This window comes from Mus caroli, unplaced genomic scaffold (genome assembly GCF_978045245.1).
Source record: "Mus caroli unplaced genomic scaffold, Mus_caroli_1 scaffold_13, whole genome shotgun sequence".
In the NCBI taxonomy this organism is placed as follows: Eukaryota; Metazoa; Chordata; class Mammalia; order Rodentia; family Muridae; genus Mus; species Mus caroli.
Window position 1 is genome coordinate 62590059 of NW_028227268.1, and position 70365 is coordinate 62660423.

Consider the following 70365-nt stretch of genomic DNA (forward strand, 5'->3'; position numbering starts at 1 on the left):
AAACCTTGTCTGCCCTGGCAACGATGCTTACTTAATCATACCACATGAAATGTGAGTCAAGATAGGACATTAAACTGAACCACTTTCCAGAAGAAACTTTCTAGAAGACTCCACAGTGACATCATCACTTCATTTGTAGCCAGTCTGTGTGCTAGCTCTGAGGCCCAACTTCTCTTGACTCTCATCACCTCCGCTCTTCATCACCTTCTCACTCGGGCAGATAGCCCAGCTCTCCCAACGTCTACAGGCAGGCTTCCCCTGAAGGGCCTCTCTCAGCAAGCTCCCTCACATCAGTTAGGTCCTCTGATACACCAACCACTCACTAGAGAAGCCTTCAGCTACCCAGACATGTCTTGAAGGACCTTGGACTTCCTTGGAGCTTAAAACCAACTAAGTGACACCTGAATTTGCTCAGATTGTCTTTTCTGAGAGGAAGCATGTGCAGGTAGGGTTGGGCATCCCAGTATCGGGCCCAATGCCCAGCACAAGGTACACACTGTGTGCCACTGGCTCAATTGGAAGGCCAACTATTCCTGCTAAGGAGCAGAAAGAGTAGCCTCTAAGTTAGGGCGATAGGGAGGTAAGACTTTGAGGGGAGGTAGGGATGGGCATGCCATAGGTAGGTGACCCTCTATTGTTCTCCCCAAGGTCCACACAGACCATCACTGACCTTACCCACAGAGGGAAAGCCAATCAGTGCCACACGGGCATCACCTGACTTCATGACATCAAAGCCTTCTCCTTTGGATGAGGCGGATTTGGATGGTTCCAGGAGCTGGGCCCGATACTTGGCCAGTTTTGCTTTCAGCAGGCCCAGGTGGTACTCGGTGGCTGGAGGATGTAAAACAAGACAGGAACAAGTGTCAGGGTCTCTACCTGGAGGGTCAGGTGGGGACCCACATAGGGCCAAGTGCTGAGAACATCAAGACAACAATCACCTCAAGGAGACCTCAAAGGTCCCCCTGGTACCTCACTTGTATCTCAGCATCCTAAGGAGCACGGATAGATAGCACTAATGGTACCTGGGGCAGATGGAAGGTCACAGGGCTGCTCTCTGCTCACTCTGAAGCTTTACTCTCTCCTGGGAGCTGCCCTAAAGATCACGAGCCAATACTGAACAGCGGGAAAGTTCCTAAATTCCTGACTTGTCACATCCCAAAGACGTCCAGAGAAAACCTGGGTCAGGCTTGAAGGCCTCAGGTCTGCCCTACTTCTCTATGGACACAGGGCACTTTCTGTGGTGCTGGAATTCCATGGGTGCACCACTTCATGGAAGAAGGAGACACTGTGGCATACACAAATTTGCCATGCTGAGATCAGCCCCTGAGGGAATCCAGGAGGCCACACAGCCTCCCTGCACTCATCCCATCACTGTGGCCCCAGGCAGAGGATGGGTACCTTGTGCTTAGTTCTGACTTTATGTATCCTGACATCACCCAGCACTCATAGAGGGAAAACAGACTGTTTCACTGTACACCTGTCCCTTTTCCTCCTTTATAGTATTGTCATGCTGGCAGTGGTGGCACACCCCTTTAATCCCAGCACTTGAGAGGCAGAGGCAGGTGGATTTCTGTGTTCAAGGCCAGCCTGGTCTACAGAGTAAGTTCAAGGACGGCCAGGGCTACACAGAGAAACCCTGTCTCGAAAAACCAAAAACCAAACCAAAGCAAAAAAAGTATTGTTAGGATTACCATACTGCTTCCAAATTCTGGGGGAACATGGGTTAAGTTACTGAGAAGGAATTCTGTTTCAGGTCTTACCAAATCTGCATGATAGCAGAGATATAGTTGAGACTGAGAATGAGGACCTCAGCTGTCCTGCCCCAACTCCTTCCACCCTTCTCGGACTTTTTTTTTTTTTTTATTTTTTGAGACAGGGTTTCTCCATATAGCCTGGCTGTCCTGGAACTCACTTTGTTGACCAGGCTGGCCTCGAACTCAGAAATCCGCCTGCCTCTGCCTCCCAAGTACTGGGATTAAAGGCGTGCGCCACCACGCCTGGCTCTTCTCTGACTTTATCCTTGCCTCAGGAACTATGAACCTGCTGTTGCCTGAATTTAAATCAGATCAATCCCACCCTGCCATTACTGCCTGGAAAAGTCACTTAGCCTTGTGCATCCGTTTATTGTGTGCAAAACAGGAAGAACAGCAGCACTAACTCCTTCACCACATTTCTTCAAGACTCGGGAAAGCACCAAGGCCAGACACTGCTTGGCAGTCCCACCTCTCCACTGATCCCCAACCCTCACAGTTTGATGCTTCCTTGGCGTTGTGTATTTGCGGTGGTTTACTTTAAATATTAGGTGATCACTCTGGCAAGGGCTTTGCACATGTGAAACACAACAGAGCGGGTGTTATCCCTATCCACAGATGAGGACATTGGGTCGCCAAAAACTGACATGACTTTACAAGGTTACATAGCAAGAACGTAGTGGACAAATTCTCCAGTCCTTACTTCCTTGACACTACCTCGCTGGCGCCTGCCTGTCCGCCGGGACAAGCTGTTTTGTGAGATGTCTTCTCTTGCCCTTCTCAGCATGAAGGCCCAGCTGCCAGGACCCTAGGGGAAAATCTCCGACACTGCCTTTCTGGGTCACGGGCTTATTGTGCGCGCTGAGGTTTCTCTACTTGAACACTGAGTCCAGCACAGATCAGATCTCTCAAGAACCCTGAAATCACATCGGTGAATGTGCCCGCTCCCGCCTCACGCACGCCTCGGCACTTCCCCGGTGTTTCTCCGGCCTCGGAGGTGGCTCCAGTTGTCCTCTCATTTTACAGACAAGAAAAACAAGGAGGGTAGAAAGGCAGACCCCTCCGATCCCGCCCTTACCCTTGTTCTTCTGAGTCCGAGCGATCTCCTTCTCGATCTCCGAGATTTTCTCCAAGATCCCCATAGTTGCAGCTTCGGCGGAGATTCACGCTGCCTGTAGCTTACAGCGCTGAGCGCTCACGTCTAATGCCGGAGGCAAAGCAGTCAGAACCAGGAAGCGCACCAAGAATGGAGTCCTCTCGAGCTCCCGGTGCTGCGAGATTCGGAGTCCGGGCACACCACGTGGAGAGCAGATACCATCGGTTCCTACCTCGTCCAGCTGCGATGAGCAGCCCGGTCTTGACTTAGGTTCGTTAGGACCAGACCCACAACAACGAATTTGCAAAGCAGAGGGGGAATCTCTTTACTCTTTGATAGTGACAGAAAAGGAGATGGGCAAAAAGTCTTAAGGCTCCCATTTTGTAAAGGCGGTAAAAGAGTCTTGGGGTCTAGCCTGCTGGAGTAACCTTTAATCCCAGTACTCAGGAGGCAGAAACAGGAGGATTGCTGCGAATTTGAAGTCAGCTGGGTTGCACAGCTAGTATCAGTGTCAGATAGTATAAAGCAAATGAAAAGTTCAAAACTGGGCTCAGCGGTTAAGAGCACTTAATGCCAGCTTTAACGTGGGGTATTGTTTTTTGTTTTTAATTTTTAAATTAGATGTATTCATTTTATGTGTGTTTTGCTTGCGTGTATGTACGTACACCATGTGCATGTGCCAGTGGAGCTCAGAACAGGGCACCAGATCTCCTAAAAGTATAGTTTCAGACGGTGGTGAACAACCACGTGGGTTCTGGGAATCGAACATGTCTGTTTCAAGAACAGAGTGCATGGGGTCACCAGTCTCTCTTGCATTGCAGTTTCCAAATAGGGATTGCAAATTACGGCTGTTAAATGACAGTGCCAAGATAGAATGAAGCTCTGGCTGTGAACTCCAAGTCTACTCACCCTCATGGTAATGCAGTAGATGTGTATGCTGTTTCTGCAAGGTAGTGCGATTTAAGTGTGGTAGGTTTTTATGATGTTTTGGGTGGGTATCAAAAGGTGATGGAGCATTTTGGAAGCTGGGGTGGTCCATGCAGATGAGGAGGCCTGAGGAGCCCAGGCCCAAGTCCTCAGGTCCCTTCTGCCTCAAATTTCTTGTTAAAAAGCAATTAGCATTCAAAATAATGGGTTATAACATTTTAAAAGATTTGTTTTATTTTCCGTGTATAAGTGTTTTGCCTACATGTATGTGTGTACCACATGAATGTCTTCCTTGTTGCCTGCAGAGGTCAGAAGAGGGCATCAGATTGCTGGGATCTGGAGGGATGCTTGTGTCCCACCATATGGGTCCTGAGTCAAACCTGTGCCCTCTGCAAGTGCAAATGCTCCTAAGCACTGGGCCATCTCCAGCCCCATAACATTTCCATTCATATACCTGTATCTTGCACTTCTCTTATTCCCTATCCCCACCCCTTCCTTCCAACTCCTTCCTAATATGGCTGTTGGAATCTTTTACCACCACCTTGTAACCCCAGAAGTAAGCTCATTTTGACTTTACAGTTGGGGGAAATGGCTCAGTTTCCAAGAATGCTAACATCTTCTCTGCTGTCTGCTTCTTGATCCCATGGTCCTTTTTTTTTTTTTTTTTCCGTTTTGTTTTGTTTTTGCTGCTTGCCTGAGAATTGGGCCTACCTCAAGATCAAGGAAAAGACAGCTAGCCTTTCCTTCAAGGAAGATCTGACTCCTCCAAACCTAAGTCTAGGAAGCCAGCTGTGAGCTCCACTGTCCATGCAGATCTGTAGAGATGGGGCTGGTTTGCATAGGGAGAGGTCACTATGTTCTATGTACATATTTAACTTGTCCATCAAAAGATACTTCAGCAAGGTCAAAGACACTGGAGAAAACCACAGAGGACACAGAGAGTTAATGTTCAGAATACAGTAAGGCCCAATGACTCAACAACACAACAACCCCATTCTGCTGAGTTACTGATGTAACCCAAACATAACACAGTGATTGACATGTGTTTAGTGCTTAGAAGAACCTGCCAAAAGCGAGCCTTAGGACAGTATGTAGTATAGAAAGAGCTCTATCCCTTTCCCAGAGCTTCCAGTTCTAGATGGGATGGATTCTAGTCACACATAAGACAAAGACTACAGACTAGTGTTGCCCAGTGCTATTCTTTTTGTGTGGTAGGGATGAATATATGTGTGTAGGTATGTGTGTATGTGTATCTGTGTGTGTGTGTGTGTGTGTGTGTGAGGAGGCCAGAAGCTAACATCTGATGTCTTTCTCTCTCTTTGCCTTTAAGATTTTTTTTATTACATTTTATTTATTTTGTGGTGAAGTATGGTTGTGTGGAGGTTAAAGACCAACTTTTGGGAGTCTGCTCTCTCCTTCTACCATGTAGGTTCTGGAGCTCCAACTGGGATGGTCAGACTTGGTGGCAAGTATCTGTTATGTATTCAAATACTAAAAATTGTACCCCAAGAAAATGGTTGTCCCAAGACAAATAAATTCCTATGTTCAAAAGCCTTGTTGTGCAAATCTTGCTCCCCAATTTAAAACTATTGGTTAAATAAAATGGCTATAGCCAATTACTGGGGAGAATAGAGTGAGGTGGAGTTTGAGTTACCTGGCTGGGGGTCACAGGTAGGGGCCACAATGGAGAAGTGAGGAAGGAGACAGAGAGAGGAGGAAGTTGTCAGGAGAGGAGATGGATCATGAGCTCGTGGCCAGGAGAAATGGACCCTGAGAATAACCAGCAAGTTACAAGGGACGTACAGCTGGGAGGTAAGTTAGAATAGTTCAAAATCTACCCAACCTAGGCTTAAAGCTTTTAAAATAATATACCAGGAGTCTGTGTCTTTTATGTGGGCTAGCTAGAATAAATAATTCATTTTACAGCTTGCTGTACCAGGCAATAGTAGAGCATGCCTTTAATCTGAGTTCAAGGCCAGCCTCATCTACAGAGCACGTTCCAGGACAGCCAAGGGTACATAGAGAAACCCTGTCTCAAAGGAAGAAAGAAGGAAGTGCAGAGGAAGGGGGAGGTGGAGATGGAGGAGGAGGAGCAGGAGCAGGAGAAAGAGAAGGAGGAGAAGCAGGAGGAGGAGAAGAGAGGAGGGAGAAGGAGGAGGAGGAGGGAGGAGGGAGAAGGAGGGAGGAGGAGAAGCAGGAGGAAGGAGGAGGGAGGAGGGAGAAGGAGGGAGGAGGAGAAGCAGGAGGAAGGAGGAGGAGGAAGAAGATGAGGAGGAGGGACAGAAGGAGGAGGAAGAGGAGGAGGAGGAGGAAGAGGAGGAGGAGACAACAGACAATGTCTGGCTGAGCAGTAAGCCCCAGGGATCATGTTTCTGCCTACCCGGTTCAGGGTTTACAGGAACATGCTGGAGATCTGAACTCAGGTCATCATATTCCTGTAGCAAGCATTTTAGTGACAGAGCCATCTGTCTCTCTAGTCCTCTGTGCCCCAGTGCTAGTCTGAGGTTTCACTATTGAAAGTCGGTACCCTATAGGTAGAACAACATTATGAACTAACCAGTACCCCGGAGCTCTTGACTCTAGCTGCATATGTATCAAAAGATGGCCTAGTCAGCCATCAGTGGAAAGAGAGGCCCATTGGATTTGCAAACTTTATATGCCCCAGTACAGGGGAACGCCAGAGCAAAAAGAGGGAGTGGGTGGGTAGGGGGGTGGGAGGGAGGGTATGGGGGACTTTTGGGATAGCACTGGAAATGTAAATGAGGAAAATACCTAATAAAAAAATAAATTAAAAAAAAAAAGAAAACGCAAAAAAAAAAAAAAGGAAAACATCTAAATTGTGAAAAAAAAAAAAGAAAGAAAAAAGAAAGTCGGTACCATTTCCACCCACAAGCCTGCATTTAATGCTCCAACACCACAAGCCCCAGGGCTTTTCTCATTTTCAGTGGGACTCAGATCATCATTCAAAACTTTGTTGCATGTCAGAGTCATGGTGAGGGCTTTCAGAACAACAACAGGTTGCATTCAGGCCAGTGTAGGAACTTGAGAACTTAATCTTGAAAAGACACTGTCTCAAAAAAAAAAAAAAAAAAAAGACACGGTCTCATTGTGATGACAAAGCTGGTTTTTTGAACTTGTGGACTCATGATCCTCCTCCAATAGCTAGGACTGCGGGTGCACACTGCTGCACATAGCTTGAAGGATTTAAAATGAACACTAGGGTGGGATACAGCCAGGACTGGGCAGCTTCATCATGCCAGCTAGAGGAGCTGTGGAGAAATGAAACAAATTGAGACCACAGAAGGAAAAATGGTAACAATAAACTTGAATGTAGCACATACTTTTCTACAAACGAGAAACTACTTATGTTTTCCTGTTAGGTATTAGTAAGAGTTTCAACCTAGCCGGGCGTGGTGGCGCACGCCTTTAATCCCAGCACTCGGGAGGCAGAGGCAGGCGGATTTCTGAGTTCGAGGCCAGCCTGGTCTACAAAGTGAGTTCCAGGACAGCCAGAGCTATACAGAGAAACCCTGTCTCGAAAAAAAAAAAAAAAAAAAACCAAAAAAAAAAAAGAGTTTCAACCTTGGAACATTTTAAAGGAAAATTTGGACAGACAGCTATTCAAGAGCACCCAAGTCCCAAACCCTCTGCTTCTAGTGTCAAGGCTAGTTGTCTTTTAAATTTTGTTTAACTCCCTATTATTATTTTATGTGACAGGTATTTTGCCTGCCTTTATGATTGTGTACCACATGTGTGCCTGATGCCTGCAGAGACCAGAAGGGTTGTCAGATCTGGAACTGGAGTTACAGTCAGTTCTGATTACAATGAGCCACCATGTGGGTGCTGGGAATCAAATCCAGGACCTCTGGAAGAGCAGCCAGTGCTCTTAACTGCTGAACCATCTCTTCAGCTCCTTTAGTTTTGGCTTTGAGGCACTGGAGAGGGGATGCTGGGCCTCAGACTTCTAGCTCTAGCAGCCCTGTTCACTCATGAGCGATGCCTGTGCCTTCCATCTCAGCTCAGGTCCATGAGATATTAGGTCCCATTCTCAGCATAGTCATGACCTGTGGTTCCAAGGAGTATCTGAAGTGTGCATTGACTCCAGAACATTGAATGTTGTATACATTGACTGGTGCCTTTGCTCCCCATTCATCCAGTGGTGCTCACAAGCTGTGGGAATGCCTTCTCTGATCATTTTCCTAAGGAAGAGACTTACACATGCCCTGACAGATTTGCATGCAATGCTTCACTGAGGTTGATGGGAAAGTCAAGACTGACATAACCTGCCCTGCTGGGTTTATGCGTGTCCTCAGCATTGACAGGTCTTCAGAGAACTTCCATCTGATCTATGACAAGGGTCGCTTTGCTCTTCATCTTATCATACCCGAGGAGGCCAAGTCCAAGTTGTGCAAAGTGAGAAAGATCTTTGTGGGCACAAAAGGAATCCCTCATCTGGTGACCCACGATGCTCCAACTATTCGATACCCTGATCCCCTCATCAAGGTGAACTGAATCCATTCAGATTGATTTGTAGATGGGCAAAATAACTGACTTCATCAAGTTTGACACTGGGAACCTGTATATGGTGACTGAAGGTGCTAACTTGGGAAGAATTGGTGTGGTCATCAAGAGAGACATCCTGGCTCTTTTAATGTGGTTCGTGTGAAAGATGCCAATGGCAACCACTTTGCCACTTGGCTGTTCAACATTCTTGCTACCAGCAAGGGCAACAAACTATGGATCTCTCTTCCCCAATGAAGGGGAATCTGCCTCACCATTGCTGAAGAGAGAGAGGAGAGCCTGGTGGCCAAACAGAGCAGTGGGTGAAATGGTGTCTAGGAGGCATGCTGGAGAAGTGTTTGTACTCTTGCTACTACAAGCCTTTCAAGGCAACATGCTAGATTAAACAGCATGACGAAACTAAAAAAAAAAAAAAAAAAAAAAAATTGACATATTAGAAAGGTGCCGTGGGGCATGTTGTCATCCAAGCGCATGAGGCTGAGGCAGCAGGACTGCAGGTTGAGGCCAGCTTGTTTACACCACAGTGAAGCCCTGTCCCCTGTCCCTTCCACCCCCCACATTGAGATACTCACTCTGCTGTGCCAGCAGTGCACACATCTATAGTCCCATCGGCTCAGGGGGTTGGAGAGATGATTAGTTGAGCCCAGGAGTTTTGAGAGCAGCCTGAGAAACTAGAGAGAACCTGGCAAAAACAAAGAAGCGATTGCACTATCAGAGGAATTTGCTAGCTGTGTGCCACTGTTGGCCTTGTCCTTCAGGGAAAGGGGCCTTCTGTATTCTGCAGCATCTCCACAGCTAGCACAGCGCCCTGCACACAGCAAGCTTAGGGAAATATTTCCTTTGCTGTTTTATTTGCTAACTTCCCAGTTTAGTTCACATTCTTTTCTGACAAATATCCATATAAATTTGAGGTCACTTTTCTGAAAATGCTCTAAAGTTACTCTTGCTTGCCTGTAACTTTTTAAAAATGTTGATGAGAGAACACTCACAAACACACCAATATTTAAGCACACTTACCTTTTTTTTTTTTAAAGAGGCAAAATGGCTCAAATAGAAACAACACTAAAAAATCTAGACAAAAACCAAGTAAGACTGAAAATGTTAATTGCATCAATCTGTTGCTCTCATCCGTTGTTATTTTTGTTCACCTTTTAGACAGGATGTCGCTGTCCAGCCCAGGACGGCCTGCTAGAGTTCCAGGCCCGTCATCACATCTGGCTTCTCCTCTCTCAAATACCTGAATACTCTCAGTGTGTCTGAGCTCAAACTCTTCCAATGTTAAATGGAAGGCTTCTGTGGATGGCGATATTGTCATAATAAGAGTCTAGAATAGAGAGGCATAAGACAAGCAAACGGCACACTGGCTGCTGGCCATGCACACACTCAGGATAGACCAGACTACCCAGGCTTGCTGGGCTCAGAGGCTGACCTGGACCTTGTAGGTCATTCTTACTTTATTGTGTTTTATTTTTTTCCAAATTTGCTTGTTCCACTACTTTGTTTTTTTTTTTTTTTTTAAAGATTTATTTATTTATTATATGTAAGTACACTGTAGCTGTCTTCAGACACTCCAGAAGAGGGCACCAGATCTCGTTACGGATGGTTGTGAGCCACCATGTGGTTGCTGGGATTTGAACTCTGGACCTTCGGAAGAGCAGTCGGGTGCTCTTACCCACTGAGCCATCTCACCAGCCCGTTCCACTACTTTGTAATTACAGTAAAGTCTGATGTTTTTAGTCTAAGAATGCTTAGCCACACTTCAAACTGTCTGACCCAAGTGTTTTTATCCTTCTGAACATATACCTAATTTCCACCTACAATTATTTTAAAGATATACAGTAAGTCAGCTGAAAAGACAGATGGGGTATGGGGCTAAGGACTGCCACCACCTGTGGGCATAGCAGTGGTGATTTGCGCAATAGTGGTTGGTGGGTAGGACCAGCTAGTGAATATTCTCCAGGAAGGCCTTGTAGCACCTAAGGCATTGCTGGTACACCATCTCAAAGTCAGATTCGCTGCCATAATAGGGAACTTCAATAGTGAGTTGTTCCTGTGGCTCATGGCTCCCAGGTAGCTCAACTTTAGCTTTGCAGTTTTTAACTTGATTCCTTTTTCTATTCAGATCTCTCAGACTGCTTTCATCCCCACATAGTATATAATTGAATGTGGCAAAGTCTTCTCTTGTAATGTCTTACGGGTTGTGCTCATGCCATGATTTCTTAGGCAACTCGAATTCCAGTCAGAAAGGACACTGCTGTTAATGACCCAATTCTCTGAAACCTTTTCATCCGTTACCAATTTTCTAAAAACTGCTTCTGCAATGGGTGACTGGCAAATGTTACCGAGACACACAAATAGCATTGACTCGGGCTCAACTTCTGCCTCTTTCAGTGCAGACCCTGGCACCCAGAAACCCAGGAAATATTTTCTATAACTTTATTTTAGAGAAGGGGATCTTATTTTGTGGCCCAGGCTGACCAATGATGTATTTCTTTGGCATTCCAGTTTAAAATTTAAGTATCTTCAGCATTTGAGACCATTTCCCAGGAACTCCAATGTTCTGGCAGAAGCCTAATGGGGTAAGACTGAGTGTCCTTTAAGTCATAGACTGAGGTGGGGTGTGACAGAGGCCCAGAGCCTGCTGCTTACACCCAGTTCAGCACACTAGGACGCCTGCAATCGGCCCAAGGGCCCAGGCTTTAGGGCTCTGAGATTCCCTTTGTGCTGTGAGCAGCCTGGAGGCACTGCTCGATTCTATCAGCTGGCCTAACACCAACACCATCATATAACGGCTCATCTCTTGCCATCTCAATACTGACATGCCAAGAAAATCCTTCCAGATTTCTAAGGAAGCTCATTTTTTTTTGTTGTTTTTTGTTTGTTTGTTTGTTTGTTTTCCGAGACAGGGTTTCTCTGTGTAGCCCTGGCTGTCCTGGAACTCACTCTTGTAGACCAGGCTGGCCTTGAACTCAGAAATCCGCCTGCCTCTGCCTCCCAAGTGCTGGGATTAAAGGCGTGCACCACCACGCCCGGCCAGGAAGTTCATTTCTAACAAAATGGAAAGAAGACAAAAGGTAGAGTGGCTGGCTGAGCACTGCCAGGCACCTCAGTCTGTAAAGACATTACTTCAAGTTACTCCCACCATATAAAACAATTTTTAGGCTGGGTAGAACCCTAGAAAATAATTTTACAAGAAGCTTTTGACTCTTTTATGAGGGAGGACGACTGCAGCCTTTAAGTGGACCCCTAAACTGCACCACCTCTCTGGCACAGATTAATAAGATATTCCTGGGAATAAAACTTATTATAGAAGCCACCCTGTAAGTTTACTGGGGAGAATTCAAATGGTAGTGGCATACGGACATATGAGAGATTTATGAGGGGTTTGGAAAGACTGCTTAGCAGTTAAAAGTACTTGCACTTGTAGAGGACTCAGGTTTGATTGCTAGCACCTACATAGCCTTTCACAACCACCATGAAAGGAGATTCCATTTTGAGGGGAATCCAAAACCCTCTTCTGGTGTCTGTGGACACTAGGGACTACATAGTATACAGACACAATGCAGGCAAAACACTCATACATACCACCAAATCTATGAGAGAAACCAAGGCAAGAACTTATAGGCTACACTAGATGGAAGAAAGGGTGTCCTCCCTACCTGAACCACACCCAACACTGTGACATCCATACCGATCTGATAGCTGAATGTGTGCATCAAGAGCTGCGACTCCTCAACTTGGTTCAGTATACCTGCTGCTGAAGCAATACACGGCCCAGCCATCCACCTGATTAAACCTAGGCCTGACCTGCTGGTCCCTGCTCCAGCCTTGGTTCAGCCTCTCCCCTCACAGCAGGACGCTGTAGCTTCCACTCTCAGCAGCTCCAGGGGCAGCTCCTCTGCGTACTGGTGTATTATATTATCAGTATATTCTTTAGGCTACTTCTTATATGTAAGTACACTGTAGCTGTCTTCAGACACTCCGGAAGAGGGAGTCAGATCTTGTTACGGATGGTTGTGAGCCACCATGTGGTTGCTGGGACTTGAACTCTGGACCTTCGGAAGAGCAGTCGGGTGCTCTTACCCACTGAGCCATCTCACCAGCCCCCTTTAGGCTACTTCTAAAGCAGCTTTAGGGTCTATGAATTCTGTTGTCCATCTATACACAGATATACTTACTGTGTGCTTTAGGCTACTTCTAAAGCAGCTTTAGGGTCTATGAATTCTGTTGTCCATCTATACACAGATATACTTACTGTGTGCTGAGCTTATTTTAGTAATTAAGAATGGAATAAAAGGGCTGGTGAGATGGCTCAGTGGGTAAGAGCACCCGACTGCTCTTCCAAAGGTCCGAAGTTCAAATCACAGCAACCACATGGTGGCTCACAACCACCCGTAATGAGATCTGATGCCCTCTTCTGGTGTGTCTGAAGACAGCTACAGTGTACTTATAATAATAAATAAATAAATGAATCTTTAAAAAAAAAAAAAAAGAATGGAATAAAAAACCTTCATTCACATGGGTTGCAACCAACGTAGATTTATGAGAAATTGTCATTACTGAAATCACTAAACCTTGTGAATTTATTCCATTCAATGAATTCCAATACTGTGGAAGATATATGTGTTCATCTATGTGTGGCAAAACACACAATGTTCAGTATGTCTTTATTTCTTTTTTTCAATTTTTTATTAGGTATTTTCATTTACATTTCAAATGCTATCCCGAAAGTCCCCTATACCCTACCCCCACCTTGCTCTCCTACCCACCCACTCCCACTTCTTGGCCCTGGTGTTCCCCTGTACTGGGGCATATAAAGTTTGCAAGACCATGGGTCCTCTCTTCCCGATGATGGCCGACTAGGCCATCTTCTGCTGCATATGCAGCTAGAGACACGAGCTCTGGGGGTACTGGTTAGTTCATATTGTTGTTCCACCTATAGGGTTGCAGACCCCTTCAGCTCCTTGGGTGCTTTCTCTAGCTCCTCCATTGGGGGCCCTGTGGCAAAACACACTTAAGACATGCCCACACAAAATTGTGGCCTGCCTCTGATACAGGGGAGAGACAAGGCAAGAACTTATAGGCTACACTAGATGGAAGAAAGGGTGTCCTCCCTACCTGAACCACACCCAACACTGTGACACCCATACCGATCTGATAGCTGATTGTGTACATCAAGGGCTGCGACTCCTCAACTCAGTTCAGTATACCTGCTGCTGAACACTGCCTAGCCATCCACCTGATTAAACGTAGGCCTGACCTGCTGGTTCCTGCTCCAGTCACAAAGGAACAGATTTCTCCTAGTGGAATGTTTTGACTTACAAATTGGACACACACTGCTTAAATACCTTTATTGGTTTTTTTTTTTTTCAAAAATTATTTAGACATTGATAGCTCTGCAAAATAATTCTCCCATTGCAAATCTTCAAACCCTTTCCACAGGTCTTCCATAAAGAAACAAAATATTTGTACTTTGCACCCATTCAAATCTAATTTTTAAAAAACATTTAAGATTCAAAATCAAGTATTTTCTTTCCCAGAACTTGTTAGTAATTTTAAACCACAATGTAACATACGTAATGGCATTTCTTTTTAAAAATTAGCTTATCAGTGACTATTTTATGAGGAAAAAAAAATCCATTCAAGGCCTTAAAGGGAATATGAATTCCCTGCTTCTGAAAGCAAAAGACATTGAGAAACCCCTTTGTTCCACTGGAGTCTGACTCCAACACTGCTAACAGGGCCAGTCCACCCCAACTGTCTACTTAACATGAGGCTTTGTCTACTTACTTTTGGACTGCAGCTGACATGCTAGGCCATCTTAAAGGAGATAGGTGGGTAGACTGGTAAAGCAGGGAATGAGAGGGCCACAGCTGGCCACAGCAGTGGAGCCTTCTGAGTGGAGGGTAAGAGAAGACCAGCCAGACCTCTAGTCCCTGCCTGGGGGCTGGCTCGTTGGAGTAGAGAACAGTAGGACATTTGCAGTCTGCACCTATTTTTCAATGTTAGATACAAGTGCCAGGCAAAGATATTGCACACAGGACCAGAGGCATGCAAACCACCGAGCAGCTGGGGAAAGAGCTACCAATGGAGACAAGTCCCAGAGGTCCTCCAGGGACAGAAAAGGAAAAGAAGTCACTGTCCACCAGCTAGGAGTTACTAAGAAGTGGAACATGTTTATTCCTGCCCAGTGTTCAGGGGCAGACTTCTAAGCAGCAAGTCTTCAGGTGGGTCTGAAGTCTGTCTGCTAAAGGCATCCTTCCCTCATCTTTTCTAAGTAGAGCTGGAAAACTTCCCTAGCTAAGAAAGTAAGTAAAGGAAAAAAAAAAAAAAAAAAAGCAGGGTGTGGTGGCTCACACCTTTAATCCTAGTACTCTCTCTGAGTAGTCAGGTGGGTCTCAGTGAGTTCAAGGTCAGCCTGATCTACAAAGTGAGCTCCAGGCCAGCTAGAGTTACAAAGTGAGACCCTGACGACAAAGAGATCAAAGGAAAAAAAAGGGGGTGTAGGGGGAATCCCTATGCTCCGACCTGGCCTGCCCAGTTTACAGGAGAGGCTGTTCACGGACATGCTACTAGAGCTACACAGGAGCCCTAGCTTCATGGTGACTCCATCCACTGCTGAATGATACCTGCCCAGCACACAAAGGTTCAACAGCATGATGGAAAGGACAGCCAGAGGAGCGGGTGCTGCAGGGAAAAGCCAGCAGTCAGTCTCTCTGCCTCCTTCACTCTCCAGTGCTGCCCCTCAGCTTAAGTGAAGCGATGGTGGCCCGTGGTGTAAGCCAGGTGCTTCTGACCAGAGCCGGCCATCTCATATTCAGTTGAGTTTTGGTGTCAGATGAAGTTTAGGTTCACCTTAGACTGACCCTTTCTCCTGGGCTCAGGTTTCTGAGTAGCTGGGACTCGAGTGCACTGCCACTTGAAAGCAGGCTGCTTTTCAAGGGTAAGGAACCACTGATTCAGCCTGGCAATGGATGTGAATTATTTTCTTCTAAGTCTTGGGATGACGTATTGTTATGGTTTCTGAGCCCCAGCTTTACTGACTGGGTAAGTTTTGGGGCTATGGATTTTGCCAAGTACCTGCTGGTTTCTTTCCCCACTTCTGTTCTCTTAAGGTTCCCAGATATTCAGTATTAGTAACACAGCACAATACAACAGCCAACCTGCTACCCCTTGGTGTTCCTTTTTTCCAGCCCTGGAAATGGAAGCCAGGTCCTTCCTCATATGTGAGAAGCTAGTGCTTGGTCAGCTGCACTCCCAGCCCTGATGCTGTATTTATTTTAAAGCTTTTCCCCTCGTGTTTGGACCTGTAAACCACCAGAATTCCCCAAAGTCCTGACAATATTGTGGACTCCAACTGATGCCAATCTATTAAGCTTTTTAAACATTTAGAAAAACCAAACCAAACCAAACCAAACCACTCCCCTCTCTCACACTTTGGCACATGAGCCTCGAGTTATTTGAGTGCATTTCTTCCTGCCCACGCCATGCCAACATTTCAGTCATCCTTTCCAGAGAATGGGGGCCCCCTCTGCCTTTGGAAAAGGTTGTCATGACACACTGATGTTTTGAGTAGCAAAAGGAGGAGGTGCAAATGCTCAGCCGGCCCCGAAACAGTTCCCGTGTCTAGCACTGTGATTTAAGCAATGCTGCAAAACTTCTGTACCAGGATGACCTGTTTCAAAACTGCTGGTTGATTAAATATACATATAGACATAGATATAAAAGTCACTACGTCAACATTTGCTGTTTTCAATATGAAAACGATAAATGTAACTCGGAATAATTGTGCATTTGCCATAGGGTCCTTGTTAAAGGTACCATAAAAATAATAATTTTGTAATAAAAAACTCTTTTATTTAGTATTGCCCTCAAGTTCAGAAGTTTGGAGCAAATGTACTGAGAAAGCAGTTTGGGATCTACTCCTACCAGGGATCTGGAAGCCTTAAATTTAGTGATCCCCAACAGCAGGCCCCAGAAAACCCGACAGCCATGTGCTAGTCTTGCATTGTTAACACACAGGGCCCTACAAGACATCAACTGGAATCAAAGGTCAATGAGGCCCACCAGGGTCCCCATCTCATCTCATTGGTGGTAGATGCTAGGCCCAGGCAACTCACATAGAGCTCTGGTGCACAAGATGCTGGGCTCTCCCTTTCCTTGGGCTACCAAACAAGCAACTGAGGAAGGAGTAGGGCCTGGGTGGAGACCACTGAGCACCAAGGCTAAGGTGACCCAGGAGCTGACCTTCCACTTGGCTAGAGGCAGGCCGAGGAAAGATGGCATTTCAGTGATGCAGAAGTTAGCTGTGCAGGAAGGAAAGTGCATTTAAGGTTGTTCAGAAACAGATGGTGGTGACCACAATGCCACTGAGAGGAAGGAGGGTGGGAGGTGAACAGCTCCCTCTGCCTGCCTGCAGGTTGGCCATGCTCCTTGGATCCTGTAGGTTAACATTCATGCTTTCTGATGAAGTCTGCTCGTGAACAAACAGGAACACATCTCTCCTGGTTCTGGCAGGTACATAATTTCCTCGCAAAGCTCTTTGTTGCCAAGTTCAGTTTTATTTGGCGACTGTTCTGAACCTCTGTCACCGGAACTCATAGATGGGTGCACTGTGTTCGGGAACATGGGTCAGGTTGAGGGACTGATACCTGTAACAGAGGAGAGACAGAATAGAAGAGTTTCCTTAGGAATCCTGAACAAAGGCAGCTGGAGAACTCTACCTAGAGTCCCTGCCAATTATATTCAGATTGAGGTGCTAAACCATTTCCAGTTACATAAAGGGAAGGTCCTACTATGTAGCTGTAGCTGGCCTGGAATTCCCCATGTAGACCAGGCAGGCCTCAGACTCACTGTGATCTATCTACTCTGACACCTCAGTGCTAGGATTAAACATATGTGCCATCAAACCTCAATTTTGCTAAATTTTTGTTTTCTTTTTATTTTGTGCGTGCAGGAGTGTGTGTGTGTATGTGTGTGTGTGCGCACGAGCGTGTGTGTAAAAAGAGGGCATAAGACCCTGTGGAACTGGGAGTAAAGATGATGAGCCACCATGTGGTGCTGGGCATGAAGACCTAAGCCCTCAGGAAGGGCGGTCCATGCTTTTACCTGCTGAGCCATCTCTCTAGACCCTCCCTTCCCCATCTTGTTGTATTTTTGAAATGGGGTATCACTGTGCATCCCAGGCTGGTCCTGAACTCCTGGAACCAAGCAATCCACCTGTCTCAGCCTCCCAAGTAGCTGGAGATACAGGTGTATAGCACTGTGTCTGGCTTTGTTAACTTGTTTTACCTAACTAGTTCCCTCTGTTCCTTTTTTGTTGTTCCACCTGTACCATGCCTAAGAACTGCTTTTACAAAATAATTGTAATACAGTTCACAAAAATAGGACCCTAAGGGGCTGGGCATGGTGACACAAGCTTTTTTTTTTTTTTTTTTTGGAAACAGTTTCTCTGTGTAGCCCTGACTGTCCTAGAGATACAAGCCTTTTATCCCACCACATGAAAGCAGAAGCAGGTAGATCTCTGTGAGTCTGAAGCCAGCCTAGTCTATATAGAGTTCCTCGTCAGCCACGGGTACATAATGAGAGCCTGTCTGAAACTACAACAAAACTCTAGTCAAGCCTGGAGTGCAGATCTATAATCCGAGCTACCCGGGAGCTGGAGGCAGAAGAATACAAGTTCCTGGTCTCTTTAGTTTATGGTCACCACAGTAAACTATGTCTACAAACAAACAAATGTAACTCAGTCCCTAGGTTCACAAACAAGCAAAACTAAAGAACAAAGAATTTGAATCGATGTAGGCTAGGGTCATTCACAAGTAAGAATAAAAACTAAAACAACAAAAACTGAAAGAAATTAGTGTCCCATTTTATTTTTTAAAAATGTATTTAACTTTTATTTATGTGTGTGAGTTTATGTGTACTACATATGTGGGGGTACTTGTAAGGAAAGAACATTTGATTCTCTGGAACTGGAGTTGCAGGCAGCTGTAAGCTACCATATGAGTCCTTTTAAGATTAAATTCTGATACAGTTAAGTCTCACAAGTGTTCCAAGGACCCAGAAGCTTGGAATCAGGCAAGAATGCAGTAAGGTAGTTCCCTATTCAGTAACTAATTAAGCATTACAAAAGATGGAGCCAGTAGCTCAGAGCTGGTCTGCAAAGTATTTACTAAGGACAGTAGCAAATCGCACCCAACAAGCGACTACGATGAAAGAGCCAGGGAATCCCACTGAGATAGAAATCTTCAGTACAGGCTGCATTGCATATTAGAAGCAAGTTGGTGAATTCTTCTGACAAATGGAGATTCTCCAGATACTTAAAAGTTACACTCAGGTGGGAGTTTGGCAAGGCCTAGGAAATGGGGGGAGGGGGGTTGTGATGTTGCATTATTCATGAGGTCTGCAAAGAGCAGAACCCCCTGGTGCTAGCCTTCACAAGGTTCAAAGGTAATCGTACTCTAGTGCTCTATAGCACTAGAGTGTGGAATCCTTACCTGTCATTAAGCTGACCCTAAGCAGGACTGCTTTATCTTTACTATAAACATTTACCTGGTTCCTGTAAATCCTTTTGAAGTCATTCCTTTGTTTTGTATTAGGTAACTTCAATGTACTTTGCCTGCTACCCTTTGTATTTTCTGTACTATATAAGATTGGTGTTCACTTTGTGACATTACATTCAGATTCTACACAATCTCGCATGTTGGTCTGTCTGTCACCCGCCGACGCCTTGTCCACCTGCCCCAGAGACTAGTTCCACGTAGACAAAGGGACCCAGCGGGTCTGCGGCATAAGGTAGGAAGGTGAACTTTCATGGCCCCCTCACTCATCAGTCTAAGATCAAGTTCATGAGAGGCAGTGCCAGGGTGTAACTAAAAAGTTACATTGTAAGAGATAACATAAGACTTACTGGTAAATTTATGAGGAATATATGATCAGGATTGAGGTAATCATTCCTGAAAATGCAACACTGTCTGAAAGTATATACTGGGTGCTGCTTAGTGATAGAACAGTTACTTACATACGAGCATGTACAAGATCTTGAGTTGCATCCCACATAACAAGCATGAGGTTCTACCTCTAGTGTGTTTGTAAGAGAGTGTATTTATGTGTCTGTGTGAGTCTGTCTGTCTCTCTCTCACACACAGAGAGAGAGAGAGAGAGAGAGAGAGAGACAGACAGACAGACAGACAGACAGACAGACAGAAAAATGGGGCTGGAGAGTCAGATAGCAGAAGATCCAGATCTGATTCTCAGCACCCACATGGTGGCTCACAACCATTCATAACTCTAGTTTTGGGGATCCAATGTCCTCTTCAATCTCTTTAGGCACCAGGTACACATGTGGTACGCATATATACATACAGGAAAAACATGCATACACATTAAATAAAAAGTCTAAAAACTTTTACAGTATTTAGAAATGTTATCTTTACATAGTAACCACTTTTCAGTTCACTCTCTAGATAGGAAAGAGTCCCTTTTCAATGTGGAGCCATCTAAATGACCTCAGCACACACAAAGAGTACAAGATTTGGACAGAAGTAGACTGGGATAATCTCCTTCCAGATGTGACAGCTGGAGTTGAGGCCAATGTCTGTGGTAGTACTGGCCACAGGTCCTTACCATTCTGAGCTCCGATGGTAGTAGTAGCCCTCTATGGAGGCTGCTGACTTCTGAAAGCAGATGTAATAGAAACCAGCAAAGGAAGCACCGCTGATGTCTTTGATTGTGTGGTCTGGGACTAGGAACTGCTCCTGCACACAGATATGGGACCAGTCAAGACCTTCCCTTTCCAGTAAGACACCAGAGAGATCTAAAGACTGCTAGAAACAAAACAATTAATAACAAAAGCCCCTAAACAAAACAAAAAACCATGACCACATGGTCCTATTCAACTGCTGGGTTTCTGCCTGGTTTGGGGGGTGGTGTTCACGGTTACTGCAGTATCCTACCTACTTTGGTGAGCCCACAGAAACATAGCTCTGGATCTAACAGACCAATCAATATTACTTTCCTGCCTATTTGCCTACCCACCTACCTCTCGGAGACCACTGACAGAATAACCTAGAAAGAATAAATTTTAGTTCTGGTTCCCAGGACCTGTCACTGGGTTTTGATTACCTCTAATAATGAGGTAACCACATCTAGTGGAGTTTCTGGTCATATTGAATTAAGAATGCCCATGATACCTCACCAAAGCCAAGAAACAGCACCATTTGTGCCACAAAGACAGGCACCTGCCATCTAAACTGGCAACAAGCAGTGAAAGGCTATGCCCTTGCTCCTGGTCTCTGGGAGAAGGAGTCAGAAGCCCAGGGTGTCAGGTGACCAGACAAAAGAGAAATTATCTGGAGACAAATCCACTGCTTTAACAAACTTTTTATTTACTTTTCAATGCTGGGATGAAACTCAGGACTTTGTGCATGCTAGACAAATGCTCTACCACAAACACTCCCCAACTTCCCCAGGTTTTTTTTGTTTTTTAATGGACACTCTTCTCTCCCTTTTTCAACCTTCAAATATCATTTTAAAGTTTAATTTAGGGCTGAGGTCTAGCTTAGTAGTAGAACATTTGACTAGCATGTGCAAACCTTGAGTTACTTCCTCAGCAAAGGAAAAAATAATAATCTAAAAACTAGAGCAGGTGCTTTCAAGGATTTATTGGCATGTTTCACACTATAGAGAAGGCTGAGGCAGGAGGCTCAGCAGGTGCTGGATAACCGAGTAAGCTAATACACACTGGATGGCAGAGGGACTAGAGAGGGAAGCTCGCTGTGAGCTATCCAGTGACTGTCTAGTGAAAAATTGATAGCCCATATCCAAAATGATCAGTCACAAAGCACAGACAGCAAGCAAATGGTACTTTAGCTGCCTGACCTTTTTTGTTTCTTTTTTCTTTTAATTTTATTTATTTTATGTACATGAGTACTCTGTAGCCAGTACAGTAAACACTGTAGTAGAGGGCATCAGATCCCATTACAGATGGATGTGAGCCACCATGTGGGTGCTGGGAATTGAACTCAGGACCTCTGGAAGAGCAGTCAGTGCTCTTAACCGCTGAGTTGTCTCTCCAGCCCTAGCTGTCTGATCTTTATGAACACTGTAATATACTGTCATATTGAAGTAGCTTTCTGTCTCCTTTATTTATCAGACAATGGGGACTGGAGGTAGGCGAGTGTTCCCAAAGTTCATTCACAAACTTGCTACGTGGACTTGCATTCATGTGGTTGTAGACAGCATATTGCCACGAGAGGCATAGGACTCTCAGGCAAAGACCAATCCATTGAAACCCTAGAGGGAGTCAAGGGCTCATGCTCCACTCCTGGCTCCTCATTTCCTGAGCTGTGGGAAGCAGAACCCCTTGGTAGAGGATGTGGTTGGAGAGCAGTCATTCTGATGACATTTAAGCTCCTGGCAGGAACAGGATGCAGTGATGACTAGGTTCAAGTAGTTTCCCTGAGTCCCCAGAACACTTGGATGACTCAGCCTGGAGGCTCACAGGATTCTTGGGTGAAAAAAGAGGATACTGGTCAGCGGTGCCTACTGGCATAAATATGCCTGCTGCCCACTAAACAGCATAACCAGTTTACTGAGGTGTGCTCTGCAGCTACCACACCACTGGTGCTTACAAATATGTAGGGACCCTGTCATGAAGACACAGCGATAAGCAACCAGCATGGAGGGTCCCTGTTGGGAGGGCATAACCTGCAAGAGGAAGTGTGTGTGGGTGCTCTAGAATCTGGCATATGTGTGTTTAGGGAGATGGCCTGGGCAAAATCTTACCTTCCACCTCATGAAGACATAATCCCCATTTTTCAGTTCTTCATAATCAAAGTCATCTGAATTAAATGATTTTGCATACTGATAAAAAGCCAGAAACTTGCCCTAAAAACAACAGAAAAGAGTCTCAGTGATCCATACAAGGAAAGGTGGGTGTCTGAGCTCATGAAAGGACAGCTAGGTGGACAAAGAGCTACTTGATTGTGTGCCCAGTAAACACAGCCAGTGGATAAGGTCTAAAGGGTGAGAATGGGCACAGTTCTAGAGTACCCTATCAGAACACATAAAGTAAAAATGGACTAGTGGGACGTCAGCAAAGAAATACAGAGTGGCGCTGGGCATGGTGGCACACACCTTTAATCCCAAAACTCAGGAAGAAGAGATCTCTGTGAGTTCAAGGCCTACCTTGTCTACATAGTTCCAGGCCAGCCAGAACTACATAATGAGACCTTGTCTCAAACACAACAAAACAAAAATACGGATGGGCGAGGACTGTCAAGGTAAGTCCCAGCACTGGGAAGGCTGGAGACAGGAGGATGATCAAGAGCACAGTGTTATGTTCAGCTACACAGGGATTCAACGCCAGCCTAGAATACAGAGCTTACAAAACAAAATGGTGTTGGACAAGGGAGTATGTGACTTTCCTTTTTTCTTTTTTTTCTTTCTTTTTTTGGTTCCTGGCTGGCCTGGAACTCAGAGAACTGCCTGCCTCTGCCTCCCAAGTGCTGGATTAAAAGCATGCACCACTACACCTGGCTGGTAGTATGTACCTTTAATTCTAGCATACGTGGGAGGCGGAGTCAAGAGGATTCCTGAGTTCAAGATTAGCTTGGTCTACATAGTAAGTTCTATACCAGCCAGGGCAACAGAGAAGTCCTGTTTTACCCAAACAAAAGACAAACACAAACAAAGGGACTGAGGAGATGGCTCAGTTGGTAAAGTACCTTGAGCTTAGATCCCTAATGCCCACATAAAAGCCAGGACGGGTGTATACACCTACAATGCTAGAGTTGCTCTCAGTTTAGAGAGAGACTGCCTCAAAAAAATGTGCAGAACTATAGAGGAAGATATCTGGTGTGGACCTCTGGCTCTATGTACATTCATACCCACACCCTCCTATACAGGAACCTATACACTATCTATCTATCTATCTATCTATCTATCTATCTATCTGCAGACATAAAATGAATAGGACTAGAAAGTTGACTCAGTGGTTAAGGAAATTTTTGCTCTTGCATAAGCAAAGACCCAGGTTTGGTTCCTAGTACCCACACACATACATGCAGGCAAAACATTCAAGACACATAAAATAATAAATCTAAAACAAAACAAAACAAAACAAAACAAAACAAAACAAAACACAAAGAACCAACCAAACAAAAGCAAAGAAGAGTCATTCTGGGACACTCTGTAACAGCATGTCCAGAGCTAGGCGTGGTAGTAGACATACATAATTGCAGCACATGGGAGGCTGAGACAGGAGCATTCCAAGTTCAAGGATTGCCTAGACAACAAATTGAAAGAGTGCCTGTCCAACAGAGAAAAGTGGTTAAGGAAAGCTGGTTCTTATGGTTAGACATGAGGCTTGTGCCAGATATTCAGGTAGCAACTGGAAAGGGTTAATAACTTAATAACATAACTTAGAGAGAGAGAGACAGACAGACAGACACCAGGTGTGGTGGCACATGCCTTTAATCCCAGCACTCAGGGGGCAGAGGCAGGAGGATCTCTGTGAGTCTGAGGCCAGCCTGGACTACAGTGTGAGTTCTAAGACAGTCAGGGATACACAGAGAGAACCTGTCTCAAAAAAACTATCAAACCACATAACCAACCAACAAAACAAACAAACAAAAAACAACAACAACAAAGGAGTTTTATTTTTTTAAAAAAGACCAAACCAAACAAAACCAAAATATTTAATGCAAACCAAAAAGTCCCTAAACGGGGCTGGCGAGATGGCTCAGGGGGTAAGAGCACTGACTGCTCTTCTGAAGGTCCTGAGTTCAAATCCCAGCAACCACATGGTGGCTCACAACCACCCATAATGAGATCTGACGCCCTCTTCTGGTGTGTCTGAAGACAGCTACAGTGTACTTATAATAATAAATCTTTAAAAAAAAAAAGTCCCTAAACGTTTGTAGTCAACTCTTGGTCCAGACAATGGATGGATTCCAGGACGCTGTACAGACACCAAAATCCCCAGCTACTGTAACCCTCAGATCCAGCCACTGTATCCCTCAGATGATGTGGTTGATGTGTATGTGGCCCGTACACATCACACTTCTACACGCCCTCAACTGTCTCTAAGGAACTGAACTGCAGCAGAGATGCTCACCGACAACTGCACTGTACTGTGCAGAAAAGAGTGAAAATAAAAACAGCTTGTAGAGCTGAGTAGAGACACACTTTCTTTTTTTTTTCCAAGGCAGGGTTTCTCTGTATAGCCCTGGCTGTCCTGGAACTTTCTTTTTTAAAGGCAAGGTCTTATAGAACAGCCTGCTCTGGTCTGGAACTCACTATGTAGACCAGACTGGCCTCAAACTCACATTTATCTGCCAGCTTCTGCCTCTGGTTGTTGAGATTAAAAGTGTATGTCATCACTCCTGGTAATATTGTTTTTAAGTTTTATTTTATGTGTATAGGTGTTTTACCTGCATGTATGTCTGTGCACCATGTGTGTCAAGGAGGCCAGAAGAGGTGTCATAGCCCCTGCAATTGGAGTTACAGACAGTTGTAAGCTGCCACATGGTGCTGGGAACCGAACCTGAGTTCTTTGGAAGAGTGGTAAGTGCCCTTAACTGCTGAGCCATCTCCTCAGCATGAGACAGAATATTTTTTACTAGCATTTTCTTGTACTGCAAAGGAGAATCAATGAGTTACTTTCCCCAAACATTTTCAATCTACAATCAGCTGAATATACAAAATGCAAACTCAGATACAAAAGGACCCAAAAGAGGGTAAAATGAAGTTTGTATCTGCCTTAGTGCTATGCATTGTCATTACGCATTTTTTCTAATATTTTTAAATAAGTACATACTTTGTAAAAATTGAAATAAAAGGCCAACAGTAAAATTTTAATATGCACAGGAATCAAAACACTATAATATAGTTTGATATGTTAAGTCATAAATATTGTCATAAGGATATAAAGCATATGGAACCCGGACTTGATGACCTGAGCTCTAAGTGTCACTAACAGGAAAGTGGTAGAACAGGTAGTTATCCTACACCATAAACTCAAGACAAGCATAGCAAGACCTTCTCTCAGCACCAGAAACCAGCTGAGGACTGTGGCATACACCTGGGAGGCAGAGGCAAGAGAAACCACTGAGATCTTCAAGCCAATCTGGGTTACAAAGCAAGACCCTATCTCAAAACAAACAAACAAACAAACAATAACCCGCACACTCCTCCCCACCCCACAATCTAAGTCAAAGGCTGGTGTGACAGGACAAAAAACCAAAACTGTGAAGATGTAACACTTGGGTAAAGACCAAAACATAAACTAGGGAAAAGACCCCAGGGCAGTAACTGAGTAATTTTGACATACTCAGAATAAGGAAACTGCACATGTGAGCACTCAGGACAGGAATCTGAATTTCTCAGGAGAGTCTGGATGGGATAGGTAAGGCCTGCCCTCAGTCTACTGGGATGAACAGAAAGATGCAACACTCTCTGCCCTTGCTGGGGTTCATCAACCACAGGCCATCCAGACATGAGGGGCAACTGCTACCTGCTCCATGGGGTTCCACTAGACAGAGCCGACTAGAAAGGAACAGTAGATAAAAGACGGGCAGAGCCGGGCGTGGTGGCACACGCCTTTAATCCCAGCACTCGGGAGGCAGAGGCAGGTGGATTTCTGAGTTCGAGGCTAGCCTGGGCTACAGAGTGAGTTCCAGGACAGCCACGACTACACAGAGAAACCTTGTCTCGAAAAACAAAAAAACAAAAAAACAAAACAAAAAAACAACAACAAACAAACAAACAAACAAAAAAGACGGGCAGAACAGGGGAGAGTGCCTGGGTTCTAACAGCCACACAAAACTGTGAGGAGCTGAAGGATTGTTCTTATTACCTGGTAAGTTAAGAAAAGGGTTGCTAGACCTGGAGCAACTATGGCTTGTGTAGGAATAGGTTCTGAGTAACTCCTGCTGGGGACAAGGCCCTGGGTCCAGGCCTGCCAGCTTCAGATGTCTTCTACTTCCCAGGGCAGAGCACAGCCTTACTCACCCAGTGTTTCCGATCCACGTCTTCATCTGCGTCCCACTTCCGAGTTAAGAAAGGGTGTTTTTTGCTTATTATTTCTCCTTCAAAGAAGGTTGTAAGGGTCGGATATTCCTATAGCAAAAGCAACAAGACATTAAACGTGCATTTCTGGTTTGTTTGTTTGTTTGTTTGCTGTATGCCAGGGCTCCACACATGTTGAGGGATTTCCCTCCCACTAAGCTCCACAGAGACACTGAATGAGCATTTTACCTTGGTCCTGCTAATGGAACCCAGGACCTCAGGCTTCCCAAAGGTGTGATTGCTCTTTTGCTTCCTGCCTATTTTCACCTCTCAGAGGTAACCAATCTTGCTATACTTTTTTCTAATACTTTGACAAGATCAACACAACAAAACCAGTTAGATCTACTGATCTGTCAACAGGCTAGGGACATAAACCTGAATTTAGCTGCTTAGATAGAGAAGAGGCTCTAGGGTTTTGAAGACTTTGCCAGAGCAAAAAACTTCTCTTTGACCTCACTGGCTATGTTCTGGTCTCTTACCAGTATTGTCTACTACAAGTAAACTCTGAATTCTCTGCGGTCAAAGCAGAATACAAGTTATTTTCTGGGGTGTATCCCAGCAAAGGCTCCAGAGTTAGTATCCAGAGCTGAATCTCCCTTGACCTTGGGCCAACCCTTCATGGATCCTCAAGCTCCCTTGCCCCTCATTCATATCTTTTTTTTTTTTTTTGGTTGAGACAGGGTTTCCTATGTATCCTTGGCTAGTCATGGACTCACAGAGGTCAGCATGTCTCTACCTCCCAAGTGTTAGAATTAAAGGCATGTGCCACCATAACTGGCTTTATATCTATTCTTGAAGTTTCCAGGACTAGAAACATCTCTGGAAGAAATTTCTCAGATATGCTAGAAAGAGTTAATTCTGTCACATGGATTAAGAACAATTTATATAAGGAAAAATATGCAAACCATGTGTGCAATGCAAAATCACAACCATTCCTAAAGACACCACCTCAAAAGCTGAGCTGTTATAGTCGTTAAGGAAAAAAAGATGAGACTGGAGAGGTGGCTCAGCAGTTGAACATGTGCTACTCCATCAGAGGTCCAGGTTCCATTGCCAGCACCTGCATGGTGGCTCACAACTGTATGTAACTCCAGTTCCAGGGGATCTGATGCCCTCTTCTGGCCTTGTAGCATCAGGTACACATGTGGTGCACAGACATATATGTAGGAAAAACACCCACATACTTTGAATAAATAAAATTAAAATAATAGACCCACACTGATAGTTTTTTCACTTCTCTAAGTGCAGGACCCGGTGTGCACAAGTGTTCTACCACTAAGCTACATGCACAGTCTGTTCTTTCTCTTTTGTGTGTGAGCATGTGCGTGTGTATGGGTGTGGAGGCTGGAGTGACCATTTCTTTTGAGATGGGGCTCACCAGCTGGTGGACAGGCTGCAGTGAGTCCCAGGGATCTGTTAGTGTCCATCCTGGCTGCACTAGCGTTACAGACATACATGATCATGACCGTCCTTTGTTTTTTAAACACAGGTGCTGGGAATCTGAATTCAGGTCTTTAGTAGGCATTTTACCTACAGAACCATCCACCCAGCTCCACATCTATCCCATTTCATTTCTTGTTTTGTTTTGTTTTGGTTTTTGTTTTTTGTTTTGTTTTTTTGTTTTTGTTTTTTTTTTTTTTTGAGACAGGGTTTCTCTGTGTAGCCCTGGCTGTCCTGGAACTCACTCTGTAGATCAGGCTGGCCCTAAACTCAGAAATCCGCCTGCCTCTGCCTCCCAAGTGCTGGGATTAAAGGCATGCGCCACCACTGCCCGGCTTGAGACAGGGTCTTATTGTATAGCTCTAGTTGGCCTGGAACTCACCAGTCTGGAACTAAACTCAAAGAGATCTGCTTGCCTCTGCCTCTCAGGGTTTGAGATTAAAAATGTGCACCACCATATCTGGCCTCCATGTACTTTAAACAGGAAGTTAAGATTATATTGTTTCTGAATTCTGAGCTTTAATATAATTTCAGAATCCCTACCTGTCTTAGTGTTCTACTGCAACTGTATGAAGGTCATAGGGTCAAGTAGGTCTAACAGCTAAGATATCTTAAAAGGCCAGTTGACCAGCAACTAGGGATTCTTTAGAGGGCCACGCACACAAGATATAAAGTACACTACAATTCTGTGCTGACTTCTTAAACACTTTAGGAAGCATGTGAAGGCCACTATAACCCATTCTCCAAATACCATAAATGACAATGAATGGGATCCATCTTGGTCAGAAGTCACCACAAAGACTATTTCTTGGGGAAGGCATAGGAACCCTGAGCATGTCTATAAAGCCAAATTTAGGATAACTTAGAGAAACAAAATAAGAAAAAAACAAAACAAAAACACATACACATACATACTCTTTCATTCACTCACAAGCCAGAAAGAAACAGCACCAGAAGGAAGGGTATTAGAAAGAGAAGATGGGCTGAGCAGTGGTGGCGCACGCCTTTAATCCCAGCACTTGGGAGGCAGAGACAGACAGATTTCTGAGTTCAAGGCCAGCTTGGTCTACAGAGTGAGTTCCAGGACAGCCAGGACTACACAGAGAAACCCTGTCTGGAAAAACAAGGGGGGAAAAAAAGTAGAGAAAAGAAAAAAAGAAAGAGGAGATAGGGAGGGAGACCAAGCAGGTACGGGCTGTGGCCACTAAACTCCTTCACCAGTCCTCCCAATTCCAGGCTAACTCCGAGTACCTCGGGCAGGCATATCTTCTCAGGGCTTATATTACTTGGCCAATAGGTCAACAAGTACTGAATTAAGAGTGACATCACTTTTCTCATTTATCAGTCTCATGAATTTGGCTAGTGTGGCCTGTATTCCTGCTTCTAACAGTCTGACTAATGGAGGAGTGAAGGGCCTCATCACAATCTCCCCTTCAAAGCTGGGCTCCCAGACACCCTCCATGCTGTTGGTCCCTACTGGTGGCTAGCTCGGAAATGAAAAGACAGCACAATTTAATTCTTATTCTTTACAAGTCTAATTGCTTCAGTTCAAAATAGCACCTAAACATTAAAGCTGTACTTTGCTAGTGAATGAATGTGTGGCAAATAACCTTAAATTTAACTTTTAACACTCCATACTACATACACAAAACTGCAACTATTAAAACTAAATAAAACAAATCACTTATGCAGTTTAATCCAAATAAACTATGTATCTGATATGTTATTATTACTTTTTTTCTTTATTCCTTTTTTTTATTTTTAAAAAGATTTATTTATTGTATGTATGTGAGTACTCAGTATACTGTCACTTTTTTCAGACATACCAGAAGAGGGTATCAGATCCCATTACAGATGGTTGTGAGCCACCATGTGGTTGCTGAGAATTGAACTCAGGAAACTCAGGACCTCTGGAAGAGCAGTCAATGCTCCTAACTGCTGAGCTGTCTCTTCAGTCCCCACTTTGTTTTTTTGCAAGACAGGGTTTCTCTATGTAGGCCTGGCTGTCCTGGAACTTGCTCTATAGATTAGGCAAACTCAGAAAGATCCACCTACCTCTGCTTCCCAAGTGCTGGGATTAAAGGTGTGCACCACCATCCTCTGGCTATTATTTTAGTTTTTGAGAGATGGTCTCTATGTGTTGTCCTGGGTAGCATAGAAGAATGAAGACGGGGCTAGCCTGAACTCAAGCTATCCACTTGCCTTACAGATACAACTGGTACTTTAATAGTTATGAAAAAGCATAAATAAACAACTAATACAGGTATAAAATTCAACCAACTCGTTACAGCTCTCTGCACAGGCTAGTTGGGGCTACGGCATAAGAGACTCACAATTTGATAAGTTATCTGCTGCCTATCTTTGTGGCTGTATCAAGGTTCACAATGAACTGTACACTTTGTCCGGATGTGGAGCTGCACGCCTGTCACTCTAGTGCTCAGGCGTCTGTAGCAGAAGGATCATGAGCTCCAGGCTAGTCTGGGCTATGACAGTGTGTTCTTTTTTTTAAATTTAATTTATTTATTTATTATATGTAAGTACACTGTAGCTGTCTTCAGACACTCCAGAAGAGGGAGTCAGATTTTGTTACGGATGGTTGTGAGCCACCATGTGGTTGCTGGGATTTGAACTCTGGACCTTCGGAAGAGCAGTCGGGTGCTCTTACCCACTGAGCCATCTCACCAGCCCGACAGTGTGTTCTAAATAGGGCTACAGCGTAATGACTGCTTCAAACACAACACAGACCTGTACTTTAAAAGGATGAAATACATGATGTGTTAAGTGTCTTTATAAAGCTGTAACATGTTACTAGAGAAGAATCTCAAGCATTCTGTTGCCTGTTCTGGTCTTAAGCCTCTCAGACCACAGACCAGCCTTTACTAAGTTCCCCACAGAAGCATGACACAATGTTGTACTTGGGCAGACTACTTTGGGAGGACATGGGTCTAGGAAGGCCTCTTTGCCTACAGATCTGAGATTTGACAGGAAGGATGAATACCAGTAGGCTGGTCCCACTGCAAAGCCATGCCAGCACCCTGCCTGATCGAAGAGCTTCATCCAGGAACTTGCCCTAGGAAGAGCTTTCAGCTGTCAGCACTTCTGCATACCGTTCCCAGTGCTTCTTGCCATTTCTTAGCAGTTTCCTAAAACTCAAGTGATTGGCCTTGGAGTCACTGTTATAATGTTCTAAAATATTATACATTTTGTTAGTTTTTGGCTGCCTTATGAGGTTTTTTTTTTTTTTTTGGTTTGGATTTTTTTGTTTGTTTTGAGACAGGATTTCTCTGTGCAGCCCTGGCTGTCCTGGAACTCACTCTGTATATCAGGCTGGCCTTGAACTCAAACCCGCCTGTCTCTGCCTCCCGAGTGCTGGGATCAAAGGCGTGCGCCACCACGCCCGGCCTGAGCATATCCTGATTTACTACATGTTTCTCCTTAGGGCAAAATCAAAGCTGAGCTCCCTCTCGCACCCCTTCCCTCTTTCTTCACTATCACTTTCTGTCCTCTGATGATGGGGAATATAACTTCTGCATCAATAATAAACTTCCTAGGGCATCCTTATCCCAGCCTCTAGCAGATAAGAAGAAGACTGTGGGGCATCAGAACAGCACCCCACATTTGAGCCACATTCTTTTTTTTTTTTTTTAAAGATTTATTTATTTATTATATGTAAGTACACTGTAGCTGTCTTCAGACAGACCAGAAGAGGGTGTCAGATCTCATTACGGATGGTTGTGAGCCACCATGTGGTTGCTGGGATTTGAACTCTGGACCTTCGGAAGAGCAGTCGGGTGCTCTTACCCACTGAGTCATCTCACCAGCCCTTGAGCCACATTCTTATTTACAACTTACTCTAACAATGCTCCCCACTCAGAAAAGTTATCTGGTGAAGCAGAGAGGGATTTCTCACTCTCCTTTAAGCAGAAGCTGAGAGAGAGAGAGAGAGAGAGAGAGAGAGAGAGAGAGAGAGAGAGAGAGAGAGAGAGAGAGACTTGAGAAACTAAAGTTCACCAATCCAGAAAAGGGCTGAGTGAGGTTTACAAGCTCTGTTCAATCCAGCCCAGTCCTGCTGGACTACATGAAGCCATAAAGGCCATGAGAAGCTGCAATAGGGCTGTGCCCAGCCATTCCTGGCAGGAAACTCAGTGGCAGTCAGGCATCCTTTTTCTTTCTGTTTAGCCACTAATGAAAAGAAGGGAGACTCTCTCTACCTTCTAGATCTCAGAAGTCTTGAGGATTAGAAAGCTGGATGAGAGGACAGAATGCTTTATTTTTAGTCATCAGGCTGAAGACCAGACTCTTCCTTTTTACTGTTCCAACGAACCATAACATTTATTTATTTACTTAATTAGGTTTGGAGACAGGATTTCTCCATTTAGCCCTGGTTGTCCTAGAACTCACTGTAAAGCAGGTAGGTCTCAAAAAGAGATCTGCCTGCCTCTGCCTCCTTAGGGTTAAAGGCATGGGCTACCACAATCTGCTAAACCACAAGATTTAATTAACTTAAAGAAAATCTTCACTCTCGTATCTCAAAGACTGTTAAATTCATGATAAAGGTGGAGGTTCTACTATTTTTTCCTTTATTTATGGGCATGTGCACGTATGCCAGAAGCATGAGGGTGTCTACAGATTCCAGAAGGTGGTTTTGGATTCCATAGAGCTCAAAAGTGGTTGTAAGCTGTCTAATGTGTGTCCTGGGAAGAAAGTTTGGGTCCTCTGCAAACGCTTTTAACCGCTGAATTATCTCTCTGGTCTTTTTTTCCACCAAGAGTTTTGTTTGTGTCTGTGAGAGTGTGTACACAGTTTTGTGTAGGTTTGTGTGCTTATAGGAAAAAAGGAGGATATCATTCTTTTCTATTACTTTCTACATATTTCTCTGAGACAGGGTCATCTTCTGAACCTGGAGTTGGTGTTTTCTTGGCTAATCGGGAAGCCAGCAAGCTCCAGCGATCCTTTAAAATCTCTTTTTCAAAGTGCACTGGGGCTGGGGAGATGGCTCAGCAGTTATGAGCACTGACTGCTCTTCTGAAGGTCTTGAGTTCAATTCCCAGCAACCACATGGTGGCTCACAACCATCTGTAATGAGATCTGGCGCCCTCTTCTGGTGTGTCTGAAGACAGCTGCAGTGTACTTACATATAATAATAAATAAATAAATAAATCTTAAACAAAAAGTGCACTGATGCCAGCTTATCATGCGAGTGCTATGGTTTGATATCTGGTTAGCAAGCACTTTTAACTGCTGGACCATCTCTCTAGTCCATATAATTTTTCTTAAAAAATGATTAACACTCAGACATAATAGTATATAACTATAATCTTAGCATTCCAGAGGTTGACACTGGTAACTCGAATTTGAGGTTAACCTAGGCTTTTCTGACTCAAAGATCTATCATAAAGTGACTAATCAATAATGCTGTGATTTGTGAGGGCTGTGGGTATAGCTCAGTGGCTGAGTGGAGTGCATGCTGAGTCTTCATTTCCTCTACACTGAGGACCAAAGGGGAAAATTTTTGACTGTGTACATTTGCAAATGGACAATCGAAACTGCAGTATTATGGTCCACACAATCAAAAAAAAAAAAAAATCACACCATGGGATTGCAGTACTGGACTCTCTGAGCTGCTGAGCAAGCCACTCACTTTCTTATCCCAGATCTGGCAAGAAATACTTACCTCTGTAAGGCCTTTAATCTTCAGGTACCCACAAAGGTAAGAGTTCCCAGTGTCCACGTGCTGTAAAGAAAAGACAGTGTTTACAAATGAGCCCCTGGGGCCCTTCAAAAATCCTGTAAGGCCGGGGGTCAGCATGCACCCAGCACAATCCAAGCCTCAACTGCCTTTGGTACCTTCAGTTTTGACTGACAATGAAAATTATCTTAGGGGCTAGAGAAATGACCCAGTTGTTAAGAGCATTTACTGCTCTTCCAGAAGATCCAAGTTTAGTTGCCAGGACCCACATCAGGTGGCTCACAACCATCTGAGCCTCTAGTTCTCGGGGATCCATCACCTTTTGGCCTTCATGGGCATGTGCATTCATGTGCACATCCCCGTATGCAGACATACATATACATAATTAAAATTAATAAAACATATATCTTAAAAAAACTATCCCAGGTCTCCCTCATTCCCTTCAGCCAAATATTTCAAGATGTGCCTTCTGGAACTGCCTGTTCGATCATTTTCTATACATTTCCCTCTCATTTGCAGACTGTTCATTGTTATACACAGGGCCCTTCCCACCTGTATTCCCAGAACCATCTCTAACCCTAAGTGTCTTGCTGGATCATTTCTATCTCTCTGCTACTCAGCTACTGGCTTGGGAGAGCTTTTCCTGCCCTCTTACTGGCCCTAAGCATCATCTTGAATTATTTCCTTATGAAATGAGCAGAAGAACATTTGAGAATAACATTTTATGAAGAGTTAGAAGGAACTAATATTAATTATGAACCCGGATAATGCCCAAGATTTTGTGAATGTTGGTTTGGCCTATTTCATAAAGACATTTTTTTTTTTTCTCCCAAAGACAGGGTATCACCATATAGTTGACTGGCCTCAAACTCACAGAAATCCACCTGCCTCTGTCCCTCTAGTGCTGGGATTAAAAGTATGTGCTACCATATCTGGCTTAGACTTTTGGGCTTTTTGTGTTTTAATATACAGAGTGTTCTGCCCACATGTATGTTTTTTTTTTTTTTTTACTTTTTTTTTTCTTTTTTAGATTTATTTATGTATGTGAGTACACTGTCGCTGTCTACAGACACACCAGAAGAGGGCATCAGATCCCATTACAGATGGTTGAGCCACCATGTGGTTGGTGGGGATTGAACTCATGACCTCTGGAAGAGCAGTCAGTGCTCTTAACCACTAAACCATCTCTCCAGCCCCACATGTATGTTTCTGTACCACATGTATGCTTGATGCCTGTGGAGGCCAGAGATGACATTAGACCCTCTAGAACTGCAATTAGATACGGCTGTGAGCTGCAATGTGTTGGGAATCAAACCTGTGTTTTCTGGAAGAGAAGCAGAGCTCTTAGCTGTTGAGCCATTTCTGTAGCCCCTGAACTTTGAGCCCAAGAAGGGGCACAGGAGATTTTAAGGCTTGGCAGCCACAGGTCATTAATCATTTAGACACTGTCAGATGCCTACTTAACAACCAATTTAAATAAACAAAACAAAAAACAAACAGACCCCCATCACCTGCGAGCCAAAGTGGTAGGAGTGAGTGACTCCAATCTGGCCAATACGAATACCTCTGAAGACGCATTAACATTTGAATGTGGAACAAGAGTATCTTCCTTTCTCTCAAGGTGGGAATAACAACACACAGCCTTCAGTCTCAGGAGACTGAATACCCAGAGACCAGCAGGAGAAACAGACCAGGAAATGCTGAGGCTGGCTGCCCAGTAAGATAGATGAAATCAACCCATCACAGGACCTGGAGTCACATGCTACTGTCAGACAGTAGATCATTTACTGATTCTGTATACTTCTGTTATTCTTCTTTCTTCCTTTTCTCTCTCTTCTCTCTCTCTCTCTCTTTCTCTCCAAACAGGGCCTAACAGCTCAGGGAGGGTTTCAGCATTCATTAAAGTGACTCTAATTATGATAAACTCTGAAATTGCCTATTAACTTCTGAAAGCAAAACGAAGTACAGAGGTACTTGGAGCATATGTGTTAAGTGAGGTTTCTTCTTTTCTTTTTAAGTGAGGTTTCTAAGAAACTAAAAAAGTTTTATGGCACCTATCAAATTTTTTAAAAAGATTTTATTCTTTTTAATTATATCTATATGTGAGTATATGCACATGAAAGAGGCCAGTGTCACAGCCTCCTGGAGCTGCAGTTACAAGTTGTGAGCTGCCTGACACGGGCGCTGGGAACTTGAGTCCTCTTTAAGAGCAGTATGTGCTCTTAATTGCTGAACCATCTCTCTCTCTCAAGCCCCACCTATCAGGTTTCCATCTCTAACACAAATCAAATATTAAGGCAGTTCTTAAGAACTGTAATGAGAGCTGGGCGTGGTGGCGCACGCCTTTAATCCCAGCACTCAGCAGAGGCAGGCGGATTTCTGAGTTTGAGGCCAGTCTGGTCTACAAAGTGAGTTCCAGGACAGCCAGGGCTATACAGAGAAACCCTGTCTCAAAAAATCAAAAAAAAAAAAAAAAAAAAAAAAAAAAAGAACTGTAATGAACCTATTTAGCCAGATGATGTCAGCACCAAAGCAATGAGGTTCCAATGAAGCCAAAAGGTCTGTCACATCCTGGTGCTGGCGTCAGAGGTAATCCATGCAAAAGCTGCCCAAGTATGCCAGCATCTTCACTGCTGGCATCTTCACTTGCTGGCCTGAGCACTGGAACTGGGTAACACAGCTGGTTCACACTCATGTGCTTCAGCAAAAAACTTTTATTAAAGGCTACTCTGAGCCTGAAGCCTTAATTTTCACTTTTTTTTTTTTTTTTTTTTTTTTTTTTTTTTTTTTTTTTTTGGTTTTTTATAGACAGGGTTTCTCTGTGTAGCCCTGGCTGTCCTGGCACTCACTTTGTAGACCAGGCTGGCCTCGAACTCAGAAATCCGCCTGCCTCTGCCTCCCGAGTGCTGGGACTAAAGGCGTGCGCCACCACGCCCGGCTAATTTTCACTTTTGTAGTTCTTATAGAACTCAATACAGTTAGTAGTTTTCAGAGCTAAAGGCTATGAGATGGAAGAAATACTTGCTAATAAGATTAAAAACTGAAGTGTACCTTGCTTCACGTTTGCATGATTACCAATCAGAATTTCTATCTGGCCTCCATTGAACCACATCCTTCCCATTTTTCCCAAATTGATCTTGATGATGATGGGTGAACTAAAATCACCCTACCTGCACACACCTCTCACCAATGAAGAGGCTACATCTCAATGTGAAAGGTAACAAGACGAATTTTTTAGAAAAGAGGCCTTCAGCATTGCTGTGTCTAACAGCCACTCTTTTAAAATATTCCTTTCTGAGGGTCCTAGGTTTTACACTACTGGTGACTTATGGGATGGCATAGAGGAAAATAGTCATAGAGCAGGGGAAAAGATCTTGCTGGAACCCTTGCATATATTTTTAGTAGTTGTTATACTAGAATTTCGAAATAAAAGATGTTATGTGGGTTGTGACCCCCGAGGGGGTCACATATAGGTATCCTGAATATCAGGTACTTACAACTCATAACAGTAGCAAAACTAAAGTTATGAAGTAGCAACAAAATAATTTTATGGTTGGGGGTCACCACAATATGAGGAATTGTCACAGCAGTAGAAAGGCTGAGAATCAGTGTTTTAAGGGTTGTTGAGATGACTCAGTTGTTAAAGTGCTTGTTATGCAAGTATGAGAATCTGAATTTGGACTTCAAGTATACGAAAGAGCCAGGTGAGGTGGGGCACACCTGTAACCCCAGTGCTGGGGAGGCTTAGACAGGTCAGTTGCTGGAATTCCCTGGCAGTTAGTCTAGCCCATCAGTGAGCTCAGGTTCAGTGAGAGACTCTGTCTCAAAAAATAAGGTGGAAAGCAATAGAGGAAGGCACCTAATATAGACCTCCCATCTCCAGGTGTGTAAGCACATGTGCACTCACAGGCATGTGCACACACCCCACTGCTCTGAAAATACAGGAAAAGATACAGCATCTTTTGAGGAATTTCTATTAAGACCATGAGATACCATTTCATACCCACTGAGATGACTATAATCAAACAAGTTTGTAAAGTCTGAAGAAGTTGGAGCCCTCATATACTGTCAGAAAATATAAAATGGTGTAGCCACTTTAAAACCCACTGGTAGTCTGCTAAAGTAGTAAACGTAAAGATTCTATAACCCAGGAACTCTATCTCTAGGTTATCTATATGTATTCAAGAGAAACAAAAACATGTGCACATAAAAACTTGCACACAGCTGCTAGTACAGACATAGAGTCCTAGTACTTGGGACAGCCAAAGTAGGAAGGTCACTTGGAGTTAGGGGTTCAAAGCTAACCTAGGCAATATACAGAGATGCACACCTCCAAACCAAAAATCTGTATACGAATTTCACAACAGCATTAATGATAATAGTCCCAAAGTAGAAATAACCTAAAAGTCTATCAGCTGATCAATGGCTAGACAAAATATAGGCAACGTTTACAAAGAGCAACAACAGAATGGAATGAAGTACTGACATGTGCTGAGACATGGAGAAGCCCTGAATATATGCTATGTAGAGAAGCAGGTCATGAAAGGAAAACTATGTGATCCTATTTATACAACATGTGCAGGACAGGTAGGAGATGAACCTAAGTTTGTTTGTTTGTTTTGTTTGTTTTTAGGCTGGGTCTCATTCGGCAGCCCAGATTCTGGCCTCAGGTTCTGAGTTTTGGAATTCCAAGTGAACACTACCAAATCTGGTCTCAGAATAGGAAAATCTGCAGGAAAGGATTAGCCGAGCATTGCTAAGTGTGATGGCTGAGGTGCACAAAGGTTTCTTTTGGGACAATAAAAATGTTCTAAAATCTGGTGATAGTTGTATAACTTTGTGAATATCCTAAAAATCATTAAGGGTACACCTCAAATAGGTAAACAGTATGGTATGTAGAATATAACTTAGCAAAAGTACTTAGGATGAACAAGCAGGTAAACTTTCATTGATTTGACTTCAGAGTCCATGCCTTTAATTGCAACAATATTCTGCTTCCTAAAAATAGTTTAAGCCAAACAAACAAGAAAAGCAGGAAAGAAGTTGAATTATGAAAGACAGAACTTTTCTCAGAGTGCTGAGTCTAGAGAAGACCAATTAACACAACAGTTCCTATGCCCCTACCTGATCACAGTAACAAGCTCACTGGCAGAGATGTAGGGGAGCATTCCTTAGCATGACCGCCAACCATTCCCATCATTCGGCATTCCACGTAAGGATATGGGCTACCTGACACCTACCAACCATGCCTCTAACTCAATCACTATTTCCACTGATTCACAAGGCCCCTGACAAGGCAGGGAACAACAGACAAATGATAGGAACAGACTTCCCTTTGACACCTAGTTGCTCTGGCAACTATGAACCCATTACATCAGAAATCAGTAAATGCGCATAAATTCAGGGCCACTCCAAACATGATCCATGTAGAGAACTCACTTCCAGAATTTTATGATTAATTGAATGAATTAAAAAAACAAAAAGCTGGGCTGGTGAGATGGCTCAGTGGGTAAGAGCACCCGACTGCTCTTCCCAAGGTCCAGAGTTCAAATCCCAGCAACCACATGGTGGCTCACAACCATCCGTAAGGAGATCTGGCACCCTCTTCTGGAGTGTCTGAAGACAGCTACAGTGTACTTACATATAACAAATAAATAAATCTTTAAAAAAAAAAAACAAAAAGCCTACTTTTTTTTTCATACTATAGTATCACATCTTAAGGAGGAAAAAAAATGATTATCACAGTAGGTAACAAGACTTGAAATAGCTCAGTCACAGCTTTCCAATGACAATAAATACCATAGTTCATGATAGAGCTTTATGGGAAAAAAAAATTAAATTTAATAAGAGTATGGTTTTCCCAATCCCAAAGCTGAGAGAACTATTCCTACAAATGGTAAGAAAGAAAAGAGCTGAGTGTGCTGCAGTTAGAAAGCAGAGACACTCTCGAGTCTTTGGAGTGGGAGATCTATTTGCTCAAAAGAATCTGAGATGGGAAATTAGAACCAAGGGTGGTGGATGCTGTACATGTTCAATATACATCTCCCTGGGCCCTGGGGCAGTATGCACCTCTAAACCTCTGGCAGGGCTTTCAAGGAACAAGACTTGGGGGAACTACCTAGGAGGTGGCATTAGGGACAGGGAATTGGTCTTCTGGCAGACAGTTTAATACCTAGAAAAAAAACAGTATTGTGGCCGGGCGTGGTGGCGCACGCCTTTAATCCCAGTACTCGGGAGGCAGAGGCAGGCGGATTTCTGAGTTCGAGGCCAGCCTGGTCTACAAAGTGAGTGCCAGGACAGCCAGGGCTACACAGAGAAACCCGGTCTCGAAAAACCAAAACAAACAAACAAACAAACAAACAAACAAAAAAAAACAGTATTGTGGAGAGGGGAGATAGATAAAAGAGAAATATCTACTTCCACTAATCTCCTTCAGTTGGGAAAAGCTTCAAGGGGGAGAGAAAGAAGTGGAGTTCTGGAAAAGAAAGGCCCAGAGCAGATGAAGCTGAAGTTTCAAAGTTGTTCAGGGACTGGCAGCCACCAGCCAGTACTCAGATATTCAGGTCAAATAGGGGGAGGTAAGTGGACACAAAACAAAACTGTGTTAGATTTCCCAGTACTTAGGCATCTGAGGCCCGGAGGAAACTCTGGAGCTATGCAGATGACAATCAGCAATCCTACAGCCACCAATAGCAACCACCTAGATCAAGGTGCGAGGTCTGGGGAGAGGCCAGGGGGACTGCCAGGGATGGGAAGGAGCCACCGCAGGGTAGGGTAAGAAGCCTGGGGCAGGCAGCAAAGTGTAGCAGCGGATGCCTATGAACTGACTGACGCCGGGTTTTGGTACTGGAAGGCCCCACGAGACAAGGTCTTAACACTAAGTGGTGCAACTGGAGATATTTGGGTGTGAGGCTCCCTGGTCTTTGGGGAGCCTCAACCTCTGTGGGTTGTCTCAGCCAATGGAGGGAGGTTGGCCACTTCTCCCCCGTCAGCAGTGGGCTGACTGAGTTCTCCTAAGGAACAAGGTCCCTGGCACTCAGGAAGGAGTTGGGGGTCAGAGGAAAAGCTTCATTCCGGGAGAACGTGACACTGGCCGCTACCGAGAGGTACTGAGTTTGGGACAGCCAATGGAGAGTTTTTCAGGATCCGACAGGGACTGGTGGGAGGGCTGGCTGGTGTAGGGAGGACAGGACTTGGGAAGAACCGGCTCAGGCTAAAGGACGGCTAGTCATGGGGGAGCTTCCGGATCCCCAAGCCGGCGAGTCAAAGGCTCTAAGTGTGGGACAGTCTTCGGGGTCTGTCGGAGGCTGGCCGCTACAGGCTCTGAGTCTAGGGGTGGGTTAGGGGTAGGGTTCGAGAGTGTGACATCAGCTGGGCAGGTCCTGGTGGGAGGCGCCGGGTGCAGGAGGCCCCGGCAGCGAGAGGGCCTGGTCCGCGGCTGAGGGCTCGAGGAGTCCAGGGCAGGCCCGGCCCGTGAGCGCCGCGAGGAGGCCCTCGGGCCGGGCCTTGCCGCCTGGCGCTCACCTGCAGCACCACCTCTACGTCGTACGAGTTCCCCTTGCTCTTCTGGTGGCCACGGAACTTGGAGCCGCTGTAGAGCAAGCTGGTGGCCACGCCGGGCTGCTGGGTGTTGATGGGCGGCGGCGGGATGAGTGAGGCCGCGGATGTGGCTGAGGCACCCGCCGGCGGGGGACACTCGGTGCGGACCGGCATCGCGGGGTCCCCCGGAGCCAGGGCTGGGGGAGGGGGAAGGAACCGCCGCCGCCGCGCGGGAGCCGAAGCTGCGGGGAGGGCGGACCCGGGCGCGCACGCGCGGGGGAGGGGCCGGGGAACCACCCGCCCGCTGAGGCCAGACCAAGCGCTCGTGTTGCCACCTGGACCCGGAGACCTGCAAGCAGGGCCTCCCTGACCTGAGCTGGGTCTCCCTTCCCACTTGCCCTCGCGGGCACACACACACACACACACACACGCGCGCGCGCATACACACTCACTCACTCATACACACGCACACACGCGCACACACACACACACACGCGCGCACACACTCACACACACACACACACACACACAAACACACACACTCTGCAGCTTCCAATTGGCGCGGGCGCGCTGGAGAGGCGGGAGCAAGCTCACGCGGCGCTTCCGCCCATTGGCGGACAGAGAAAGCACGTGGCGCAGTGCGCGAACGACCCTCTGGGACTTGTAGTTTTCTTCCCGTTGCGCGGCATGGAGGGGGCGTGGCGAGCACGTTTATGATGCTGATTGACAGGGGCGGGAGCGGCGCGCAGCGGGGCGTGCGGCTGCGACGGCGCGCCGTAGGTGTCATGAGGAAGATGGCGGCGTGCTGAGGAGGCTGAGGGCTATTGAACCCTTGGTGAGAGGTTTCCGTACAGAACCGGCGAGGGGTTTGGGGCTCTCTTCGCTCTTTTCCTGTACTCTGTTTCCACGTATGTGTCCACCCAGGTCCTTGGGTAGGATGTGGCGAATCTACCCTCGGTTGAGGGATCGGTGGCGCGGTCTCTTGGACCGGCCTCTCAGTGACCCCACCGTCTCAGTGTGGCCGGGGCCAGCTCCGCGGCCTCGGGCCCGGGCCTACGTCCCGCCAACAGGTGAGGCCCGGACATAATGTGACTTTTTGGTCAGGAGCCAAGTCGGGCTCACCTGGCGGAAGGTTTCTGACGTGCAGTGCGGGGTGACTGAGGCAGGGTTCAGGCCGATGCGAATATTTAGAGCAATAGAGTTCTGTTTCAATTTGAAAAATGACATCCAAACAAGTGCGAGGGTGACTTTAGGGGACACAGCGTGCCCAGGACACGAGAAATCCTCCTGTCTCTAGTTCCTGAGTGCTACCACCACTACCACTACCACCACCACCACCACCACCTCCCAGCTTCAGGTTTTGTTTTTGTTTTTTTTTTCCTTTTAAAGGGGAGCAGGTGTCTTGGTTGAATTCAGAAAGGAAAAATCTGGGCTTTCAATCAGGACATCCAAGGTCACAGAGAAGACTGGTTGAGGCTATGGAAGGCAAAGACTGGCCTGACTGCGTTGTGTCCTCAGGACCCAGCACAAGACTTGGCACAGAGGCAGGCCTTAAGTCTTCCACCCACACACAGCACACTTCCTTAAGGGTTTGCGGGCCCTCTGTCCTAGTGCAGTGCCACAGCCTCTGCATTCTCTGCAGCCTTCTCTAAGTGGGAGTTTATGCCAGGCTTCTTTGACCTACTAAGGACTGTAATAAGACTGATAGGTTATTTCATTGCTTCTGGAGAGAGATTGTTACAAGTGAGGTTCACTTCAGTGAATGAAAAGTAGTGATGACCTCAGTTGTTTTGTGTTGAGGGCATGTGGTCTCACCTGAATGATTCTCAACATCAGATGCAGGATTCATTACGCTTATGAAACAATAGTTTGCAATACATTGTGATATGGGAACTATGAAGGACTTAAGAGATCACGAGCATGAGCGTGTACAGGGTGATTGAAAGGGCATTTAAACTGGGGCTTGAGAGATGAGTAAGAGTTTGGTGGGGGAGAAAGGGGGTGTAACATGTCCAGAGGTGATGACTGGGTGTTAGAGGTCTTGCTGCAACACTGCCCTCATTAGGCAACAATTCCATAGGCAGTTTGGCAGTTGGCATAAGAGTACAAACCTGGGGTCTGTTGTTGGCAAAGTCTCTGAGGTACTGTGGTCTTGGGCATGTATGATGTTGCTTTCTTTGGTGATCTGAAGCATGAGATTGCCTTTAAGAATTCTTTAGGCTGTAAATTCCATAATTTCTTGATTTATTTAGTGTGTGTATGTCTGTGTGTGCACTTGGCATGCACATGGAGGTCAGAGGACAACCAGCAGGACTTGGTTGTGGCTTTGAGGGATTGAACTGAGGATGTTGGGTTTAGTGGTCAGTGTCTATATGTGGTGAGCCGTTCAATGGTCTATAGCCCATAATTTTATATAATTGGGGAAGGAGAGTGGATGTACCAGGGAGCTGATTTTTACTTATCAGGACACAAACGAAGGCCTAAAAGTGGGGCAGGAAAAGCCAGTAAAAACAAAGGAAGAAGCTAAGAGTGGTGTCACACACATGTATCAGCTGCTTGGGAGCCTGAGCTAGAATCACTTGAGGTCATGGGGTATGGGGAGGAGGAGAACGGGCTTGACTTAAAGATATCTCTCTGTGCCTCATTCATTCATACATTCCTATTTTCTTTCACCTTTGACTATCTACTATGTGCTAGATAATGCTAAGAGCCAACTGGTAAGTCTGTAATACAGAAGAAAAGACGGCAGATCAAGCACCTCCACAATGGAAAACAAAAAGCATCAATGCGCTTAAATTGACCCTTTGCCTATTTAGTGAACTCCTGAATGCGTTCCTTTGTTTATGCTGTGCCTCCCTAGAGTATGCTTTGCTCTTTTTGTCCTCCCCAGGTGGGAGATATTTTTATGTATCTCTGAAGTATGTAAATTATTAAGTCCTTCTTCCTTAAGAATCCAGTTGTCAATGTTAGGAACAGCTACACCATAGAAACTTGTCAGGAGAGGAGAGGCTTTTGAAGGAAGGGCTCGCTGTGGGGTTGGAGGAGGAGGTAGTGCAGTGCAGAGACCTTTGTGAGGCCATTGCCACCCTCCTGCTGTTTTCTACCCAGAGGAGGATGTAGTTTGGAGAAGCAGCATATGAGGTAAATTCCCAAAGAAATAAAAGCTTGAAGTCCTGTCCTGTTCTACCATTTACAAATTGCCTCCTGTCCAAGGCAGCTTCTCCAAGTTTCTGCCACTTAAGAGATGTTACCTGCTTTGCCATTCTCATAGGAGTGTCAGGGACCAGACTGCTATCTGCTTTTGAAGTAGAGTTTTATTGGAACAAAGCCACATACTCATGCATATTGTCTGCTTTCATTATATTGGCCAGAACAGCCTACAGTATGGACCTCCACTCCAGATGAAAAGCAATTTGGAAAGTAGTGCACTTATGTATTTGGCTGCAAGAATTTTTTATTATCATATATTTATTTGTGTATGTATATATTTGGGCATCCATGTGCCACTGTGTACATGTGGAGATGAGAGGACAACCTCTGAGAGTTGGTGCTCTCTTTCTACCTTTACATGGGCTTGGGAGATTAAACTTGGAGTCAGACTTGCACGTAAGCACCTTTACCCACTGAGCCATCTCTCTGACCCTGGCAGAATTTTAAATACCTTTATTATGATATAATTTACTTAAGGGGCTAGAGAGATGGCCCAGAGATTAAGAACACTTGTTGCTCTTACAGAGGAATGGGTTCAGTTCCCAACACCCATATAGTGACTCACAGCCATCTGTAACTCCAGTTCCATGGGATCAGATACCCTCTTCTGACCTCAACCTCTGTGGGTACAAAGCACATACATAGCACATGTACATACAGTCAGACAAAGCACTCATAGGTGAGATAAAATTTTAAAAATCTAATATATATAATTTACTTAGCATACAGTACATTCCCTAGTGTATATTCACTAATTTGAATGACCATCACAGTTTAAGAACATTTTTATCATGGTAAAAAGTAGTCAGTAGGGGATAGAGTGCTGGCTCAGGGTTAAGAGCACTGGTTGCTCTTCCTGAGGACGTGGGTTTGGTTCTCAGCACCTACATGCAGCTCACAGCCATCCATAACTTCAGTCCCAGGGGATCAAATGCCTTCTGGCCTTGGGCACAAGGCGTGCACATTGTGGATAGACATACATGCAGGCAAAATACCTAAACACATTTAAAAAAAAAAAAAAGGTACCTTTAGTACCATCCACCTGCCTGGCCATCTCCCCAGCCATAGGCAACCACTACTTCCTTAAGGATTTCCGTTTTGGACATTGCATTGTGTGGAGCTAAGGACTAGCCTTTTCTACTTAGTAATTGAGTATGATGTTCTCAAGGTCTATCTGTGTTGTATCATACATATATCCATAGTCCAGTCTTTTTATTGCTGAATAGCGTAGTGTAGAAATACACATTTTACTTGTCCACTTATGGACACATGAGTTGTTTCTTGCTCTTTGGTTGAGTAATGGATGATGAGGAATGATGTTGATACAGCATCATTTGTGTACAAGTTTTTGCATGGGTTTGGTTTTATCTTTCCTGGCTATATTTTCTAAGCTTAAAATTGCTTGATCAAATGGAAATTAACTCATTAAGGAATAGTAAGATTGATTTTTGGTTTTTTGGTTTTTTTTTTTGGTGGCGAGGGGTGTCAAGAGTTTTTCTGAATAGCCATAGCTGTCCTGGAACTAGCATTGTAGAGCAGGCTGACCTCACACTACAGAGATCCATCTGCCTCTGCTCTCAATTGTTGAGATTAAATACCTGTGTCCCCACCTCCTAGCCCTTAAGGTTGTTTTTTGTTTTTTAAGGTGGATGCATTGTTTTAAATTTCTAGTACTAGTGCATGAAGTCTCAAATTTCTTTATACCCTCACTAAAACTTGTTCTTGTCTGACTTTTTTATTATAGTCACCTCAAAGGGTGTGATGTAATTTCAGTGTGGATTATTAGTTACATTAATTATTGAGATGGTCTTTCTGTGTATCTCTGGATGGCTTTGATCTCTATGTAGACCAAGTTGGTCTCAAACTGCCTACCTCTGCTTCCTCAGTGCTGTGGTTAAGGGCACGCACCACCATACCTGGCCTGAGTTGGAGGCTTTCTTTATATGTTTATGTTAGAAGAATTTTGATGTCTGAAAACCACCACTTAGAGCTGTCATAGGATTATAAAAGGTTAACTATTTTGAATTTAGCTTTAAGGTCCAAGACCCACCAGATGGCGCTGTTTTAAAAGATAACGGTATCGTGATTGTATGGTTGGCACAGATTTTTGTTGTAGTCTGGGAATTGTAGTCCTGTGCCTTTAGGTTCTTAAAAGTGGGGGGAGGGGGGTAGCTCCTAAACTGTGAGTGGTAGAATAACCATACATAGACAAGAGGGATTTAAGAAGGAAGTGACACTGAAAACCACTTGTTTCTGTATATGGACTTAAGCAGCGTCTCAGGAAAGAAAGACTAGAGGTTATTAATTTCTCATTCTTCTTATGACCAGCTTTTCAAAATTGTTCTCTCCTGTTTTTTTGTTTTGTTTTGTTTTCTTATGGCTGCCTCTTTGTTTTTCATTGTTTGTATATGTGTGTGGATATATGTGCCACATATGCATGTGGAGGACAGAGACCATCTTTATGTGGTCATCTCTCCTTTCAAACTTGTGTGGGACCTGGGGATTGAATTTAGGTCATTGGGCTTGCATGACAAGCACATTTACCTGCTGAGCCATCTTGCTGACCCTCTCTGTGTGTTTTGAGACAGGGCTGCTGAATTGGCTAGGCTAAATGGCCAGCAAGCTGCAGGGATCCTCTTGTTTGTTCCCACTTCTTCAACATTGGTATTGAAAGCATACATGACTATTCTCTGGCTTTTTATATGGGTACAGGGCATTCAACTAGATCATCATAACTTGTGCAGCAAGTACTTCATCACCTGAGCCTCATGTAAGCCATTCTAATCCTGAAAATTATTTTCTACACATCCCTTCGCAAGCAAATCAGTTACTGAGATTTAGTGACTGCTGAACTCATGAGTTCACATATGAACTTTTTTTTTTAAGATTCGCTTAAACAATTTTTATTTATTTTAAAAGATTTATTTATTTTATGTATATGAGTACACATAGCTGTCTTCAGACACACCAGAAGAGGGCATCAGATCCCATTACAGATGGTTGTGAGCCACCATGTGGTTGCTGGGAATTGAACTCAGAACCTCTGGAAGAGCAGTCAGTGCTCTTAACTGCTGAGCCATCTCTCTAGCTCCCACATATGAACTCTTAACTGGTTGCTCAGAGGTCCTTTTGCAACTCAAGATGGGATAAGGATTCCTCAGTCTGGATTCCCACCGTCCACATGTTCTTGCTGTCATTGAAGTCACTTGTTCATTTTGCTCTCACTAGATAGAACCTCTGGAGAGCACATCTCATCCCCAAGGCTGGTCCTTGTATGTAAGGACCAGTAGGAAGACTGGTGTTTGCCCTGTGTCAAAACTTCAGACTGAAAAGCCCTGTCTAAAGCCTTTGAATATGAAGCCATTATCTCTTCGGTTCTTTTGCCTTTCTACTGTCTTGTTTTCTGTGTGTCTTTATTTCCTCTCTAATCATCTTACTATCCATACTTTTAAATTCTTATTCAGATATAGAGGTAGCCCTGGCTAGCAGAGCATGCCAGAAGATGAGGGTTATAGGAAACTTGGCTGTCCTGGCAGCTTTGGGAGAGTCGGTCCTTCACAGTCAGTTTCTGTTCTTTCTGTGTCCCAGACTCTTTCACCATTTCTCAAGCCTGTGTCAAGAATTGTTCTCACTGACTTCTGCCTGGCCAGACTTTTGCATGTTAAACAATAGAGGCACCAGAATGCACAGTGGATGTATTATACAACTTCAATCACAGATAGGAAAGGAGGCTGTGGCCAGCCCACTAGGGTGGCATATAAAGTAGGGAAATGTAACGGTGGCAGAAACTTACCTATTTTGTTGTAAAATGTGTGCAATAGTAGAATGGTGTTATAGTTTCAGATGATATGGCCAATTGTATCATTATCTCAGTGGCCAGAGCTGATAATTTTTATAATTATTCTTTTACAATTTTATACATATACATTGTCTAAGTCAGTGTTCTATTGCTGTGAAGAGACATCATGACCAAAGCAGCTCTTATAAGAGAAGGTATTTAATGGAAGCTTGTTTATAGTTTTAAAGGGTTACACCATATCATCATGGTAGAAAACATGGTGGCAAGCATGGTGCTGAAGAAGTAGCTGAGAGCTATATCTTGGTCCACAGGCAGCAGGCAGAGAAAGAGAGAGACAGAGCCTGGCATAAGCTTTTGAAACCTCAAAGCCCATCTCCGGGTCACACCTCTTTCACCAAGGCCTCACTTCCTAATCGTTCCCAACAATGCACCAATGAGATCCACCAAGCATGCAAATATATGAGCCTTTAGTGGCCAATCTTTGATAATAATATTCTTCTCCATTATCCTTTCATTCCCTCCCCCCTTGCACCCCCTTTTTTCAACTAGTCCTCTTATTTCCATGCCTCTTTTGGAGGTCTGATAACTTTGTAAAAAATTTAAAGTACATGAAGACAAGGATTTTTATATCTTTTTCATCATCAAACCCTCCCCAGTACCCTCCCCCTGCCTTGCACACATATGAAGTTTCTTTAAGTTCCTGTAATTCTAACAAAGATATATAAAACAGATCATCCCCCTTGAAGGAAATATTTGGAGTTCCTCTTGAATATACATGCAAGCTGGTTAATTAAATATATGAGTTAGAGAAGATGGGAGATGTTTTTGTTAGCTTTATTTTCTGTGTGAATGTAAATGTGTGATGTACAGGCTTGGAGACTAGGAGAGCCATCAAGTCCTGTTCTCCCCTTGTCCCTGCAGCGTCTTTTCCTAGCTTTAATCAGAAGCTGTTGAGGATACTGCAGACTAGGGCAGACCTTGAATGGCGATATGAAAATCAAGCCAATCAGTCAGCATTAGCAATAATGATACAAGTTGGTGGTGTCTCTGGAGCCCTCTTGATGCTACTTTAAATTGTCTCTGAAAAATCTGTCTTACAGAAAGGAAGAGGTTTTATCAGAATGTCAGCATCTCACAGGGTGAAGGTAAGTGTCTGAAAAATCTGATGGCCTTTTTGTGAATTGTTGGGGCAAACTTTTGTCTCCAGCCAGATGATGGTGGCACTTATGTCAGTGTTGTCTTTGTGTGCACCAAGTTTGTTGCTAAAGTACAGGAATGGTCACTCAAATCCACATTCCCTGAGAACTTTCATTTGATCTTTTAAGGTGGCTTTGAGATAAACCTGGACCACAGAAAGCTGAAAACTCCCCAAGCCAAGCTTTTTACTGTCCCCAGCGAAGCCCTGGCCATCGCAGTGGCCACTGAATGGGACTCTCAGCAGGATACCATCAAGTTCTACACCATGCACCTGGTAACAAACTTGTAGCAAGCCGACTTTTATCATACAGACTTCGACCTGATGCTCCCCAAGCCTTCCTGGCAAAAACTTATAGTTCTTTCCATATTATGACAAGGCTCTGGGGTAGACAAAGCTCCTGTCTGCCTATCTGCAACCACACTTAAACCATCTGTCACTGAACAGGTCAGGGCTCTCCCTGTCTGGCCTGGCTACTTGGTAGTCTGCTCTACTTGGAACACTAAACTGAGTTGTGTGACTGTTTTTCCCCCTGGTTTCTGGACAGAAGTCACCATTAATGACTCCCAGTGCTCCCCCTGCCCCCATTCTGTTTTATTCTTGTTGCTTGGTTGGTTTTGGGTTTTTGAGACACAGGCTCATGTCTCAGGCAGGCCTCCAACTTGATTTGTAGCTACAAATGACCTTGAACTTCTGCCTTTACTGCCTGAGTGCAGAGATGGTGGGTGTGTGTCTCCATGTCCTGTTTATGCAGTGCTGGGGGTTGAGCCCAGGGTTTGTTCACACTAGGCAAACACTCCACATCTCAGCCATGTCTCTCATCTTTATTTTTTTATTATTTTTTTTGAAACAGTTTTGTTTTGTTTATATAGTTCTGGCTATCTTGGAATTTGCTCTGTAGACCAGTCTGACCTCGAGCTCACAGAAATCTGCCTGTTCTGCCTCCCAAGTGCTAGGATTAAAGGTGTCTGCTGCCTCACCTGAGCCCAGCCTTTATTTTTCATTACAGCAGTTAGTCATTTGTTTCATCACCACTTAGTCTGTAGTGGCCTGTTTTCTTTCTTTCTTTCTTTTTTTTTTAAGATTTATTTATTTATTATATATAAGCACACTGTAGCTGTTTCCAGACAGACATCCTAGAAGAGGGCATCAGATCTCATTACAGATGGTTGTGAGCCTCTATGTGGTTGCTGGGATTTGAACTCAGGACCTTTGGAAGAGCAGTCAGTGCTCTTAACCGCTGAGCCATCTCTGCAGCCCCGTGGCCTGTTTTCTATTTACATGTTTATTTCCTGTGACTTTCATAGCTTGGTTAGTGACAGAGGAGCAGTGGCCATGGATTTTACTCAGTAGTTCCAGTTGGAAGTATATGTGGAGCTCAGTGAACATTGGTGGGGTACGGGGCCCAGGCAGCCAGAGGGTGAGGAAAGGACGATGCTCCACGGTCATTGAGGCCCCTGAAGCCCTGCCTCTGCAAGCTCCCTCAGCCATACAAAGAGGTCCCCCTTCAGCCCTGTGATCCCTACCGTACTGCCCACCTTATGGTGCCATGAGTGGCCAGATGGTACCATGCATGCAGTCCTCACGTAGTTTTAAGGAAGCACTGGGACTAGGTGTTTTCATCTTACTCACTGCAGACCCAGATGGGTCTCAACAGCATAGTCTACTTCTTGACTATCTAGTATAATCGGGGTGACAAGGCCACAAACTGAGGCCTGGAGTAGTCTCAGAAGCCTCCTCTTGATGAGCTAACACTAGGAAAATATCTTGATCCCAGTTTAATCTGCCTGACCTTTTTTCTGAGGTGTCAGACAAGCTGGTAAAGCTTTTCTGTTATTTTGAGTTTCGTGCCTTTATTGTATGTGAATATGTGTTTTACCTCTGTAGGCCTCAATTTTCACATCTCTGAAAAGGATAGCATCTGCCCCAAAGCATTGTTATTCAGGTTAATCTGATAGTCATGTATGTGAAAATATATAAAGCCCTTGAAACTTTGAGGAAGTTCACTACTCCAAGAAAGACCACTGTGAGAGGCCAATGAATCTGGTGAGCACAATTGAGTTTGAAGACGGAGCCTGGTTTTCAGATCCCCCAGCAGATAGGCTGCTGCAGCAGTGACAGCGGCAGCTGTGACAATGGTTCTAGTGCATGTCTCTGATGTGCTGTCAGCTATATGTCAGATGCAGTGTATGCATGCCTGAACCCCACAGAGGGTGACAGAGCATCTTCTACCTTTTCATTAAGACCACATTGTGCAACACATCCTTGGACAACCCAACCCAGCGAAATAAAGACCAGCTGATCCGGGCAGCTGTGAAGTTTCTAGACACTGACACCATCTGGTAAGTGACATTAGATGAACAGTCTTCTTGGGTGGTGTGAATCTCTTAGTCTATTTTGTTTCATTTGTCCAAAGCATATCAGAGCGGGGAAAGGCAAGGCCTTTGTCACTATTTTGCAAGAGGTCAAAAAGGTAACCCAATTGATATGACTGAACCCCAGGAGGAGAACTTCTCAGACTGTTCTAGCATAGGGTACCCCTTGGACTGAGCTGAGTTGCCATAGAGATGTATGCCGTTCTCACAGGCTCCAGAATTATAGGACCCATTGGCTAACTCCCAGCAGCACATCTGGCCCTCAATGTGTTCATGTATTAGCATCCTTGTCATTACAGGTGGCAGTAGTCAGGGGCCAGTCTCTCCCAATTCTGAATTCTCCCCTGTGTCTGTATTTGCTTGTTGGAGAGTGATATTAAAGGAACATCAGAGAAACAGCTGAATGATTGCACAGTACTGGGCCTGCTGGCCCTATTACTCAGAGGCTTGGAGTCACCCCCCACCCCCAGGGATTGCTTGGCATGCTAGCATAGGTACTCTGAAAAGAAGGGAGTAGGAAAGCCTACTCTGTTTTTGCTAGGGAACAGTGGCTTGCAGGGAACAGAGTTCATTCTGCCTCCCTTTGGTAAAGAAGGCTTCTTAAAAACTATACAGGGTTCCAACAAGTAAACAAAGGCAGTTGGACCAAGTTCTGCCTGCCTCCACTCTTCAGGTCCAGGATTGAGTAGGGAGGAAAGGCTTCCTGCTCTGCTCCAGCAGCTCAGCTTCTCTGCATTCCTCTCTGCTTACAAACTAGCTTTCTGTGGTGCCCTAGGGTTCCCATCCATGAGACTGCAAGTTAGCTCCTATCAACTGACCCTTCTGTGTCTTTATCAAAATGATTCTGTGGTGATCCCCTTGGGAAAAGAAGCCACTCCAGGAGGTGGCTAGGCTCTTGAGGTCAGCAGGCATTTGGTCCTTGGTCAGGAGCAGGGGTCTTGGAGGAGCTATCACTGAACTTGTAGCACAGCACTGTCCAGTGGGTATGGATCCCACTTTTATTGCAGATCTGCTTTTGAGTAACTAACACGGGCTAATTTGGACCTGTCAAGTACTTGGGAACTGGAAGGTAGTGGATTGCAACTCAAGCTACAGTAAACGTCCCTGGAGGGCACGTGGAAACATGACCAGAACCCCAGAGGTTCTGCTTGTCATCAGTGTGGGATTTATCTAAGAAAGTGTCCTGGTAATGAGCTTCTGAAGTGAGGCTAGAGCTGGTGCTACTGACCCAAGTGGTTCCTTTACCCCTTGGCTACACTCTGAGCACCATGGCTTTATGGGACAAGACTTAGGATGCTGGGTTGTTAGTGTAAAGTTTTTGCTTTTGCCCTTTGCATTTTCCTTTTCTGTCCCTCAATGAAGGACTTGTACTTTTTTATTAATGAAGGTGGTTTTTACAATGAATTAGCTACAGGGTGGAAGAGCCAGAGACATTAGTGGAACTTCAGAAGAACGAATGGGATCCCGTCATAGAGTGGGCTGAGAAAAGGTAAGGTGTGCAGCCCCACATGGAGCGTTGAATAGACCTGGGATTGGGTTGGGTGCTGGGGTCAGGGCCACACAGTACAGCTGCAATCTCAGGCTGCCTTCCTGAGCTTGAGCTCCCTCAGGTATTGAGAGGTAGGGGTTACCTTGTTAAACATGTTCCTCAAAATCATTTTGGTCGGGCTGGAGAGATGGCTCAGCGGTTAAGAGCACTGACTGCTCTTCCAGAGGTCCTGAGTTCAGTTCCCAACAAACACATGGTGGCTCACAACCATCTGTAAAGGGATCCAATGCCCTCTTCTGGTACTGTCTGATGTCAGCTACAGTGTACTCACATACATGAGATAAATAAACAAACAAAAAAATCATTTTGGACATTGTGCCCCGAATAACTGCTACTGGGGTATACCATGACAAATGGAGGGGCAGCTCTAAGTCCCCAAGAAGCACCAAAGGCCCCAGCTCTCTCCCCCAGCAGGTCTCTGAGCCTTGGTTTGTTTGACTTGCAATGGACTAATCCAGCCTGCCTGCAAGGCTAATGGGGAAGGTAAACCAGCAAAGAAAGCACTTAGCACTCAACTCAGCAGAGGTAACAACTCAAATTTTGGCTTTTAAAAAAAACCCATCTTTTTCATTATTATTATCATTGCTGCACTGCTAAGTAAAAGTGACTATGTAAGATACACGTGTGCATAGCAGAGGTCAGGGTAGCTTCCTGCAGCATTGTGAGTACTGTTTGTGGATGTGTGGCTTCTAGAGATTGATAATACTCAACACTTTCCTTAACACCAGACTCTGGTAAGTACAGAGTTGAACAGATACTGATAAGGTAGCAAAATAAATTCAGTGTCAGCTCTTTCCAAGTGGAATGGGGAAGGGGTGGTCCCCATGGCTCTGCCTTGTCTGCAGGGTTTTGGAATAAATACCTAGATGATTTTTCTTCTGTTGTAACAATTTTCACAGAAATTATCACTTGTTATACATTTCCTGAGTCCTCACAATGACCCAGGCATCCTGTGGGGGACTATTTTCATTTATTTGTTTGTTTTGATTCTTTGAAATAAGGTCTCACAGAATCCAGGCACACTGGCCTTCTGCCCGTGATCATCCTGCCTCAGCCTTCTGAGTGCTGTGATCATAGGTGTGCACCTCCATGCACTGCCGTCCTGAGGAAAGCACATATGCCATATCTGTTGGTTTGGTTTGGTTTGGTTTTTTGCTTCCAGTTAAAAGTTAGACTGCTTTTGGGGAACAGTGTGCCAGAGACATGCTCATGCCTTCCCCTTATAGGTATGGTATGGAGATTGGCTCCTCCACCAGCATAATGGGACCCAACATCCCTACCCAGACCCGAGAGGTGCTTACCAGCCACTTGTCCTCTTACAACATGTGGGCTCTGCAAGGTACAATTTGGGCTTCATGGGCCTAGAGGGTTGGGTACATAGTGACACATCCCTCTTGAGTCCTCCTGAGCATGGAGGCTTTGATGTCCTACCCCTTTACTTAGTTCTCCAGGCTCACACAGCCTCCAAGAAAAGTCTCGACTTCGTGTATCATTAGTTTAGACCCATATAGCCATCTTTAAACCAATCATGGAGTGGGGCCTGGGGGATATGCCAATTAACCCCGTTCAGGTCATATACTTATCCAAGAAAAGGCAGAGGTGGGTTACCCCAAGACAAGGAGGAGTATTCTGGCAGGAGAGTGTGTCAAGCTCAGGTGGGTCTTAGGATGGTGCCTCCTATGCCCTGTCCATGAGGGAATAGAAACTGACAGGCAGTAGGCTATCAGTTCTGACTGGGCTCGTGTCCCCTACCCCTAGGGATTGAGTTTGTAGTGGCCCAGCTCAAATCCATGTTGCTGACTTTGGGCCTGATTGACTTGCGCCTGACTGTGGAACAAGCTGTGCTTCTGTCACGCCTGGAGGAAGAGTACCAGGTAAGTTCTGATCTCAGTTCCCACCTTAACCCTTTCTGAATCAGATTCATTGAATTTTATTACTTTGTACATGTAAAAAAAAAAAAAAATCAAGCTAAGGAACAGTAAAGATTTAAGTGTTGCTCAGGCTAAGGGTGTGGCTCACTTACTAGTATGCTAGCCTAGTATGCTCTGGGCCCTGGGTTCCATCATCAGCACTACACACATACATATATCCATGCATGTGAAAGGGTTCAGAATTGTTCAGTACTCTCCTTGCCCCCCACCTCCTCTTCAGCAGCTTGATTGGGTAGGACTTGTATTTACCCACAGTTTATAAAAGAATCAACTGTAGTGTTAGATTACACTAGTTACGCTGGGGTTTGCACCCATGTCTGTGTTACTAGGGCTCAGGCCACCACTGTGCACTTGGAGGCTCACGGGCAGATGAAGGTATTTGGGCCTCATCTGTCCTGCTTTGTGCTCCTGATATTTCTCCTGGATGGCAGAGGAGTCAAGGAGTAGCTGCTACTTGCACACGTTTGATTTAGGGGGCAGGAAAACTAAGGTTTTCCGTGCTGCTGGTCACGGTTTTATTTTTAGCTTGTCTTTGTTTTGCTTTGTTGAGAGAGAGTCCCATGTAGTCTAGACCAACCTTGAGCTCATTGTGTATCTGAGCCTAATCATGAACTTCTCATCTTCCTGCCTCAGCCTCTCGGATGCTGGGATTATGGGTATATGTCACAGTAGCTGGCTTATTTACATTTTTATTTTATTTTGGCTTTTCTGAGACAAGCCTTGCTATATAGTCCTGACTGGTCTGAAACTCACTCTGTACACTAGCCTGGCCTGGAACGTCTGAAGATGCTCTTGCCTTTGCCTCCTGAGATCACAAATGTGTGCCACGGTGCCTGGCTTTTGTTTGTACTTTCATTTTTTCATTATTTTTATTCTCTCTTCTCTCACTCTCTCTGTATGTGTTCACATTTATGTGGTGCATAAGCAGGTAAAGATACATGTATGCAGAGAAACCCTGTTTTGAAAAAAAAAACAAGATACATGTGTGTACATTCTGGTAGAGGCTCACATGATGTATCTTCCTCAATTATTCTCTACCTTAGTATTGAGGCAGAGTCTCTTGCTTGAACCCAGAGTTCACCAATTTGGCTAGTTAAGTTGCTCTGGAGAATCCTGTCTCTGCCTCTGGAGAGCTAGGATTATAGGTAGGCTTCTATACCCACTTGGCTTTTATGTGGTTACTGGGACCTGAACTTGGATCTTCATCCTTGTGCAGGAAGTGCTAAGCCATCTCCCCAGCCCATTGTTTGCATCATTAACACTAAGAACTTAGTGTTTCTTGTGGTCCTGAGGGTTTTACTATTACTCCAACCTCAGAAGGTGAATGTTATTAGGAGTTGGTTTCTTTGGGATTAAAAATCTTTTTGGACTATTTAATATTTTGCTTGGAAAAATGCCAGGGGCAACCTATTTCTATACAGCAGAGGAGAGCCATTTACTGATGTCAGGACACTTCATGAGAAGGGCTGATGTCAGCTGTTAGGACTATAGGGTTGGTACGAAACCAGGAGATCTGGCCTCTGGTTTGGACTCTGCTTTTGGCTACGGAATTCAAGCTAGGTGACCCTCTGAACTTTGGGTTTGATCCTGCACAAAATGAGGAATGACCTGAAATGAAGGTCATTTATCTCAGATAATGTATTTCAGTTACGCAAACCGAGACCAAGCAACCAGAGATGCAGGTAGCTTGTATGGCCTGAAATATTTTTTATTCCCTGGTGATCTGGCCAGGCCTGCTGGCCTCCTTCAGGGAGAGGCTAGCAGGGTGGGTTTGGAATACTCATGTCTGCAAGACACGGTGGGTTCAGAGCTCTTCCCTCTTATTACAATTCTGAGAGGATCTACAGCTGACTTCCTGTGTGCTGCAGAGAATCACTGCTGTTCTGCTGCTCCTTAGGGGTCAGAACAAAGTTGCCTGTGGTCTGGCTTCATTTATTTACTGCATCCCCATAGCAGTGCCAACAGCCTTGAAGGACAATGAGATACACAACTCATAGAAGATGACAGTTTCCAGGCTGCTGCATGCTGGCAGCCTGGTCTTAATGTGTGATAAAGGTTCACAATGGGCAGTCCCTAAGCTGGGATATGTTCCAGCCCCAAAGAGCAAAAATGCCAGCCCCAGCTTCCTGGCGTTATTGCCAGATGGCCCACCCAGGTCTTAGATGTTTGGTAGGATCGTGGCTCACCACCTGTAGCCCAGTGATGGGAATGGAATGTGACTCGGGTTACCAGGCAAGACTACTCACCCAAAAGCTTGTTTTTACCTCTCCTTAGATCCAGAAGTGGGGCAACATTGAGTGGGCCCACGACTATGAGCTCCAGGAGCTGCGGGCTCGCACTGCTGCTGGCACCCTTTTTGTCCACCTCTGCTCAGAAAGCTCTACAGTCAAGCACAAGCTCCTTCAAGAGTGAGGCCTGGGGTGCACACGCTGTCTGGAAGGAATTGCACAGACACAGGCTCCCTGATGTGGGCCTCCTTGGCTGTTGGACCTCTGGATCCAGTGATGCTCTGTTGGCCGGTACCTATTGGGCTTTCTCAACCCTATACCTGTGGGGCTACCCAGCCTGTACCTGGGTCTTCCCTGACCTGTGTGGGTTGACCTTATAGAGAAGCATCCTGAGAAGCCCTGGAGACACAGTGCGCCTGACTTGAGGTCAGATAGCTTCCGATGCAGGCGCCCTTAGCCTGACCAGTAGTGAGGGAGGAAGACAAGTGGTATAGGGACTTCTCTTGACCCTGATTTTATTAAATATTTTTTTATTCTGGAAATATATCAAGCCTCATTTTTATTTGAGCCTTGCCATTTCTCCATTCTTTTTGTTTTATCTGAGCTCTGTCACCATTATTACATCTGCTACTAATGATTAGGAAGCTCATGGGGAGGGCAGGAAGAGCATATCGCCACATGCAAGCCTTTTCTGTCTTCAGCCTGAAGGCCCTCCCCACCCCACACCCCCTGGCTTTTCATCAAATGATCTTTTAAAAGTGAATCTTTGGAGGGCTGGAGAGATGGCTCAGCGGTTAAGAGCACTAACTGCTCTTCTGAAGGTCATGAGTTCAATTCCCAGCAGCCACATACTGGCTCACAACCATCCGTAACAAGATCTGGGGTCCTCTTCTGGAGTGTCTGAAGACAGCTACAGTGTACTTACATATAATAAATAAATAAATCTTTTTTTAAAAAAAGTGAATCTTTGGTCTAAGCAGTTACTTATTGTTTGTTCTTCCTATTCTTTAAAAAAATTTTTTTTTTACTCTTAAAAATATGTTGTTTCAGGCTGAAAAATGGCTCAGCAGTTAGGAGCACTGACTGCTCTTCCAGAGGTCCCGAGTTCAATTCCCAGCAACCAGATGGTGGCTCACAACCATCTATAATGGGATCTGATGCCCTCTTCTGGTGTGTCTGAAGAAAGCAATGGTGTGCTCATATATATAAAATAAATAAATCTTTAAAAATAAATAAGATAAATAAATGTGCCGCCACACCCAGCTTTTTTTTTTTTAATATGTTGTTTCTGGGTTAAATGCAAAAGTTGTCCTGGCCTGGTTACTGACACGTGCTATGTCCTGCATGGGATATTGCAATGGTGTCTCCTCGTATTGTAGAATTATGTCCTCTGGATATGCCATGCCCACTGGTTTCTTAAAATCAGAGCAGCTATATTACCTACATAGGATTGGGCCATTAATATCCCTCATGGATGATGAGAGGGTTCGTCTGGTTGCCCCCTCCCCAAGACTACATAAGTAGTTAACGATTGCTGGAGTAAGTGGACAACTCTACTGCAAGTAAGCTTAAGATTCTCATTGGTTCTCCAGGACAGACTGGGTGGAATTGCTTTTTTGGTTTGTCATTATCTGGAGTGAGTAGTAAACTCCTTGGAAAGTCACGTTACTTGGTGCCCCAAGTATATGTAGACATGACAGAACCAAACATGAGCCTAAGAGGGGCATTTGCAGCTGACACTGAGCCACCTGAGGTGGAGATCAGTTCTGTGTGGCAGACATCCCCTATTGGTATACAGTAGTTCTCACCATAGTAGTCGTCGTGTTGCCAAGGGTAATAAGACCTACAGCTAAAGCGGAGACAGCCAAAGGTAGAGGCTCCTTGTATGTGTGGGGGACAGGGGATTACAGATGGCTATTGTCTTGTACATAATAAAGAGTGGCATGCCTCTTCCATGGATGGGGTCTGAGAGTACAGGAGATAGCCCCAAATGACTGATGGACTCATTGTAATCGGTGAACATAGTACCTATGTGAATTAGTCTTAAACAGGCTGTGATAACAGTTATGTGTTTTTTACTGTGAGACATGCAACTGAGCCTGAGTTGACTGCCCCCAAAAGAACTAGTGCCTGCATAAGGAAGAAGTCACAGTGTTCGAAAGTATGTCAGCCTTAGGACAGGTAGAGAAGGGAATGAAGCAGAAGTGATAGACAGTACCTTCAGATCAAATCAACACAGAGGAAGGAAAACCATGATTTAACATGACGGCCCCAATGGTCCAGCGCAGGAAACTATTATAATCAGGGAATACTCTTGACTTTTTTTCTTTTTCAGCCAGAAAACCAGTATTTCTAGAAGAGTGATTATTAGTAAAGCAACAATGAAAGCAGCGTGGTACCAGACGTCAGACTCTGGGGACACTATACAAGATTAAGACTTTGGGACTTACATATATGTACCAAATTTTTAATTAGATTTAAATTGAAATAATGAACTAATGAAAGATGAAAGGCATCAATAGCAAAAGTAAAACTTAATGGAAATAGTTAATAGTGCAGAAATGTCAAAAACAACACCAAGATATTTCAGGAGCATCACTCGTCAGAAAGAGATACTTCTGAAGTAAATATTAACAGTGATTCCTGACAACATAACAAGGAATTTAAATTTTTCTCAAAAATGGTTAGGTTTTGTGCTTTATGGCTGCTGCTGCTGCTGCTCCTCCTCCTCTTCCACCTTCATCTCCCTCCTCCTCTCCCATTTCCTCCTCCTCCTCCTATTCCTTCTTTTCCTTCTCCTCCTCTCCCTCCCCCTCCTCCTTTTAGATAGTGTCGTACTGCATAGCCCAGATATAGAACTATGTAGCTGGAATGATGTAGCTGAGTCTGGCCTTAAACTTGGAGTTGTCCTGCCTCAACTTCCTGAGTGTTAGGATTACAGGTGTGCATCACGATACCTGTCTCTGAGCTACCTGAATTGGGGGAAATTTTTCATTTTATTGTTTTATGTGTATGTCTATTTTGGCTACATGTATGTTTGTGCACTATGTACTGGCCAGAAGAGGTCACTGGATTCCCTGGAAATGGAATTAGAAATGGTTGTGAGCGGCAATATTAGTGTTGAGAATCGAACCATGGTCCTTTAAAGTAGCAAGTGCTTTTAACTACTGAGCCCTCTTGTCAGTCTTCAAAAAGAAAAACTGGTTTGGTTTGGTTTGTAGTTTTTGTTTTGTTTTTCAAGACAGTGTTTTCTCTTTGTAGCTCTGGCTGCCTTGGAATTCACTGTTGACCAGGCTGGCCTCTAACTCAGGGATCTGAATGCTGAGATCCTGATGAGGGAATTTTTCTTTTTCTTAATTAAATCATTTGAAATGGTAAAAATCCACTTCTAATTCAGCTTTTTGAGGTCGGAAGGTCCACCTTTAATCTGGGCCACTCCTCCTGCAGGTAGCCTATATAAAGGATGGGACAGAAGGAGTCTTGTTCTCTGCCTGGTTGCTCTTTTAGCAAGTTCATTCCTTCACTGGCATTACAGCCTACTTCAGGATTCCAGCATATACTGAAGACCAGTTGGGACATCCAGCCTGTGGACTGAACAACTACTAGATTCTTGGACCTTCTGATGGTAGACAGCCATTGTTAGATAAGCTGGACCACAGCCTGTAAACCACTCTAATACCTGCCCCTCCCCCTACGCAAGCATTCCTCTAGAGAGCCCTGACTGATACAGCAAGACTCCTGTAGAGGTGGAGCTTTAAGTCAAAACTGCCAGGTCTGAGCTCAGGAGGCTCTAGAAGACATTAAAGCTTGAGCAACACCTCTCAGAAGACATAGCTGGGCAGCACAGACAAAGATTAAGCCTGTCTCCCCTCTCCTATCCCCAAAGTAAGCTGTGTACATTTCTTCCCTACAAGAACATATATTGGGTATGGAGATATTTGCCCTGCCCTTGAGTAGCCAGGTATGGCTAAGGAGAGGTAGAAGCCACCAGGGTGCTGGCTAAAAGTGTGATAGACCTGGGAAGCCGGATGGAGTAGCTGGTATAACAGATGAGCATGGCCCTCTCCCCTTGGTCCTTTGAGTTCACTGTTTTGGAGAGAGGTGTGTTGGGCCCAGGATGAGGAGACATGAAGGCTTATGGATGGCAGAGAGCCAAATACCACAGTGCCTCCCACAGCACCACTGTGGGACCCTTTCATGCTGTTTTGGACCAGCTAAGTTTTTAGTATCCTTAGCTGCTGACTCCCTAGTCCAGTTGGCACTGGTTCGGAACAGATGGTGGTGGGCCTTCAGAGAACCTGCTCACTCTATAAAAAGGATCTACCACATAATGTTAATTTCTGAGATGTTTACAGATTTAGAAATGTATCTGAAGGACATGCAAATGTACTTAAGAGGCACACACATGGGAAATCAGCCCATGCAGGGGCCAGGGGCCAGGGGACATCTGTGAACAGTGTGGAGAATTTTGTACTTAGGTAAGGCACAAGTGCCACCTAGTGTAGTGGCTGAGAACTTCCTGCAACAGCCTGTGTCTATATAGAAAAAAACAGAACAGGAGCAACACCAGACATGATTCTGCACACCTTTAATCCCAGCACTTGGGAGGCAGAGGCAAGATCTCTGAGTTTGAAGCCAGCCTGGTCTACAGAGTTACTTCCAGGTCAGCCAGGGCTAATACATAGTGAGACCCTGTCTCAAACAACAAAACCCCCAAATACAGGAGTGTCAACTCAGAAGGCACCTTTGTGAGTAAGAGAAGGCACACCCAGAAGACATAAGGTTGTTGAATAAGAATTCCAGTGCCGGGGTGGGCTACCTCCCCGAGTTGTTTGTGGGGGAGGTTTCTTAGGCACACACACAATACACACAGTTCCCACTGCTGTTGGCTGCATGCCAGAACCAGAACCGGAAGCTCCTCCCCGACTGGCTCATGCTGGCTGGGGCACTGGGCAGGCTGCCGGGAGAATTCTCATCAAGGGTCCTGTGCAGCTGTGGGCCTCATGTCTTAGGCTGTCAGATGCCATCTATGCAAGATCCGCACAGGTGCAAGAGTGGCAGGATACACGGGTACAAAAAACTATGTTCCATTTGGATTGAAGACCCACTCCACAGTGGGGACTGTCTTAGTCAGGGTTTCTATTCCTGCACAAACATCATGACCAAGACGCAAGTTGGGGAGGAAAGGGTTTATTCGGCTTACACTTCCACACTGCTGTTCATCACCAAGGAAGTCAGGACTGGAACTCAAGCAGGTCAGAAAGCAGGCGCTGATGCAGAAGCCATGGAGGGATGTTCCTTACTGGCTTGCTTCACCTGGCTTGCTCAGCCTGTTCTCTTATAGAACCAAGACAACCAGCCCAGAGATGATCCACCCACAAGGGGCCTTTCCCCCTTGATCACTAATTGAGAAAATGCCTTACAGTTGGATCTCATGGAGGCATTTCCCCAACTGAAGCTCCTTTCTCACACGTCTGGCCCAACAACAATTCCCTCATGGGAAGAGAAAAGAGCCATTAAGGCTGCTGCCCTCCCCAGGGTGTACATAAGCAGTTACCAATTGCTAGAGGGAAGGCAAGATTCTGCCTGCAGATTGCTCACGTTCTGCAAGTAGTCCTAATTAAGCCCATTGGCCATCATGCTAGACTTGGATGGAAGTATTTCTCTGGTCTGTTGTCCTACCCGAGGAAAGTAGAAATAAACTCCCCAGGAGAAGTCACCCTGTATCCCTAAAAGCCTGTGTGTCAAAGGCCAATGCCCCTGGGTCTTGCTATTAGGTGGCAGAGCCTCATGGAAGATCTTTGGGTCATTGTGGATGTGCTATCAAAGGAGATTCTGAGACACACACACCCCAATCCTTCCTCTTCATCTCATTTCTTGGCTATGAAGTGGGTCATTTTGCTCTGTGTGCGCCTGCCATGATGGTACCAATTGATCATGGACTGGACCCTATGCAACTAAGATCAAGGATAAACTCCATAAGGTGATTGCGAGTGGAGTCTGTTACCGTGATGGGAAGGCATGCACATGCGTGTTTCCACTCATCTTCCACATGGGTGCATGGGAGCTTCAGCTTCTTGCTTCCCTGGTCCTCAGCATCCAGAGTTGGGAAAGATAATGCCTGCAGCTCATGACGGCCACAGCCAGCAGAAGAGCATGAGCACGAGGCTAGTGTTCTGCCATAACCACGCCTCTAGCCGACTGCCAGCCACCCAGACGTGTGTGTGTGTGTGTGTGTGTGTGTGTGTGTGTGTATGGTTTAAGATCTGCTCATACGTGATCTCCCTCTAAGAGAATACTGACACCAGACCTTTTCTCTATATAATTTTCTCTATATTGAGAATTATTACCAACAGTGTTGAGAGGGGTGAACGAAAGAAATCCCATAACTCTCAGGGGCAATGGCTGACACCTAGTCTATAATGTCTCCACATTCCAGGTTGTCCAGTTCACTCTGCATGTGGTCGACGAATTGATTGATCTCCTTCACTCGCTTACGGTTCCTCATGATCTCATCTTTGTGAATCTGGGGAATGAAAGGAAAACCAGAGTGCAGTGCCTATGATAGCTGACATCATTTACTGAGGCCCAAGAGACAGAGGGAATATGTTTAACTCAGAGCCCCACCCCTGACATGTACTGCTGGTCTCTCTCTGAGGCAGGGGTTACAGATACAATGAGGAATGACTGGACCACATCACCTGCATTGCAGAATTCTACAACCTTTACCTCTGTTTCTTTTCTCTATTTCGTTTCTCATGAAAAATAGCACATTCTGACTGGAGAAAACTCAAGCCGGCCAGCCAGGTAGCTTGGCATTCATCACTCACCTTGTCTACTAGATGTGCACACCAAGAGTTGATTCCAGTCACCAGCTCATCTTCTCGGTTGTCAATCTTCAGGAGGTGGATGTCATGTGATGCCCCAACAGCATTAACAATTGTGTCTTTGTCAACAAAAAGCTGGAAAAGTGAGACGGTCCAAATGAGATCACGTGTGTTATTATGTCCCCAGCACAAAGAGGCCCCTGGGAGTTCCCAGACTGTGGGACACACTTAGCAGAGAGCCCATACTCTATCAGTCACTTTGTGCCAGCTCATCAGACGACAGCCTGCTCCCCAACCTGAGCTGTGGCAGGTGCAGTGCTGCAGTCCTCATTAAAAGCATGTTTTCTCCAGGGAGATGGCAGGTGGCTAGCCAAGGCAGCCTTACTAGGGATATCAGTTGTCACAAGCCTCTTTCTAGGTAGTCCTAAACCTCTGCCCAGTCACGTCTGGCTGAGGGTCTCCATCCGGCTGTTCTAACCCTGGGCCCTGTATGCTGATAGGTGTCCATCTCCTATGTCTCCGCTACTTCTCCCATAAACAGAATCAAGCTTTGCTTCCACTCGGGTCTGGTTTGCCTCGGCTTGTTCCTGGCACTGTTTGGTCCTTATAGAGAGCTAGTACAACTCTTCACCTTATAGTGAGCATGGCAGGCTCTAGATGCAGACTCTGGCTGGAATGGGGGAAATGCAGCCTAGTCATTGTCAGGGGCAAGGGAAGCTTGCTTGAGGGTCTGAGAAAGCAGTGCTCCATTCTGAGCCCAAGTTACTTGGAAACAAAACTGGCAAAGGACTTGTGTGTCCTCTGTTGAGAAACTGCAGGTAGAGCATACATGGGGAGCACCACTTCTCTGAGGTGCACAGGGGTTCAGGTTTTGCAGGGTTTGACTTTTGAATATATGCATTGTCTTTTTATAACACGAACACAAAACAGAAAAATCTAAAATCCCAATGCACTAAAATCTATTTGGATTTTTGAGTCAGAGAGAGATACACAACAGTACTTTCTTGTTTTGCTTCATTTTTCATAGCATCACTTAGCCTAATACCCTCTAAAAATATGATCTGTCTGATTCTGAAATGTTAGTGTTCCTACACAAGGAAAGATTTTTTTTGATCAAATACATCCAGGATCCCAAAGTAAGATTCGTGGGGCAACAGGGTGTCCTGAATGCTGTACAAAGTTCTGTGGGCAACAGATTTTCTCTCTCTTGCCTTCTCTCTCTTCAACTTACTGGCCACAGACTCTGTATGTTAGTTTGCCACAGAATGTCATGTGAGAAAAGCCAGGCTATCTGATGTGGGCAATGGATTAGTACAGTCACCATAGAAACGACAGGAAGCCATTCAGGTCCTTCCAACTCTAGGCAGCAGGCTCAGGCTCTGGGAAGGATCAGAAGACGAAAACCTGACCTACAGGGTGCTCAGGAGAAAGTGTCCCGAGACCTAGTAACAGGCATCTTTTATTTTTGAACCTTTAGCTTTAAAGTATATTTAAACAAGCCACAAAGATAATATGAATTTTCCCATAAACTCTGCCTCCTTATTACAGTGTTATATAGTAAATAACATTTTATTATACACAAATTAAGAGTCTGCATAACTGAACACTAGTTCATAATATGGCGCACAGGCATGAAGCTATGCAATATTTAAGCTTCAAATAGCTCAGAAAAGAGCAAACTTTATCATTAAGACTAGCACTTTAAAAGGGTCTGACCTTAAGTCTCTGCTAGAGTGTTTCACTGAAACCTTTCTTTGTTCAAGGAAGGATGCCGTTGCCAGGATGAGAACACATCCACTTAGGCTAATGAATAAAACACTGTTACTAAATGGCCACCGCCAAGGTCAGGTCATTTAAAAAAGCAGATTCACTCTTCAGTTTGGACACATTGTATCAACCAGGGCTGGTACCTCAAAGAAATAAACGTTTCCTGCAACTTTGAAAGGTTTTCTTTATTCTCTTTTGGTTTTTTGAGACAGGGTTTCTCTGTATAGCCCTGGCTGACCTGGAACTCACTCTGTAGACCAGGCTGGCCTCGAACTCAGAAATCCGCCTGCCTTTGCCTCCCAAGTGCTGGGATTAAAGGCGAGCGCCACCACTGCCCAGCTGAAAGATTCTCTTGAAAACAGCTACCTACAGGACACACTTTCTAAAGATGTCAGGATTATTCCAGGTCATAGGTTATGCCTGAGATGCTATCCCGGCAGCAAGAAGCACAGACACTGCACATGTATACACACCCACACATGCTCCCACTCACCACCAAAGACTCGAGTGCCAGCCAGCACTAAGTATAACAGCACTTATGTCCCAACCAGTGTCCCAGGTTGCAATGGAAATTACAGAGCAAGGAAGAGCTAACGCCCACTTTCAGGTTCTGAAATGTCTCTTGGAGACTTCATACTCAGCTTGGAGGTTAGTTCACTGGATGCTCCAAGCAGCAAGCCCCATCTTCAGTTGCTGACTGTCCTGCCACAGTCCTAGAAGAGATGAGTCTTGAAATGTCTTGGCTTTCCTGTCCTGGGCTGACAGGAAAGTCTCTGTCTCCTGAGTGCTGTAAGGCTGGTTCCCTATTATGTTTTGAAGGCAATAATCTATTCCAGCCTTGCTAGTGAGTCTAAGACTCTCTCAGCAGAGAGGCAGAGCCCCATGGCCCAGTGCCATGGGCACCCACAAAGTGCCTGCCTGCTGTGAATAGGAAAGGCTGTGGTGCTCACTACAATTACAAGCCCAGAACTGTTTATCAGATGAGACACACAATTCAGACTCTTGTCTGGTTGTGCCATTCCTAACTCAAATCTATGGCCTGCCTTGTCCAGTGTTCTCATCCATCACCTCACGTGATAACGGTGCTTCCTTTGGTGAGGAAATGAGGTCGTATGTGGCCAACAGGCTGGAGAGTGGTAATCCTCTAACGAAGAAACTTTGTTGCCCGATACTATAGTACCAGACAGGGCCACTTGGGTGAGAGGGAAAACTGGCCTGCCTCTCTGCTGACATCTCTGGAGCCCAGATTTTACTATGTGCTATCGTCCCTAGGGAGCGAGCATGTTTCAGTGATGTTTTTCACCTGGACGTAGACCTAGGGACTCTACCATCCCATGAGGACTGTCAGAGACTTCAGAACCTCTCAGGGGAGACTTGCTTCTTGGTTAGGGCAGGGTAGTTTCCTGCATCCTCAGCAGTGAGCTGGCTAAGTAGCTTAGGGAGAACAGGCTGGTGTGACTGTGGCCCTGCATCTTGCTGCTGTGTTGGGTGTTGGTCCTAGTCTCAGAACAGAGGCTATGGAGTCAAAGCTGCTGACCTTCTATCTGCATAGCTCAGCCCAGCTCCTGGCAAAGGAAATATTTAGTGAACACATGCTTTCATCCTCCTAGTTCCAAGATCATCCCTGGCTGCTGTGCTGGAGGCTCCTGTTGGCACAGATGAGAAGACTACCTCTGCCCTCCCTCACAAGTCTATGTGCAGTCTAAATAGCTGCAGAAACAAATCATCATGAAGCAGACTTTAGAACTGTGATGAGCTTCTAACCGGACTGATGGGTTCTGACCGAGGGACAGTAGTTTAAGAGGTACCAAGGGAGGGCCTCTCCGGAGAGCTAACACTTGAGCAGAGGTCTAAATGGCAAGAGTGAGAAAAGCACATAGAGACTGAGGAATGAGCGTGTCTGCCAGACAGACTGTGTACTGGCTAGTTTTATGTCAGCTCGACACAAGCTAAAGTCTTCAGAGAGGAGAAAGCGTCATCTGAGAAAAATGTCTCCATGAGATCCAGCTGTAGGGCATTTTCTCAATTAGTGATCAATGGGGGAGGGCCCAGCCCATTGGGAGTGGTGCCATCCCTGGGCTGGTGTCCTGTGTTCTATAAGAAAGTAGGCTGAGCAAACTATGAGTAGCAAGCCAGGAAGCAGCATCCCTCCATGGCCTCTGCATCAGCTTTTGCCTCCAGGTTCCTGTCCTGTGTGACTTCTTTCTTTGACTTCCCTCAGGGATGGAGCTGTCACCTGAACGTGTAAGCCAGACAAACACTTTCCTCCCCAAGTTGCCTTGGTCATGGTGTTTCATCCCAGCGATAGAAACCGTAAGACAGAATGTCTGTTGAAAGGAGCAAGCCTGATGGGTGAGCATCAGAACCTGGGGTGGGACTGCCAAGGGAGGCAGGGGTAGTCCAGAGTGTCTGAGACCTGTGGGAAGGAACTCTACGATCATGGCGGGCAGGGAGGGGTGAGGATTGTGTTGTGTGGGGTTCTAGTGGACCTACCTGTCTACATATGGAAAATGGTCTGTAAGAAGGCAGCAAGGAGCCAGCAGGCAGGCAGAGGGCACGGGGACCATGGCCTGGTGGTAGCACAGTGATGTGGAGCAGCTGAGAAACTAAGTAGGGTACCAACAAAAGCAGGCCCCTGAGGGCAAGTATGTGGACCTGTGGCCATTCTTGCCCACCTGAAGCCCTTTCCTAAGGCATCCACATGCTGCTGCCAGAGCTCAGGGTAGACTCATAGATGCCTCCTTAGGTGTAGACATGGGTCCCTGGTATTTATGACTATCTGTCCTGGTGGAAACTGGTGTAGCCTGGTGCCGGACCTGACATGAGGCTCGTGGGCGTACCAGTGTTGCAGCTCTCCAACACTCCATTAAGCTTCCTGAGGGAAAATGTTGACCGTTACCTCTGTTTGTAACTGTGCCGGAAGACTCCATAGAAAGGAGCTTGGGATAACCACCTGGCCATCCTGACGCCAACTGTGCTTACCTTGCTCGACGGTCAGCAGTCCTGCAAAGCAGGCTTCTGTCTCGTCAAGAAGGAAGGAAGGAAGCCTCCAGGAGCTTGGCGAGCTTAGACGAGCCTTGGGTAGGGCTGGATTTCACTTATCTCTTTGCTGTGCCCCCGAGATGTCCCCCGTGCCCGCAGCCCCTCTACCCTTACTCACCGCCCGCACGTCATCGGGTAAGTCCTCGTCCATCTCGCCCTTGAGGATCTTCTCCAGGGTGTTGATGGCGATCTCCAGGAGCTTCTCATGATGATGGTTCTCCAGGTCCCGGCACTGAGCAATCCTGCAGTTGTGAGTTAAAGCCAGGGGGCCGAGCAAGCCAGGTGGCCCTTCAAATAAGGTGACCTTTGACAAACAAGGCCACGTCAGCCCTACTAGAGACACCAGTCTCTAAGTCTTAGAGTCTAAGGGTTCAAGACCTGCCCTTAGGTGCTAAGAGGTATCATAGCCATCAAGCTGTCACTCACATGCATCGTCAGGTCCCCATGTGATTCCTGTCCTCATACTAGGTCATTCCTGTCCCCCAGGGCCAGCTCACCTCAGATCCTCAGTCTGCTTCCCAACACTGCTGAAGACCTCACTGGTCCCCCATAATCTCTTCCTCCTTCTCCTCCAGCAGCTGAAATAAACTTGAAGGTCTGAGTAGCCAGTTCTAAGCTTAGAGCTGCTGGGGGTTTCCAGTCTCTGACATGGCCTGAGGGTCTCATCTGGAAACTTGTTCCCTTAGTCCCATTCTTGGGGCCTTTTCACACACTACTTCTGCTATGGACTGTCTCTTCTTTCACCTGGCTCCTGTGGCTACCTGCAAGTCTTTTTTTTTTTTTTTTTCTTCAGTGTTTAGGAAGGCCACTGATGCCGTACATAGCACACCACTTGCTACCTCAATGACCGTGTGCTGGACTCTGAGCTCCAGGATGCCAGACCTGAGTTCCTCCTGGGTGGAGCTTAGCACTTTGCCCCCAATAAAGTGCTGTTCATGTTTCAAATGTTGGTTTCTAACCTTAACTATTAGCCTTGCTCTTTTTAACCTGTCCTGTTATTAGTGTGGGTGTGGCCTCATCCCAGGGTGTTTTCCTGTAACAAAAGGTCAGGCAGTGATTCTGAGGTGGCAGTGCACCCATGAACATCACCTACTTAGGGAATACATGCACGACTACTGGACAGCAGTCCCTCTGGGCATCTAAACTGGCATTCTAGCAAGGCTCCCAATGTTGAGTGTTGAAAACACTTCAGTTGGTATGGAGTATTCTCTATGGTCACCAAGTCTACATCCTGTCCTAGGGAGGCCTCTTTCCTTGGTGGAAAGTGGTAGGTTTTACATTCCTCTCTCTTCAGCAAGGAGACGCCTATGAACTAGGCCCCGTGGAAAGTGGAAACACTTTCTTGGCGTGAGGGTGTAGGCTTTTCTGCAAATCAGTGGGCTAGGAGTATTTTGGGTAAGAACTGAATGA

At 45.3% G+C, this 70365-nt stretch overlaps 4 protein-coding genes and 2 pseudogenes across 6 annotated transcripts in view; 2 read left to right on the forward strand and 4 right to left on the reverse strand.

Annotated features, from left to right (window-relative positions):
• Drg2 (developmentally regulated GTP binding protein 2) overlaps positions 1-2981 on the reverse strand; it is a 14298-nt gene extending 11317 nt beyond the window's left edge. Inside the window, exons 1-2 of the mRNA XM_021176455.3 lie at positions 2830-2981; positions 671-831 (exon numbers count right to left, since the gene is read on the reverse strand). Of these exons, the coding sequence (XP_021032114.1) occupies positions 671-831; positions 2830-2893 (225 nt within the window). The 5' untranslated portion in view covers positions 2894-2981. The remainder of the gene's footprint in view (positions 1-670; positions 832-2829) is intronic.
• A 4852-nt stretch (positions 2982-7833) lies between these two features.
• On the forward strand, positions 7834-8601 carry LOC110305936 (small ribosomal subunit protein eS4, X isoform-like; annotated as a pseudogene).
• Positions 8602-10237: 1636 nt separating this feature from the next.
• On the reverse strand, positions 10238-10671 carry LOC110304500 (low molecular weight phosphotyrosine protein phosphatase pseudogene; annotated as a pseudogene).
• A 2961-nt stretch (positions 10672-13632) lies between these two features.
• Gid4 (GID complex subunit 4 homolog) lies at positions 13633-41615 on the reverse strand. The gene is made up of 6 exons (XM_021177580.3): positions 41018-41615; positions 33479-33538; positions 26308-26415; positions 22081-22182; positions 19921-20051; positions 13633-16946 (listed from the first exon to the last, which is right to left on the reverse strand). The coding sequence occupies exons 1-6, from the start codon at positions 41204-41206 to the stop codon at positions 16883-16885; spliced, it is 654 nt and encodes a 217-aa protein (XP_021033239.1). The 5' UTR covers positions 41207-41615; the 3' UTR covers positions 13633-16882.
• Positions 41616-41777: 162 nt separating this feature from the next.
• On the forward strand, positions 41778-58283 carry Atpaf2 (ATP synthase mitochondrial F1 complex assembly factor 2). Of its 3 annotated transcripts, none has more exons than XM_029484028.2 (8): positions 41778-41867; positions 49142-49186; positions 49367-49512; positions 51481-51578; positions 53020-53100; positions 54387-54499; positions 54919-55034; positions 57366-58283. In XM_029484028.2, exons 3-8 carry the CDS (start codon positions 49504-49506, stop codon positions 57501-57503), a joined length of 555 nt encoding a protein of 184 aa, XP_029339888.1. In that variant the 5' UTR covers positions 41778-41867; positions 49142-49186; positions 49367-49503; the 3' UTR covers positions 57504-58283. The 3 variants fall into 3 exon arrangements, with proteins under 3 accessions (XP_029339888.1, XP_021033238.1, XP_085686084.1); XM_021177579.3 differs by having other exon boundaries at positions 41792-42102; XM_085829958.1 differs by lacking the exons at positions 41778-41867; positions 49367-49512 and having other exon boundaries at positions 49148-49186.
• Positions 58284-61917: 3634 nt separating this feature from the next.
• Drc3 (dynein regulatory complex subunit 3) overlaps positions 61918-70365 on the reverse strand; it is a 44378-nt gene continuing 35930 nt past the window's right edge. Inside the window, exons 12-14 of the mRNA XM_021177334.3 lie at positions 69074-69197; positions 64150-64281; positions 61918-63845 (exon numbers count right to left, since the gene is read on the reverse strand). Of these exons, the coding sequence (XP_021032993.1) occupies positions 63732-63845; positions 64150-64281; positions 69074-69197 (370 nt within the window). The 3' untranslated portion in view covers positions 61918-63731. The remainder of the gene's footprint in view (positions 63846-64149; positions 64282-69073; positions 69198-70365) is intronic.

What these genes read in the sequence shown, in the direction of transcription:
- Gid4 (XM_021177580.3), bottom strand. Translation starts at nt 41,206, where the DNA reads ATGCCGGTCCGCACCGAGTGTCCCCCGCCGGCGGGTGCCTCAGCCACA. An exon ending in AGATTAAAGGCCTTACAGAG is followed by an intron (nt 26,416 to 33,478) that starts GTAAGTATTTCT and finishes CTTTTGCTATAG; the next exon opens with GAATATCCGACCCTTACAAC. An exon ending in ATGTCTTCATGAGGTGGAAG is followed by an intron (nt 20,052 to 22,080) that starts GTAAGATTTTGC and finishes ATCTGTGTGCAG; the next exon opens with GAGCAGTTCCTAGTCCCAGA.
- Atpaf2 (XM_021177579.3), top strand. Translation starts at nt 41,943, where the DNA reads ATGTGTCCACCCAGGTCCTTGGGTAGGATGTGGCGAATCTACCCTCGG. An exon ending in CAACATGTGGGCTCTGCAAG is followed by an intron (nt 54,500 to 54,918) that starts GTACAATTTGGG and finishes CCCTACCCCTAG; the next exon opens with GGATTGAGTTTGTAGTGGCC. An exon ending in GCCTGGAGGAAGAGTACCAG is followed by an intron (nt 55,035 to 57,365) that starts GTAAGTTCTGAT and finishes ACCTCTCCTTAG; the next exon opens with ATCCAGAAGTGGGGCAACAT.